At 44.8% G+C, this 71,698-nt stretch overlaps 4 protein-coding genes across 4 annotated transcripts in view; all 4 read left to right on the forward strand.

Moving 5' to 3' along the window:
* Positions 1 to 8,127, forward strand: part of LOC115112439 (protein dopey-2-like) — a 65,789-nt gene extending 57,662 nt beyond the window's left edge. Inside the window, exons 28-36 of the mRNA XM_029639509.2 lie at positions 4,511 to 4,593; positions 4,683 to 4,942; positions 5,067 to 5,128; positions 5,216 to 5,344; positions 5,669 to 5,805; positions 6,258 to 6,313; positions 6,447 to 6,587; positions 6,693 to 6,825; positions 6,936 to 8,127. Coding sequence (XP_029495369.1) covers positions 4,511 to 4,593; positions 4,683 to 4,942; positions 5,067 to 5,128; positions 5,216 to 5,344; positions 5,669 to 5,805; positions 6,258 to 6,313; positions 6,447 to 6,587; positions 6,693 to 6,825; positions 6,936 to 7,178 — 1,244 coding nt within the window. The 3' untranslated portion in view covers positions 7,179 to 8,127. The remainder of the gene's footprint in view (positions 1 to 4,510; positions 4,594 to 4,682; positions 4,943 to 5,066; positions 5,129 to 5,215; positions 5,345 to 5,668; positions 5,806 to 6,257; positions 6,314 to 6,446; positions 6,588 to 6,692; positions 6,826 to 6,935) is intronic.
* A 7,487-nt stretch (positions 8,128 to 15,614) lies between these two features.
* LOC115116585 (MORC family CW-type zinc finger protein 3-like) lies at positions 15,615 to 45,162 on the forward strand. Its single transcript, XM_065014693.1, has 19 exons — positions 15,615 to 15,712; positions 16,916 to 16,988; positions 23,358 to 23,490; positions 23,874 to 24,106; positions 24,302 to 24,458; positions 24,785 to 24,926; positions 25,644 to 25,772; positions 26,140 to 26,259; positions 26,387 to 26,484; positions 26,698 to 26,805; positions 26,899 to 27,027; positions 27,243 to 27,317; positions 37,837 to 37,879; positions 38,038 to 38,151; positions 38,273 to 38,429; positions 38,519 to 38,603; positions 38,759 to 39,926; positions 40,184 to 40,392; positions 41,746 to 45,162. Exons 1-19 carry the CDS (start codon positions 15,674 to 15,676, stop codon positions 41,891 to 41,893), a joined length of 3,360 nt encoding a protein of 1,119 aa, XP_064870765.1. The 5' UTR covers positions 15,615 to 15,673; the 3' UTR covers positions 41,894 to 45,162.
* Positions 45,163 to 46,528: 1,366 nt separating this feature from the next.
* On the forward strand, positions 46,529 to 57,107 carry LOC115112469 (chromatin assembly factor 1 subunit B-like). The gene is given in 15 exon segments (XM_029639565.2): positions 46,529 to 46,612; positions 47,048 to 47,177; positions 47,482 to 47,614; positions 49,078 to 49,198; positions 49,319 to 49,422; positions 50,574 to 50,670; positions 50,820 to 50,904; positions 51,323 to 51,416; positions 52,277 to 52,346; positions 52,963 to 53,054; positions 53,167 to 53,326; positions 54,101 to 54,585; positions 54,588 to 54,702; positions 56,051 to 56,130; positions 56,390 to 57,107. Coding segments are annotated over 14 exon segments (1,884 nt in total). The 5' UTR covers positions 46,529 to 46,612; positions 47,048 to 47,051; the 3' UTR covers positions 56,512 to 57,107.
* A 6,831-nt stretch (positions 57,108 to 63,938) lies between these two features.
* Positions 63,939 to 71,698, forward strand: part of si:dkey-229b18.3 (uncharacterized) — a 10,869-nt gene continuing 3,109 nt past the window's right edge. The window contains exons 1-6 of the mRNA XM_029639520.2: positions 63,939 to 65,596; positions 66,252 to 66,325; positions 67,318 to 67,552; positions 67,981 to 70,079; positions 70,886 to 71,101; positions 71,614 to 71,698. The exon at positions 71,614 to 71,698 is cut by the window's right edge and continues 40 nt beyond it. Of these exons, the coding sequence (XP_029495380.1) occupies positions 65,260 to 65,596; positions 66,252 to 66,325; positions 67,318 to 67,552; positions 67,981 to 70,079; positions 70,886 to 71,101; positions 71,614 to 71,698 (3,046 nt within the window). The 5' untranslated portion in view covers positions 63,939 to 65,259. The remainder of the gene's footprint in view (positions 65,597 to 66,251; positions 66,326 to 67,317; positions 67,553 to 67,980; positions 70,080 to 70,885; positions 71,102 to 71,613) is intronic.

A 71,698-nucleotide genomic window follows, 5' to 3' on the forward strand; every position in this document is an offset into this window, starting at 1 on the left:
ATCCCAGGTGAGTAGGCACCCGACTCACCCAGAGCTCCCTGTTGCACACGTTGTTGTCGATAGAATTTCCCGAGTTTTCCCCGCGTTCCCAGCATAAGGCGCTAGTAGATTCAGGCGCAGCTGGGAACTTTATCGACCGTTCCTTTGCTATGAGATTAGGGATCCCTATTGTCTGTTGATGTTCCCTTCGCTATACATGCCTTAGACAGTTGTCCTTTGGGGTCGGGGCTAATTAGGGAGGTCACAGCTCCGCTCACTATGATAACGCAGGAGAGTCATAGGGAGCAAATTAGTCTCTTCCTAATCGACTCCCCTGCGTTCCCTGTTGTGTTGGGGATTCCCTGGTTGGCTTCGCATGATCCCACTATTTCGTGGCAAGAGGGCTCTCAAGGGATGGTCCCGTCAGTGCTCAGGGAGGTGTGTAGGGGTTTCCTTAGGTGCCACTACGGTGGAAGGTCCAAACCAGGTCTCCACCATGCACATTCCCCCCGAATATGCCGATTTGGCATTCGCCTTCTGTAAGAAGAAGGCGACTCAATTACCACCCCATCGACAGGGGGATTGTGCGATAGATCTCTTGGTAGAAGCTGCACTTCCAAGGAGTCAAATGTATCCTCTGTCACAGGAGGAGACGGCGGCTATGGAGACATATGTCACCGAATCTCTAAACTGTCTCAAGTTTATTTTTTGTGAAGAAGAAGGATGTAGGTTTACGTCCGTGTATTGATTATCGAAGTTTAAATAAGATCACGGTACAATACAGTTACCCGCTACCGCTCATAGCCAGTATGACCGAGTCATTACACGGGGCGAGCTACTTCACAAAATTGGACCTCAGGAGCGCTTACAACCTGGTGCGTATCCGGCCAGGAGATGAGTGGAAGACAGCATTTAGCACCACTTCTGGGCATTGAGTACCTCGTCATGCCCTCTTCCAATCCTTTGTAGATGAGATTTTCAGGGACCTGCACGGGCAGGGTGTAGTGGTGTATATCGATGACATTCTAATATACTCCGCTACACGCGCCAAGCATGTGTCCCTGGTACGCAGGGTGCTTGGTCAACTGTTGGAGCATGATCTGTACGTCAAGGCTGAGAAATGTCTGTTCTTCCAACAGTCCATCTCCTTCCCAGGGTACCGCTTTTCCACGTCAGGGGTGGAGATGGAGAATGACCGCATTTCAGCCGTGCGTAATTGGCCGACTCCAACCACGGTAAAGGAGGTGCAGCGATTCTTAGGGTTTGTCAACTACTACCGGAGGTTTATCCGGGGTTTTGGTCATGTAGCGGCTTCCATTACCTCACTGCTGAAGGGGGGACCGGTGCGATTGCAGTGGTCAGCTGGGGCGGACAGGGCTTTTGGTCACCTGAAGGCTCTGTTTACCTCGGCTCCCGTGCTGGCTCATCCTGATCCCTCCTTAGCGTTCATAGTTGAGGTGGACGCGTCCGAGGCAGGGATAGGGGCTGTGCTGTCTCAGCCCTCTGGTACGCCACTAAAGCTCCGCCCCTGTGCTATATTTTTCGAAGAAGCTCAGCCCGGCGGAGCGAAACTATGATGTGGGGGACCGGGAGTTGTTGGCTGTTGTCAAGGCTCTGAAAGCGTGGAGACATTGGCTTGAGGGGCCCAGACACCCTTTTCTCATTTGGACTGACCACCGCAATCTGGAGTACATTCGAGCAGCGAGGAGACTGAACCCTCGCCAGGCAAGGTGGGCCATGTTTTTCACCCGCTTTTCTTTCACCCTCTCCTACAGACCAGGTTCCCAGAATGTTAAGGCAGACGCACTGTCCCGGATGTATGACACAGAGGAGTGGTCCGCAGATCCCGTTCCCATTATTCCAGCTTCTTGCCTGGTGGCACCAGTGGTGTGGGAGGTGGACGCAGACATCGAACGGGCGTCACGTTCAGAGCCCACTCCTACCCAGTGTCCGGTTGGGCGTAAGTATGTTCCGTTCGATGTCCGCCTTCATTTGATCTGTTGGGCCCACACTTCACCCTCCTCTGGTCATCCTGGCATCGGTCGGACAGTGCGCTGTCTTGCTGGGAAGTACTGGTGGCCCACGTTAGCCAAGGACCTGAGGGTTTATGTGTCCTCCTGTTCGGTGTGCGCACAGTGCAAGGCACCTAGACACCTGCCCACCTCTCGGTGGATTTTGCTGACGAATCTTCCACCCTCACGGGGTAACACCACAATCCTTGTCATTGTGGATCGGTTTTCTAAGTCCTGCCGTCTCCTTCCTTTGCCCGGTCTCCCTACGGCTCTACAGACTGTGGAGGCCCTATTCACCTACCTGTTCCGGCTCTACGGGGTGCCTGAGGATATAGTTTCTGATCGAGGTCCCCAATTCACGTCTAAAGTCTGGAGGGCGTTTATGGAGCGCCTGGGGGTCTCGGTCAGCCTTACCTCAGGTTTTCACCCCGAGAGCAACAGGCAGGTGGACAGAGTCAACCAGGAGGTGGGTAGGTTTCTGCGGTCCTATTGCCAGGACTGGCCGGGGGAGTGGCGATGTTTCTCCCCTGGGCAGAGATGGCTCAAAATTCCCTCCGTCACTCCTCCACTAACCTGTCACCTTTTCAGTGTGTGCTAGGTTACCAGCCGGTCCTTGCACCATGGCATCAGAGCCAGATCGAGGCTCCTGCGGTGGATGAATGGTTTCGGCACTCGGAGGAGACCTGGGATGCTGCCCATGTGCGTCTGCAAAGGGCCATCAGGCGGCAGAAGATGAGTGCCGACCTCCACCGCAGTGAGGCCCCGGTGTTTGCACCGGGGGATCGGGTCTGGCTCTCGACCCGAAACCTGCCCCTTCACCTGCCCTGCTGGAAGCTGGGTCCGCGGTTTGTGGGGCCATTCAAAGTCCTGAGGAGACTGAACGAGGTTTTCTATCGGTTACAGCTCCCCCCTGATTACCGTATTAACCCCTCGTTCAAAGTGTCTCTCCTCAGGCCGGTGGTGGCTGGTCCGCTCCAGCAGTCTGAGGTGCGGGAGGATCCTCCGCCCCCTCTGGACATCGAGGGGGCCCCGGCGTATACAGTGCGAGCCATCATGGACTCAAGGCGTCGGGCGAGAGGCCTTCAGTACCTCGTGGAGGGGTACGGCCCGGAGGAGAGATGCTGGGTACCGGTGGGGGACATCCTGGACCCATCGTTACTCCAGGAATTTCACCGACTCCATCCAGATCGCCCTGCGTCTTGTCACCCGGGTCGTCCCCGAGGCCGGTGTCGGGGGGGGGCGCTGTCACGACTTCCACCGAAGTTGTTCCCTCTCCTTGTTCGGGCGGCGGTTGACGTCACCGGCTTTCTAGCCGCCACCGATCCATGTTTCATTTTTCCTTTTGTTTTGTCTGTTTTACACACCTGGTTCCCATCTCATAATTATGTTCCTTATTTAACCCTCTGGTTTCCCTTTCTGTTTTGTGCGTGATTGTCTTTCGTGTATTCCGGTGTGTTCTTTGAGTCCTGTTTTGTCCTTGTTTGGAACGGGATTTTGTTACGTTTTGGATTGAGTAAATCAGTGGTTGTTACTCTTATCTGTGTCCTGAGCCTGACTCCTTCGCTATCTTTTAGATAGACTCTGACATCAGAGCTGCTAACCTCCTTAACCAAGTGTCAAACTCATTCCATGGAGGGCCTAGTGTCTGCGGCAGGACTTCCCAAACTCTATCCTCAGGACCCCAAGGGGTGCACGTTTTGGTTTAAGTCCTAGCACTACCCAGCTGATTCAAATAATCATCAAGCTTTGATGGTTTGAATCAGTAGTCTAGTATTAGGGCAAAAAACAAAGCATGCACCCCTTGGGGTGACGAGGACTGAGTTTGGGAAGCTCTGGTCTGTGGGTTTTCACTCCTCACTTGTATTTAATTGATGAATTAAGGTCAGTAATTAGTAAATAACTCCCCACACCTGGTTATCTAGGTCTTAATTGAAAGGAAATACCAAAAACCCGCAGACACTAAACCCTCCATGGAATGAGTTTGACACCCCTTTCCTTAACCCTCAGGACATGCTCCTCGGTAACCATGGCAACCAAACCCCGGCACCGAATGCACGTTCTACATCATTAGAGAAACGCAAGAGGTCCCACCTCGACCAACAGTCTCCTCTCCATCCTCTCCTCTGCTCTCTTCAGGTCTACATTAGAGTGAACTGAGAGAGACCACAGACTTATACTGTAACCATGGAAACACAGCACTTCCTCACGACATTATGTCCCCCAGTGTAATGGTCCAGTGAGGAAAGAGGACACTATTCTCACAAAAGTGCCTCTCCTCTGGTGTTACCCATGTCAACCGGTCCCCAGTAGTGGAACTAAGTGCCCTGCTGCGTCACTGGGAGCAGTGCACCCAGGATGTGGCCTGAAGGATGAGATGGAGATCCTTCCCGCTACCATGAGGAGGTTAAGCCTTGGGTCGGCCCTCAGGGCGGGCATTGGAGAAGAAAGTCATACATATTCATGATTAACAACTCCCTTCTGTTCCCATCTCCTTCTTTCCTTTCCTCTCTTTTCTCCAGACTCTGAAGCTCAGGCCAGCACTATGGTGTCTTCCTCAGCCCCCTCTGTGTACAGTGTACAAGCCCTTGCGCTATTGGCAGAGGTAGGTGTGTCCGTGTGTGGATCTGTGCACCCATTGCTCTCATGCCTATGTATGTGTTTCTATTTCTGACAGACCCTCCTCCTCTGCAGGTTCTAGCCCCTCTTCTGGACATGGTGTATCGCAGTGATGAGAAGGAGAAAGCCGTCCCTCTCATCTCTCGCCTCATGTACTACGTCTTCCCCTACCTGAAGAACCACAGTGCCTACAACATGCCCAGTTTCGGGGCAGGTGCCCAGCTCCTGAGCAATCTGAGTGGGTACGCCTACACCAAGAGGGCCTGGAAAAAAGAGGCCTTCGAACTCTACATGGATCCTCTGTTCTTCACCATGGATGTCTCCTGTGCCCCCCAGTAAGATTGTGTTTGTGCGTGTGCTTGTGTTTAAGTGTGTGCATGCCATGTAAATATTGACAAATCAATATTATCAAATAAATTGTTAAAAGAAAATGACTGTGTTTGACCTCTGTTTCTTTAGCTGGAGGGCCATCATCGACCACCTGCTGACCCATGAGAAGACCATGTTCAAAGACCTCATGAGTAAGTAGAGTAGGTGTGTGTGTGCATCCGTGTGAGTGCATTTGTGCGTGTGTTAACTGTGTGTGTGTGTGTGTGTGTGTATTGCAGGCATGCAGAGCAGTTCTCTGAAGCTGTTCCCCAGTGCAGAGCAGAAGCCCATGTTACTGAAGCGTCAGGCCTTTGCCATGTTCAGTGGAGAGTTAGACCAGTACCACCTCTACCTGCCCCTCATCCAAGGTGGGTGTGCTTTCTGTGTATTCTGGGCATTTATTTGTGTGTATTGACAAAGTGTGTAGACCAGTTTCTCAATCCTGGGGTCCCAAATGGGTGCACTTTTTTGTTTGTTTTTGCCTTAGCACTCACACACCTGATTGATGAGGATCTGATTAGTTGAATGAAGTGTGTGAGCGCCAGGATTTAGAAATACTGGTGTAGACCATCACATTTGATGGATAATGAGAGTGTGTGTGACATTAACATTTTATAAGGCCAATATGAATTATTAATATACAGTATAATGTAATGTGGGTATCCTATCCTCTCTCCTCCCCTCTCCCTTAGAGCGGTTGACAGAGGCTCTGCGTATTGGTCAAACGCCCTCCGTTTCTGCCCAGATGTTTCTGACGTTCCGTGTTCTTTTGCTGCGGATCTCCCCCCAGCACCTCACCTCCCTCTGGACAATTATGGTCACAGAACTGGTGAGGAACAACCCCCACCCTGATGACATCACTTCCTGTCACTGTTGATTTCCTGTAGGGCCGGAAGGAACCAGTATCAAGATACTCATTAGTATATCATGGCAAGGAAACAAATCACGAAGCGCATTTAACTCCTTTAGAAAAACAGCCCGAGTGTTTGAAACAAACATCATTATGTTGTCATTCATTCACATTTGCTTATCTTCAAAGCTATATCACACAATATTTTACATACAGCAGGTTTTTAAACAACCAAAGAGTTTTGTCTGCTTCGTGTTTTATTTTTTGCCATGGAAAATATTGTCACAGCCCTAACTTTCTCATTTCAATGCATGTATACACTGTAGCGATGTACATTGTTTTCAGCAGGGAGGTGGCATGTCAAAAGAAAGTGTTTGGTAGTGTTTGTCCAGTCCTGTCTTCTAATGGTGTCTTTGATCTTTGTTTGTCAGATTCACACATTTGTTCGTCTGGAGAAAGCCTTGTCGGAAGAAAAAGAGGTGTCAAAGTGAGTCCATGATCACTCCGTCTACTGTAGACGCATCAATATATCTGTCCATCTATCTATGTAGGAGACAGTCTCTCATGTAACTATCACCACCCTTTCATTGTTCTCCCTCCTCTTTTCCTCTCTCTGTCAGGCTGACTAAAGTGGTACGTGGGTCCATGGGGATTGGGCCATTGACATTCCCCCAGCCAGAGTTGGACATGTACCTGTCTGCCTGCAAGTTCCTGGACACCGCCCTGGCCTTCCCCCCAGAGAAGATGCCCCTCTTTCAGATGTGAGTGCCTCACCCTGCTTAATATCAGCTTAGCATCTGTATAGGCTGTGCTTAGCATGATTACAATTAAATGTTCTCTGCTCATGTCTGTGCGTGTGTGTCAAGGTATCGCTGGGCCTTTGTTCCAGAGGTGGATATGAGCCGCTACAGTGGCCCAGAGAATGGTCTCCTGGAGGGAGAGCAGGAGAGCAAACCCCATGTTGTCAAAGTACTAGAAGCTCTACACCAACGCTACGGGGTAAGAGAACGCAAACACCACTATAGAGCATGAGAACTCATGTTCTTATAGTCACCATGATAACATGACTCAATCGTGCGATCTGCTCATCCCATTCTGTTGAATTCCAGGCGCTGAGTGACGAGTCGTCTACGGAGCATCTGGAGTTCCCCCTCCTCACCCATCGCTCTCTCTCCTCCATCACCCAGCTGGTTCCCTTCCTCCATACACTCTGCTGTTCCTTCCAGGGCACATCACCCAGCAGCCCTGCAGACTACCCTGTGGCAGACTACCCCACAGCCAGCGCCCACCAAGTCCTGAAGCGACTGGAGCACATCACTGAGGGAGAGTTCCTGGACTCCATGGAGAGTTAGATCTCCACCAAGGTTCTAGAGCTTAGAACGCTGAGGAAATGACAACTGGAACTATAGCAATTCAATGTTGTAGAATGGCCACAACTGCTGAAAGCGATGTTTTATTATAGGTGTATGCCAGCTAAATGGCAATCTTTTGGGATATTCTTTTGAATGATGAATTGTTTACTTTACTTGGTTGAATCTGAACACTCCATGTCTATATGGAATATTCTACATTTGAGATACCGGTACTCTAAAATAATATAGAATTAACTGACACAAACTGGAACAGAGTGGTAGTTATTGGGCTCTCTGAGTTAAAGTCTGAATGTGCTGACTTAAAGTTAAAGTAATACTGATGCTAGCTACAGTAGCTTTTAGAGGTGATACTGGTTGTAAAATAAGTACCACTAACAAAGGGAGTGACAACAGTACTGACTACTGATTCCATTCCATCGCTCTACAAAGCTTTCCATAAACCTCCTCCCTCCTATTAGCAAGTTGTGTCTGTCTGACTGCCAGACTGTAATGTATTCCAATGAGACAGGAGTAGGTTAGTATACCTGCTGGTCAGTGACTATGGGAACTCTAAGGCTCTTAGTACAGGATGTTTGGTTTTAAATGTTTCAAAAGCTCTGCTTGTCATCAATCATGATGTTGCAGTTTTATTTGTGGGTAAATTATTGAATGTGATTTGTCTACATGGCATAATAAAATAACATGCGTGTAAATGTGGTATTTTATTCAAGGGAAGTCTTCGACTTATGTCTGTTTTTAAGTGTTTTGGGGAATGTTTGGACTTAACGCTCATCATCGATTTGTTCTTCACATTTTAATGCTTAACTAAATTATGTGAATGTCTGTCCTCCTGAAAATTATAACTTTTTAATATCAGAATTAATATATTATGGTCTGTAAATAAAAACCAATATTAAAGAATGATTCAATAAATGGAGCTCAAAATGTATATTGTGAATGTTTGCTTGATAATCTCAGAGACCTAACCCTAAGAGTCAATAACATAAGTATGCAGGTGTTATAGCTTTATCTGGGGCGGCAGGGATTTGTGTTCTGGGTAGATGCATGTAGCCTGGCTGACGAGGCCCAAGTGACTTACTGCGCAGGAACAGCTTTAACCATGCTGGTCTGGAAAGGAGGCCGTTATTGCAATATTTGATCTGAAATTGTGCAATGGGTTTCGTTCTCTCAAATGTTAGTTTTTTTTTGCCATCTTGGTTTGAGTAAGTTTACATGCACACTAATAATTATATATTAAAGTGATTATGGAAGTAGGCAGAGTATGGCAATACTCTTATCAAGGCATACGCAACATAAGCGTTCGCTTAGGGCCTCCAACACACCAAAAATATGTTTGTTTTGTAACTCAGTCGGGGTCTCAACTTACTATTGACTGTAAGAATAGTAGAATACACCTGGTGCAATTTCCACATTTGGTTGAATTTCAGCAGTTTATTTCTTATGTCAGTCACTCAATTAGCCATGCCAGCGAACTATTTTTCGATTGGTATTTAGTTAAGCCAGCTATCTAAACTTGCATGTCGACTAGGCATGCAGGGCACGTTCCCAGGAGCCCTGGCCTTTCGTGGCCCCCCCCATTGATTGTGTTGATTAGTTGACTGATGTTGCTGGCAAGGTAACTGCTGTTTAACTTAACAGAAACAAAATGAAACCAGTGTTTATTCACAGTGCTGAGCTAGTATTGCAACTGACATGCAACGTTAGCTAATGTTTCATCCCGTCAGTTCAATCAAGGCTACGGTAGATATAACGTGATTTGACGTTATTTTATCTGTGGCCAAAGACCTTGAGCCTTCTTGGATGGGCACTTCTAATGTAACTCTATGGCAGCACCCAACGGGCTTGAATTTCCGAGCTCTCCCAGTAGATTTTGCAGTGATGTAGTGTCCCCATGAGTGACAGAACACTGAGCCAATCATGGCGGAACTAAAGAACGTTACCAACTCCTACCCTCTGTATTTTCCACTGGCTTCCCCACCACCACAGAAAGCACTGAGCTAGGCTGAAACTTCAACATTTTGGAGCTGCCTTACTCAAGAAAGAAAAAAAAGAGACCATGTTTGTATGAGTCTTTATTAACTCAATGATTATTAGATTTTTTTACAGTGTTTTCAAACTGATATTTGACACATGTTAATGCCAACATAACACAAAACTGAAATTGTTTAATTTTTGCTAAGAAACTTCAGAGTGTTTTCTATCCAAATCTATGAATAATATGCATGCATATCTTATATTCTTGGCATGAGGAGCAGGAAGTTGAAATTGGGCACGCTATTTATCCAAAAGTGAACATTCTGCCCCCTTGCCCCAAGAGGTTAACTCAATTATTATATATATTTTTTTTTACAGTGTTTTCAAACTGATATTTGACACGTATTAATGCCAACATAACACAACACTGAAATTGTTTATTTTTTGCTAAAAAAGTGAGTCACCACTTAGAAGCAGCAAGAACGATGACAGCTACACTTGCTAAGTTTTGCATAGGTCTATTGGATATTGCCTACCTTGAAGGACGATTTGCAGGCAGAGACCTATAAATGGGTAATCAATACTTATTGAAAACGAAAAAGGGCGACGCTCGCTCACCATAGTAGCCCAACCTATGTGTTGTGCCTTTTCAATTTCAATTATGATTTTTTTTGTATTTTTGTACTTCGACTTGAGCGCCCTTCACTTCTTTCCATTATCAAAATGTATTTACACATGCAGTAGAAAACTACAGTAAAATTATATTTAAGTTAATTTCATATTCAAGTTAACTGCTATGGGATTCTCCGTCCGTGTAGGCAGCCTACTCTATTTCATTGAGACCACACATGCTAGGCGTACTTGAACTCTCATGTCCAACTAGGAGAGGTAGGATACTGAAGTTGAAGCAGCGAATTCTGAGTGTGTGAATAATGCCAAAAAATATGTGTTTTTAATACAATATGTAGGCTAACACATACAAAGCAGAAAGAGGACAGTTTCAAAATAATCTGATGGACAACAAAATATTTTCATCCCAAAGTCCTCTGTCTGACCGCCCGCCCTGACCGTGCCACAATGATCTCTGTCTGACCGCCTGCCCTGACCGTGCCACAATGATCTCTGTCTGACCGCCCGCCCTGACCGTGATCTCTGTCTGACCGCCCGCCCCTGACCGTGTCACAATGATCTCTGTCTGACCGCCCGCCCTGACCGTGTCACAATGATCTCTGTCTGACCGCCTGCCCTGACCGTGCCACAATGATCTCTGTCTGACCGCCCGCCCTGACCGTGTCACAATGATCTCTGTCTGACCGCCCGCCCTGACCGTGCCACAATGATCTCTGTCTGACCGCCCGCCCTGACCGTGTCACAATGATCTTGGTCTGACCGCCCGCCCTGACCGTGTCACAATGATCTCTGTCTGACCGCCCGCCCTGACCGTGTCACAATGATCTCTGTCTGACCGCCCGCCCTGACCGTGTCACAATGATCTCTGTCTGACCGCCCGCCCCTGTCTACAGCATTGAAAATGCTGACCGTGCCACAATGATCTCTGTTGGGACCAGCAGCTCTCGCAGGGATCCCGCGGGTATGCAGCCTTCTAGTGTAGTCAGTAGGCCAACACAACACTATGCTCATCATGCCTTAGCAGGATCAGACGGTGACAGGGTTCCCAGCTGGATCAGACAGCTAGGGAAGACCAGTCTACTGAGCTCAGGTAAATTTAGCAGTTTATTAACAATATCATTGAATGATACAAAGTTATTGAATTGATGGGTAGACCTACAGTAGCTACAGTACAGCAGTTTAAGATTAAAGCTTCAGTCTGAGATCTGGGAATAATGGTCATTTCCAATATTGAACCATTGATTTTATTATTGGATAATATAATGTATAAGGCAATTGTTTATCCTGCTTTACTGTAGGAAGATCAGATGGTGACAGGGGTCTCAGCAGGGTTAGGCAGCCAGGGAAGTCTGTGATGGAGGTGAGGTGAATTTTTGATACAGCACTTTATTCTCTCTGGGGAGCGAGCAAACACTGGTCAAGCCAGATGCTATTTTAAGACAGTCTGACAAACCTCCAAAGTTGATTTCCAAACTGTATCAAGGGTTGATAGAAACTTTTCCTGGTGACACAAAACATGTAAAAAAATGTGAGGAAGACCTGGTAGAAGCTATTGATGATGATGAATAGGTACAGATATGTTTGAATGCCCAGTCATGTTCATATCATCTCAGACATACATTGCTGTAGTTTAAGACCATCCATAGAACCTACTATATTCCAGTGAAAGTGAATAACATGCACTCAAAAATCATTCCTCTGCTGGAGGTTTAAAACACAAAAGGGGACATACAGTTGAAGTCAGAAGTTTGCAAACACCTCAGCCAAATACATGTAAACTCAGTTTTTCACAATTCCTGACATTTAATCAGAGTAAAAATTCACTGTCTTAGGTCAGTCCGGATCACCACTTTATTTTAAGAATGTGAAATGTCAGAATAATAGTAGAGAGAATGATTTATTTCAGATTTGATTTATTCCATCACATTCCCAGTGGGTCAGAAGTTTACATACACTCAATTAGTATTTGGTAGCATTGCCTTTAAATGGTTTAACTTGGGTCAAACGTTTCAGGTAGCCTTCCACAAGCTTCCCACAATAAGTTGGTGAATTTTGGCCCATTCCTCCTGACAGAGTTGGTGTAACTGAGTCAGGTTTGTAGGCCTCCTTGCTCGCACACGCTTTTCAGTTCTGCCCACACATTTTCTATAGGATTGAGGTCAGGACTTTGCGATGGCCACTCCAATACCTTGACATTGTTGTCCTTAAGCCATTTTGCCACAACTTTGGAAGTATGCTTGGGGTCATTGTCCATTTGGAAGACCCATTTGCGACCAAGCTTTAACTTCCTGACTGATGTCTTGAGATGTTGCTTCAATATATCCATAATTTTCCTCCGTCATGATGCCATCTATTTTGTGAAGTGCACCAGTCCCTCCTGCAGCAGAGCACCCCCACAACATGATGCTGCCACCCCCGTGCTTTACAGTTGGGATGGTGTTCTTCACCTTGCAAGCATCCCCCTTTCTCCTCCAAACATAATGATGGTAATTATGGCCAAACAGTTATATTATTGTTTCATCAGACCAGAGGACATTTCTCCAAAAAAGTACAATCTTTGTCCCCATGTGCCGTTGCAAACCGTAGTCTGACTTTTTTCATGGTAGTTTTGGAGTGTTGGCTTCTTCCTTGCTGAGCGGCCTTTCAGGTTATGTCGATATAGGACTCGTTTTACTGTGGATATAGATACTTGTGTACCCGTTTCCTCCAGCATCTTCACAAGGTCCTTTGCTGTTGTTCTGGGATTGATTTGCACTTTTTGCACCAAAGTACGTTAATCTCTAGGAGACAGAACACGTCTCCTTCCTGAGCAGTATGATGGCTGCGTGGTCCCATGGTGTTTATACTTGCGTACTATTGTTTGTACAGATGAACGTGGTATCTTCGGGCATTTGGAAATTGCTCCCAAGGATGAAGCAGACTTGTGGAGGTCTACAATTTTTTTTCTGAGATCTTAGCTGATTTCATATGATTTTCCCATGATGACAAGCGAAGAGGCACTGAGTTTGAAGGTTGGCCTTGAAATACATCCACAAGTACACCACCAATTGACTCAAATGATGTCAATTAGCCTATCAGAAGCTTCTAAAGCCATAACATCATTTTCTGGAATTTTCCAAGCTGTTTAAAAGCACAGTCAACTTAGTGTATGTAAACTTCTGACCCACTGGAATTGTGATACAGTGAATTGTAAGTGAAATAATCTGTTTGTATTGTTGGAAAAATGACTTGTGTCATGCACAAAGTAGATGTCCTAACCGACTTGCCAAACTATAGTTTGTTAACAAGACATTTGTGGAGTGGTTGAAAACCTAGTTTTAATGACTCCAACCTAAGTGTATATAAATTTCCGACTTCAACTGTATTTGGATTTGTTATGGTCTTGTGAAGGCTGCCTGAATTCTGGCAAAGAGTGTGTTCTTTGTACTCAATCCCTCTCTTTTTCTCTGGGTGTCTACAGATTCTCCCTTCTTCCTGTTTTTATTTGTTTGGAAATGTTGATACTGCAAACTGTTATCTGAAGAAACAGTGGAACCAAGCATTTAGAGCGTCTAAGAAATGCATTGCCATTAATTGGCCAGTTGTTTATACTCCCACAATGTCAAGTTATGCATTACTAGATTTGATTTATTACAATATTAAGGGTACACTGGACAACTTTCACAAGGTCTGGATGCTTTATATGGAATACAGTATGACAAAAGGAGTCTGTATTGAAGACAGGCCCTCGTCAGGGGAGATACCTATTTCGGCAATCCCTAGCTGTGGGAATACAACCATACTCATAGTTTGGATTTGAAAATCCAAATGGGCACCTTCATTTGATGTGAATTGGTGGACTAATTCATATAAATATTTGATAACTAATAAAGTAAGATACGTCTCTAACAAGATCCTTCACAGATGTTATCCTTGTAATAGTCGTATTTCTATATATGTAATTCATGTAGAAAAAGAATGTAGCTTTTGAAAATTGGAAAATTAGACTATAGAGCATTTATTTTGAGATTACTTGCATAGTGAAATATTTTGGACAGATATGAAAATATATATTAGTGATAAGATGAGTAAACCTGTAAGCATTTTCAAATGTCATATTATTTTTTATTTGACATACATGCGCAGTGACTGCCAATACATTATGAATTTGTTCATTTTATTGGGAGAATTTTAAATCCATAACATGAAGTTCATGGGGGCTTGGGATTGGCGCAGCATCACTACAGCCCCTGGTTCGATCCCGGGCTGTATCACAACTGGCCGTGATCGGGAGTCCCATAGAGCGGCGCACAATTGGCTCAGCATCGTCTGTGTTAGGGGAGGGTTTGGCCAGGGGGGCTTTACTTGGCTCATTGAACACTAGTGATTCCTTGTGGCGGGTCAGGCACCTGCAGGCTAACCTCGGTGCTGCTGGCTTCCAGGTTAAGCGGGCGGGTGTTTTCTTCAGGATTGGTGTGTCCCCCATGGGACAGTTGAGCTAACGTAGGCTAATGCGAATAGCATGAGGTTGTAAGTAAGAAGAACCTTTCCCAGGACATAGACATATCTGATTTAGTCAGAAAGCTTAAATTCTTGTTAATCTAACTGCACTGTCCAATGTACAGTAGCTATTACAGTGAAGGAATACCATGCTATTGTTTGAGGAGAGTGCACAGTTATGAACTTGAAAGTTATTAATAAACCGATTTGGCACATTTGGGCAGTCTTTGAACAAAAATTCATTGGATCAGTCTAAGACTTTGCACATACACTGCTGCCATCTAGTGGTCAAAATCGAATTTGCGCCTGGGTTGGAATAATTACATTAGGGCCTCTCTCTTGCATTTCAAAGATGATGGTACAAAAAAAATACAAAAAACAGATGATTTTTTCTTTGTATTTTCTTTAACCAGATCTAATGTGTTATATTCTCCTACATTCATTTCACATTTCCACAGCCTTCAAAGTGTTTCCTTTCAAATGGTATCAAGAATATGCATATCGTTGCTTCAATGCCTGAGCTGCAGGCAGTTAGATTTGGGTATGTCATTTTAGGCGAAAATGGAGAAAAAGGGCCCTATGCTTAGCGTGGGCTGGCTGGTCATGTTTCTGGGGACGCATGACTCAACCTTCGACTCCCGAGCCCGTTGGGGAGACAAGATCGAAATTGGGGAGAAAAAGAGGGTAAAAAATTATTATGGTAAGAAAATAAGTTTCAATATTTTTCTGATTGATTTACAATATTATATAACAAGCATTTCGCCACACCCGCAACAACATCTGCTAAACATGTGTATGTGACCAATACAATTTTATTTGATTTAAAATATATAAATACCAAATGATCAAATAAGTGTCTACAGAATTTGTCCAAATGTAACTTGTCTTTAATATACTTTTACTGTGTCTCTCTGGTTTTGTTTATTATTTACTTTTCTGTTACGTGTGATATTTGTATATAGTTTTGTACCATGTTCCTGTAATGCAATAAAACATAATAATACAAACAAATATTTGAAATCCAACAGTTGTAATGGAAGGGTGGGGCTTGGGGCTTGGGGCTGTGTCGTGTGGGTCTTTGACTGAGAAAGACACAGTGGAGAGCCAACCAGTAATAGCACAGCCTCCTTCATTATCGACGCATTTTGCCGACAACATCAAAGAACAATTCCAGACTCTGAAGTCAGGACTTCGAGAGATAGGTGTCAACCGTACTAAGATGCCAGTGTCTTTCTTTAAAATGTATATGAATTGGTTCGTGATTAAACAGATACATTAAGTTATTCTTATCACACCAACAGCATGTTATGGGCGGGGTCATGTCCCGCTGGGCGGTGCCCTCGCGCTGGACTTGTGCATGTTGACCACGCCCCTTCTGCATTTCGGAGAAGATGGCGTCGCAAGTACAGAGAGGAGTGCCTCTAAGTGCGGTAAGCATATTATGATATTTTACAGTATCTGTAATCTGTTGGAATTTGTATCTAGACGGAAATTGCTGTGCAGTAAACTTAGAAGTATGGTGATAGTCTTGTTGGTTCGATCGCATAATGTAATGTGTGTTTTGGAGCTAGCTAACGTTAGCTAGCTAGCCAATATCCTTTGGGAATGTTGATTGCCGTTAGCGCGTGCGATATTGATAACCCCCAGTCCCCATGCAAAATGGAACATCTTTTGACCAGCGGAGCTGGAGATTTCTATCTTGTCGTTTGCTAGATAAATACAGAAGTATTTCTGAACTTGGGGAAAATAGATACTTTGTAGAGGCGTTTCTCCTCATCTAATGTCATGCGGTGTTGTTGTGGTGACGTGCAATATTTTTCAGTGTCACACACGGAGTAGCCCAATGGCGCTCATCCACTATTGTCAAAAACGAGTTGCGTCGAGAGATTCGGAAATCCGGGAGATTGAATTGTGTTCAAATCAAAGCGCCAGATTGCCTAACGGGCGTGTTTTCACGGCGTTGTAAAGCAGATGGCAACCACCACGAAACAGCGTATGCGAACGTGAGTAGATTACGTTGAAAACAACGGTCGGCCATCTTGGACGCTGTCTCCAGTTCATAGCTATAATATATACCCCAGTGATTCCACTCCTCGGTCACAGTATGGTTGCTGTTGATGCATCCAATTATCCTATGCCATTCAAATGGGGAAATGGTGTCTATTTTCATCCTTGCACAGGTCAGAAGTGCGAGATGTATAGCTTAACTTCACCACCATATAGCCAAGAATGACCATATTGACCCGGACATGAATCTTATCTAATTTAAGACGATCCTTTAAGACTATCCTCTCCATGTGCCCCGGGCTGTGCTTGGGGAAGCTTCTGAATCTACAGGCGTGTGTGTTTGACAGGAGGGAGGGAGGGGGGGGGGGGGTGTATTAAGATGGAGAGAGGTTTGTGTGAGATGAGTAAAGGCAGTGAGTATTGGGTGTTCTTTTCACACTTTAAACTCACATGATGTGGGGATTGACAAATGTAGGTTAGTCAGTCAATGGTTGTCAGTCATTTGAGAATGGAGTAGCCCTAACATAATAGCCCTAACATAATGCTTCCTGAAGGAGGTGGTAATATACAACATTTTATCAATTTAATGTCATCAACATAGGCTAACTCTACTCCTCCCTTAACAGCTCTGTCCCAAGTTCCTCCACACAAACTCCACCAGCCACACCTGGCCCTTCAGCGCGATCGCTGAATTAATAGGTGAGTCATCATCAGTCCTACTGTCCAGTCGCCAAGTTACCTGTGTCACCTGTCATATTTGTCCAATCGTTGTGTCCAACTGTGAGTCATTAAATCATTACTATCCAATCACTGAGCATCATGGTGTTAAAATGGCTAGTCTGTGGCAATGTTCTGCGCTCATTTTGTGACCTATTTTATCCTGCTGAGTATCTCATTTTTGGATGGGATTCTTTTCCCATAACCACAGTGTTAATGGATGAGTCTTCTTTTTCCCCTTGGGGTAGACCTATAAATCAAATTGTATTGGTCACATACACATTTAGCAGATGTTATTGCGGGTGTAGCGAATTGCTTGTGTTTCTAGCTCCAACAGTTCAGTAACTAACAAGTAATATCTAACAATTTCACAACAATATACACAAATCTAAAGTAAAGGAATGAAGAAAATATACAAATATTTGGACGAGCATTGTCGGAGCAGCATAGACTAAGAGACAGTAGAATAGAATTCAATAGAATACAGTATATACATATGAGATGAGTAATGCAAAATATGTAAACATTATTAAAGTGGCCAGTGAATCCAAGTCTACGTATATAGGGCAGCAGCCTCTAAGGTGCTTGTGGTGGCTATTTAACAGTCCGATGGCCTTGAGATAGAAGCTGTTTTTCAGTCTCTGTCCCAGCTTTGATGCACCTGTACTGACCTCTCCTTCTGGATAATAGTGGGGTGAACAGGCAGTGGCTCGGGTGGTTGTTGTCCTTGATTATCTTTTTGGCCTTCCTGTGACATCGGGTGCTGTAGGTGTCCTGGGGGGCAGGTAGTTTGCCTCCGGTGATGCATTGGGCAGACTTCACCACCCTCTGGAGAGCCCTGCGGTTGTGCGCGGTGCAGTTGCTGTACCAGGCGGTGATACAGCTCGATAGGATGCTCTCAATTGTGCATCTGTCGAAGTTGGTGCTAAGCCACATTTCTTCAGCCTCCTGAGCTTGAAGAGGCGCTGTTGCACCTTTTTTTACCACACTGTCTGTGTGGGTGGATCATTTCAGTTTGTCTGTGATGTGTACACCGAAGAACTTGAAGCTTTCCACCTTCTCCATTGCGGTCCTGTTGATGTGGATAGGGTGGTGCTCCCTCCTGCTGTTTCCTGAAGTCCACGATCAGCTTCTTTTGTTGACGTTGAGTGAGAGGGTATTTTCCTGGCACCACACTCCCAGGGCCCTCACCCTCCTCCCCGTAGGCTGTCTCATCATTGTTGGTAATTAAGGCCTACTACTGTTGTCAACTGTGTTTGTTTTGTAATAATGACAATTACAACAAAACTGAATGAACACTTATTTTAACTTAATATAATACATCAATAAAAATAAATTTAGCCTTAAATAAATAATGAAACATGTTCAATTTGGTTTAAATAATGCAAAAACAAAGTGTTGGAGAAGAAAGTAAAAGTGCAATATGTGCCATGTAAGAAAGCTAATGTTTAAGTTCCTTGCTCAGAACATGAGAACCTATGAAAGCTGGTGGTTCCTTTAAACATGTCTTCAATATTCCCAGGTAAGAAGTTTTAGGTTGTAAGTTATTATAGGAATTATAGGACTATTTCCCTCTATACCATTTGTAATTCATTAACCTTTGACTATTGGATGTTCTTATAGGCACTTTAGTATTGCCAGTGTAACAGTATAGCTTCCGTCCCTCTCCTCGCTCCTCCCTGGGCTCGAACCAGGAACACAACGACAACAGCCACCCTTAAAGCAGCGTTACCCATGCAGAGCAAGGGGAACAACCACTCCAAGTCTCAGAGCGAGTGACGTTTGAAACACTATTAGGGTGCACCCCGCTAGCCATTTCTATTTGGTTACACCAGCCTCATCTCGGGAGTTGATAGGCTTGAAGTCATAAACAGAGCAATGCTTGACGCAGAACGAAGAGCTGCTGGCAAAACGCACAAAAGTGCTGTTTGAATGAATGCTTATGAGCCTGCTGCTGCCTACCACCGCTCAATCAGATGCTTGTATGCTTAGTCAGATTATATGCAATGCAGGACACGCTAGATAAACTAGTAATATCATCAACAATGTGTAGTTAACTAGTGTTTATGATTGATTGATTGTTTTTTACAAGATAAGTTTAATGCTAGCTAGCAACTTACCCGGACTTACTGCATTTGCATAACAGGCAGTCTCCTTGTGGAGTGCAACGAGAGGCAGGTGGTTATAGCGTTGGACTAGTTAACTGTAAATTTGCAAGATTGGATCCCCCGAGCCGACATGGTGAAAATCGGTCGTTCTGCCCCTGAATGGGGCAGTTAACCCACCGTTCCTAGGCTGTCATTGAAAATAAGAATGTGTTCTTAACTGACATGCCTAGTTAAATAAAACTGACCTGCCTAGTTACATATACAGATTTCCGATTGTTATGAAAACTTGAAATCTGCCCTAATTAATCTGTCATTCCAATTAATCGTTCGACCTCTAGTCTAGGGTATAAGGTTAACGTGTAATCTTCAGTTACCACATTGTTCCTGTACCCAAAAAAGCAATGGTGGATATCTTAAAGCAAGTGGGGACAGCAGATTGGGATAGGGAGAGATTGAATATGTCTGATAACACTCTGGCCAGCTTGTCTGCGCATGCTCTGAGGACGCGGCTAGAGATGCTGTCTGGTGCCGACTGGGTGCAAGACGTCGGTATCCACGACATGGCTAGTTTTCCCTTTGTAGTCCGATGATTGTCTGTAGACCCTGCCACATACGTCTCGTGTCTGAGCCGTTGAATTGCGACTCCACTTTGTCTCTGTACTGACGTTTTACATGTTTGTTTGCATTACAGAGGGAATAACTACACTGTTTGTATTCGGCCATATTCCCAGTCGCCTTGCCATTTTTAAATGCGGTGGTTTGCTCTTTCATTTTTGCGCAAATGCTGCCATCTATCCACAGTTTTGGGTTTGGGTAAGTTTTAATAGTTACTGTGGGCACAACATTTCCTATTCATTTCCTGTTAAACTCAGTCACCGTATCCATGTATTCGTCAATATTATTCTCACAGGTTACCCAGAAACAGATTTAAAGTGATAGTCCTATAGACGGACCCACAGCAGTCCTGTCCTTTCCCTGGGGATGTCTGTTTTCCAGAGTAGGGTTGCAACGGGAGGGAATATTCTCAGTAACTTTTAAAATGTACCAGTAATTACCCGTGACTTTGGAAACAACACATTTTCATAACATGCAATGTAGCTTTTTGATGTATGCTACATGAAACCAATGCTGTATGACTACACACTGAAGAGATAAAGATCTCTGAACCTACAGTGAGTGGGAATATAACATAATTGATGTTCAGTGAGTATCACTGTCTTTCCCCTGCCATGTCCTCCCCTCCTATACTCACTCTGCCTCTACCGTTCTCCAGACTACTATAAAAACTTATTGCTCTTGGCTGCTATGGCACAAAAACTACTCAAGATGGACAGAGAATGCTAAAGCTCTCTGAACCCTACAATGAGTGGGAATATAACCTAATGGAAGCTCAGACTATCATTCTAAATCCGTGTAATCCCCTGTCTCGCCCCTCTCTACCTTTCTCCCTTCTCTACTCTTCAAGTTGGCAGCCATAGATGTTGCATATAAGAACATTTGACCCACGCTGAGAAATAATCCCTCTGCTAGGCTGCTCTGTCACACAAACTACCTGAGAGCGGTCAGACAAAGAGGGAATACCAACACTCCGTAATCCCTCTGCTAGGCTGCTCTGTCACACAAACTACCTGAGAGCGTCAGACAAAGAGGGAATGCCAACACTCCGTAATCCCTCTGCTAGGCTGCTCTGTCACACAAACTACCTGAGAGCGTCAGACAAAGAGGGAATGCCAACACTCCGTAATCCCTCTGCTAGGCTGCTCTGTCACACAAACTACCCGAGAGCGTCAGAAATAGAGGGAATGCCAACACTCCGTAATGCCTCTGATACCCTAGACTGTTTGGGAATATAACTTAATGGGTGTTCAAGGTCCCCTTCCCTTCCCGGCTCGCCTTCCTCACTTCTCTTTGCATCTCATTGATTTGCTTTCGAATGACGTCATTGTGATTAGACCTTTTATATTTTCTGAACCATATTACCATAGTTTCTGACAATTAGCCTACAGTAGTGTGTCTGCTGGATAAGGCTCTTTATCCTTCGGGCTAGGCCTGTAGCCTATCCCACAGCAGTCCTGTCCCTGGGGTGGTCTTTTTCCACACGCACTTTCAGCCTCCATGATGATGAATCCTTTTGCCTTATCACTGGGCTCCAGGGTAATGTTTTAACCTGGTGGTACTGGTGCCACAAACTTTTACAGTTGTTAGTACCAGCCCATGATTTGGTCGCACCATCCAAAGAAATTCATCACACGATGTAAATAATAGGAGTGATCATCTTGTGAAGGGATTGTAAGGTCAATCACATTGCTTTACTTAGAAGTGTGTAGTAGACTACTGGGATCGTTTTCAATAAACACGTTACATCTAACATGTCTAAGCAGGAATGCATGATACAAGATATTTTGACATGCAATCTAATCCAGTGATTATATCATGCATTTTTTTTACTGTCAAAATGGGGCTACAGAATTTTCAGTTTTTTTCGGTTCAATAGAGATGATTTTTCCGTTATCTTTATGCACTAATATTACATATAGATATGGGCGTAATTCAATTGGTGCTCATTCACCACCTGAGGAAGTGAAAACTGTAAACACATTAGCTAGATTGCTAACTCTAAATGAAACACCTACTGCTAGTAGCCATGTTAATCAAACAGTACATTTTAATGTGCTAAAACACTTTTGTAATAGGTCTACTACCTACTCATCTCCAATGAGGCCTAGTGCACTCGCCATGGCATATGCACATTTCACATGCTCCACATTCAGAATATCTTCATTGTATAACTGTGTGCTTTGAGCTCAACATTGAGAGTTGAGAAATACAAATAATACCTACAGAAAGATGAGAAAACAAATTGTACCTATACCCGTGTCCATCTCTTTAACATGGACAACAGTAGTTGCTTCCAAGGTTGTTTTTCCTCTGCAGTTACATTTAGAAATGTTATACAATCAGAATGCATTTCTCAGGGCACACGGGGCGAGGCTTGCTCATTACAGCAGGTGGCCCCAGCGAAACCGGCACAGCAGGAGGGCAGACCATTTCATTAAAGGAGTCATGAGTATAATGCAGTTTACTGTTTAACCAAGTCAATGTTTTATCTGGCCCAAAAATAGGACATGTTGATTGAGGTGACCAGGTAGAATGTGTAACCAATTAAAAATGTAACTCGCACAGATAGTTATAGGGTCAACTAAATGGTTGCCTTCTGGAGCCCTGCTTATCAGGCAGTGAGCCGTTTCTCAGGCAGGTCTCTGTTGCTGCAGTGCAGTCTGCCAGCCTGCAGTTTGTCTGCCAACCCAGTTTAGTATTCAGCCTGTCACCAGATACCGTCTCAGATGTCCATCACAGTTCTGTGCATGTCTCTGATACAGTTTCCTCCTATCACCATCAATCTCTCCGTCTCTTATCTCCATCTTTCTCTGTTGCAGTATCTCACATTCTTGATTTCCTTCAACACCCCTCACTTTTGCTAACCAATCCCACTCTTTCTCTCTCTTTGTACCTGGAGCAACAAAGGCATAGGATATAGCAATATCTTTCATCAGCCTAGTGTTTCCCATCTGCACACACTGCCAACCCAACCCCGCCAGTATGGCTTTGGAAAGGCCTTTGGATTCAAGCTTACTCCAGACAATAACGGAGAGCGGAGGAGCTAGACAATAGAAGATAGTAGTACAAAGATGGCGGTAGGGATGAACATTTTGAAAAGGAGATGGATAGAGGGAGGGAGTGATTTTGAAGGTAGGTGATGGGAGACCAGACCACATGTTTGTGTTAGTCTAATGTTCCAGTAGTGTTTTGAGGATGTTGCATCTACAGCAGAGGCTGGGGTTGCATCCTCTGTGACAGCTGTCAAAGCCAGCCTGTTCTAATGGTCCGCGTTGCACAAGCAACAAAGGAGGACATATTATATCTATCACACTTTACATTACACAGCTTTAATGTTATATTGGGTGTCTAAAACCCTGATGATGTGTGGTAGTTTTCCACAGCATTAGCAACACAGATGGCAATGTGATTTGGCTTGTACTCCTATGCTGGTTTGGCGTGGATGTGTTGGCATTGGGCAAATGGCTTGGGTGGTCTACTATAGTGGCAAACACTGTGCAAGAGATTCGTTATTTGTAAAGTAACAGTGGAAAAATCTATATTTGTGGGAAAATGTCATTTCTGTTTTATTCTGTTCATATTCCTCTTTGCTTACAAATCCTTTATTTCCATGTCTTTTCCCCAGATAATGCCTATGATCCAGATGTCAATGCCAAGCAGTTCTGGATTGATAAGACCCAGTTCAAAGGCCAAGACTGCCTCATCTTCATGGACAATGGAAATGGGCTGGACTATGAAAAGATGCACAAGATGCTCAGGTATGGACAGTTCTCTGAACCATTACCACTACTTTAGCAGGGTGAATCAGGTTAGATAAAAGTCCTGCGGAGAACACCCCCTTCGGGACCATCACGTGACATCCTGATGACACTGGTAAATGTCCTGAAAACGTCCTGACTCGGTCCTCCGTGACGCCCAGGGAATTTACAGAAGTCCTCCCAGAGAACATTCCCATGGGACCATCATGTAATGTCTTGACAACTGGAAACACAAATGTTCAGAAAACGTCCTAAGGGACGTCCCCGGAACAAACCAGGGACAAGTAAAAAACAAATGAATGTCTGCTGTGCTATAAGAATGCACGTTTCTGATTGATGTACATAGAAAACCACCATGTTTCTCTATCTTTCTCCCTCCTCAGCTTCGGTTACAGTGACAAGACAGTCATAAACGGCCAGCACCCGATTGGTCTCTACGGTAACGGTTTCAAGTCGGGGTCCATGCGTCTGGGACGAGACGCCATCGTGTTCTCCAAGTCTCTAGATGGAGACACCATGCATGTTGGCATGCTCTCACAGAGCTACCTGGCACAGATTAAAGCAGAGCAGATCATCGTACCCATTGTCTCCTTCCAACGCGTTGCACACAACCAGTATATCCTTCTATAGAGAGACTATACATACGCACTGCACATACACACACACACACACGTCATAGTGCTTAAACTGTCATCACCTTCAAACAGTTTGGACAGGTGGAACGGTGATCTATAGATGAACTTGTACACGGTGTCATTTTATAGTCTGTCGGTTGTATTGTCCCTGTGTGTGTTGTCCTTGACTTCTGCACTCCGTGTGAATGAGAAGCACAAGGCCAGTCTGCAGGACATCCTGTATTACTCTCTCTTTAAGACGGAGAACGAGCTGCTCACAGAGCTCAAAGCCATCAACTCCACCTGCTCCATGGGCTCTTCAGGAACACGCATCATCATCTGGAGCCTGCGCAGGTCAGACACACACACACACACCTGGGTATTCCTCTCTTACACAGTCCGTATAAGGACATTTTCCCCTCTTTCTTTCTCCCTCAACTATTGAGTTTCACTACGTGGAATTTACTTTCAAATGTTACTTCTCCTTTGGAATTGCCACTCTCTGCCATCAGATTTCTCCCTTGGTGGAATTGTAGGTTTCACTTTAGTTTTCTCCTTGAACATAATCAAAACCTAAAATTCCACCATTAGGGGTCGGCACAGAGGCCCTTTTTGAAGTATGGAGCATGTAAAACGGTTGAGTAGGAGTCTATACAGTAAGTGTTTATTTTTGTCCACAGGACATTAACAGGACAGACAGAATTTGATTTCACAACATCCAGTTACGACATCAGAATCCCGTTGGATGTGTTGGAGAGCACCAGTGAGCAATACAGGCGGTCGGAGCTGCTCACAAAACCAGAGAGTTACTACTCGCTACGTGTGAGTATTTGTATATTGACATTCCATACAGCATTTCTCACGACAGAGCGTAGCTTTAGCTAGTTTCAAATACTTTATCCTTTGACTAGTGCAGTGTTTTCCAAACTCGGTTTTGCCTAGCACTACACAGCTGATTTAAAAATAATCGAAGCTTGATGATCAGTTGATTATTTGAATCAGCTGTGTAAAGCTTGGGCAAAAACCAACATTTGTAACCCTTGGGGTCCCCAGGACAGAGTTTGTAACCCTTGGGGTCCCCAGGACAGAGTTTGTAACCCTTGGGGTCCCCAGGACAGAGTTTGTAACCCTTGGGGTCCCCAGGACAGAGTTTGTAACCCTTGGGGTCCCCAGGACAGAGTTTGTAACCCTTGGGGTCCCCAGGACAGAGTTTGTAACCCTTGGGGTCCCCAGGACAGAGTTTGTAACCCTTGGGGTCCCCAGGACAGAGTTTGTAACCCTTGGGGTCCCCAGGACAGAGTTTGTAACCCTTGGGGTCCCCAGGACAGAGTTTGTAACCCTTGGGGTCCCCAGGACAGAGTTTGTAACCCTTGGGGTCCCCAGGACAGAGTTTGTAACCCTTGGGGTCCCCAGGACAGAGTTTGTAAACACTGGACATGTGCATTATCATTTGTATGTGTGAAATTTTATTTCCCATTTTTCTAGTGTTGTATTTTGACTGTTTATTGTATTTTCTCAATGTGCTGTTTGTGTGCTCAGGCATACTGCAGTATTCTGTACCTGAAGCCGCGTATGCAGATCGTCATTCGAGGGCAGAAAGTGAAGACTGAGCTCATCTCCAAGAGCCTGGCATACATCGCTAAGGACTATTACAAGCCCAACTTTGTTGTATCCTACCCCACGCAGGAGCCTCTGTGGATGGCTTTCCTGTGTGTGTCCGTGTTTGTGTTTTCCTGTGCGTTCGTGTTGTCACATCCTCCAGACACTCATTTTGTTTTCTTTTGGAGGCAAAATAGAAATAGGAAAATATGGGTACTCTACATACAAGAAATACCATCAGCCACTGCCATAGACACAATACTTTTATAAGCTTGCGATAATAATCACTTACCTATGTTTAACTAATATTAGTTCAATACATTCCATAGCTAGATTTTCATGTTCAACACAGTGATACAATATGGTCTTTTTCACAAAGGGAAGAGGATATGTCATCTTCTCTCCTTCCTGTTTGAGGCCTTAAGTCCTGTACCAGAACAGACGTATTCCCATCACGTTTGGGTACAACACCAAGAGCAAAGACCAATACGGCATCATGATGTACCACAAGAACCGCCTTATAAAACCTTATGAGCGAGTAGGCGTTCAACTCAAGGTAAAATAGTGTTTTTGTATGTTTGGGCGTGTGGATTGTGCAATAGAAAAATGATTGGCATCCATTGTGGTAATCGGATGCCTCATGTCCTCCATCACTGACTCATAACCACCTCTACCCCCTTCAGGCCAACATCCAAGGTCTCGGGGTCATTGGGGTTATCGAGTGTAACTTTCTGGAGCCCACCCACAACAAGCAAGATTTTGACAATACCGACAAATACAGGTAAGGACTCTTACCGCATAGAGGTGAAGAAGAGAGTGCTCCCTTCAAGAACACTTCCTGAAGAACCGTTTTCCATTCAATGAAACAAAACAATCGGACTGTTTTGCGGCCATCTGCCCACATACTTTAAAGATGGTGTACTTTTAATAATTTAGCTGGATAAAGTGGCACTATGTGAACTGTCATAGTTTATTTCTTATTTTCTTTGTGCAGGAAAACCATCAACAACTTAGGGGTTAAGCTGGAGGACTACTGGAAAGAGATCCGCTTTAAAAGAGACAAAGAAGATCCTAACAGCACCGTACCAGTGGAAGACACCATGTAAGTAAAACACTCCTCCATCTTCCTTTCTCCTTTCCTCTGTGTCTCCATCCCTCCTCTAACTTGTTCCTCTGCGTACCTCTACCCCCATAGGAAGCGCCCGGACCAGAACTGGGTGCAATGTGACACCTGCCTGCGCTGGAGAAAGCTGCCAGATGGGATTGATTGCAGACTGCTCCCAGAGAAGTGGTTCTGCCACATGAATCCCGACCCCCAATTCAGGTGTGTCCCGAACCCACCTAGATTAAATGAACATGTTTATAAAGTGTTGTAACATGTTGTGTGACCCCCCCACTCCCCCTGCCTTTGGGCCCCCTCGGTCTTTGTTTGTGCGCATGTCTACTTGCCGACCGGAGTGTATGTATTTGTGTGTGTACCTGTGTGTGTTGACGTTGCCGCGGCAGTATATAGGCATTCATTATCGCCTGCCTTTCCAGGAGCTGCATGGTAGAGGAAGAGCCTGAAGACTCCGATGATGACCAACCTTCATACCAGAAAACCTACAAGCAACAGTGAGAACCCAACCATCTACCATATACTTAAGCAATAAGGCACGAGGGGGAGTGGTATATGGCCAATATACCACGGCTAAGGGCTGTTCTTATGTATGATGCAATGCGGCGTGCTTGGGTGCAGCCCTTAGCTGCTACGGGTGCCTTATTGCTATTATAAACTGGTTACCGTGGTAATTAGAGCAGTTTAAAAATAAATAAAATGTTTTGTCTTACCCGTGGTATACCACGGCTGTCAGCCAATCAGCATTCAGGGCTCGAACCAACCAGTTTATAATGAACAATTAATAGTGCATCTAAAGATATTTTCAATGCATAACTGTATATCTAGGCTATTTGCAGATAATTGACCTTAAGGCTGAAACATGCATCATTATTTTGTCTATGCATGGAATGAAAAACCAACATTAGCGGTTAGATTGACAACAGTGCTTTGTGTGAGTTGTTGATGAAAGCAAAATAATGGCACCATATTTCCCATGCTGGTTCGTGGCACAAGTTGCTTGTGTTTTCATTGTGCTGCGAGTTTTCCCACCACAGTAACATTTGGTAGTTGCCAGGCCATTTATTCTAGTTCAAAACATTTTAATTCTACCAAATGTTTTGCTGGACGCAGGTGATAGCAAGTCTGTAGGTAGGCAGCCGCCTCTCTGTGTTAGTGATGGCTGTTTAACAGTCTGATGGCCTTGAGATAGAAGCTGTTTTTCAGTCTCTCTGTCCCAGCTTTGATGCACCTGTACTGACCTCACCTTCAGGATGGTAGTGGGGTGAACAGGCAGTGGCTCCGGTGGTTATTGTTCTCGATGATCTTTTTGGCCTTTCTGTTACATCGGGTGTTGTAGGTGTCTTGGAGGGCAGGTAGTTTGCCCCCGGTTATGCGTTGTGCAGATCGCACCACCCCCTGGAGAGCCCTGCGGTTGTGGACGGTGCAGTTGCTGTACCAGGCGGTGATACAGCCCGACAGGATGCTCTCAATTGTGCACCTGTAAAAGTTAGTGTGTTTTTTTTGGTGACAAGCCACATTTTTTCAGCCTCCTGAGGTTGAAGAGGAGCTGCTGCGCCTTCTTCACCACAATGTTTGTGTGGGTGGACCATTTCAGTTTGTCTGTGAAATGTACACAGAGGAACTTAAAACTTTCCACCTTCTCCACGACTGTACCGTCTGTGGATACGGGGGTGCTCCCTCTGCTGTTTACTGAAGTCCACGATAATCTCTTGTTTTGCTGACATTGAGTGACAAGTTATTTTCCTGGCACCACACTCCGACCGCCCTTACCTCAATGTAGGCTGTCTCGTCGTTATTGGTAATAAAGCCTACCATTGTAGTGTCTACAAACTTTATGATTGAGTTGGACCCGTGCCTGGCCACGCAGTCATGGGTGAACAGGGAGTACAGGTGGGAGCTGAGAACACACCCTTGTGAGGCTCCAGTGTTGAGGATCAGCAGAGTGGAGTTATTGTTTCTTACCTTCGCCACCTGGGGACGGCCCGTCAGGAAGTCAAGCACCCAATTGCACAGGGTGGGGTACTATGGTGTTGGATGCTGAGCTATAGTCAATGAACATAGGTATTCCTCTTGTCCAGATGGGACAGGGCAGTGTGATGGTGATTGCATCGTCTGTGGACCTATTGGGGCAGTAAGCAAATTGGAGTGGATCTCGGGTGACAGTTCGGGTGGAGGTGATATGATCCTTGACTAGTCTCTCAAAGTACTTCATGATGACAGAAGTGAGTGCTACAGGGTGATAGTCATTTAGTTCAGTTACATTAGCTTTCTTGGGAACAGGGATTGAATATGTCCATAAACACGCCAGTCACCTGGTCTGCGCATGCTCTGAGGACGCGGCTACGGATGCCGTCTGGGCTGGCAGCCTTGCGAGAGGGTTAACACTTTTAAATGTTTTACTCACATCTGCCACGGAGAAGGAGAGCCCCCAGTCTTTGGTAGCGGGCTGCGTCGGTGGCTCTGTGTTGTTCTCAAAGCGCTCTAAATAAGTTGTTTAATTTGTCTGGAAGCGAGACGTCGATGTCCGGGACGGGGCTGGTTTTCTTTTTGTAGTCCGTGATGGCCTGTAGACCCTGCCACATACAGTGTTTGAGCCGTTGAATTGCGACTCCACTTTGTCTCTATACAGACGCTTTGCTTGTTTGATTGCCTTGCGGAGGGAATAACTACACTGTTTTTATTCGGCCGTGTTTCCAGTCGCCTTGCCATGATTAAATGCGGTGGTAAGTGCTTTCAGTTTTGCGCGAATGCCGCCATTCATCCACGGTTTTAGGTTTTAATAGTCACAGTGGGTAGAACATCTCCAATACACTTCCTTATAAACTCACTCACCGAGTCAGCGTATACATCAATGTTATTGTCTGAGGCTACCCGGAACATATCCCCGTCCACGAGATCGAAGCATTCTTGAAGCGTGGAATCCGATTGGTCAGACCAGCGTTGGATAGACCTAAGCACGGGCGCTTCCTGTTTTAGTTTCTGTCTATAGGAGGGGCGCAACAAGATGGAGTCATGATCGGATTTTCCAATAGGAGGGCGGGGGAGGGCCTTGTATGCATCGCGGAAGTTAGGGTAGCAATGGTCGAGCGTGTTATTCACTCGTGTACTGCAATTGATATGTTGATTTGAATTTAGGTAGCCTTGTTCTCAAATTAGCTTTGTTAAAATCCCCAGCTATAATAAATGCAGCCTCGGGATATATGGTTTCCAGTTTGCATAAAGTCCAGTGAAGTTCCTTGATGGTCGTCTTAGTATCCGCTTGAGGGGAGATATACACGGCTGTAACGATATCCTAGGAGAGTTCTCTTGGGAGATAATACGGTTGGCATTTGCTTGTGAGGATTTTTAGGTCAGGTGAACAAAAGGACTTGAGTTCCTGTGTGTTACAATTACACCATGAGACATTATTCATGAAACATACACCTCCGCCCTTCTTCTTACCGGAGAGATGTTAATTCCTGTCGGTGCGATGCACTGAAAATCCCGTTGGCTGTGCCGACTCCGACAGCATGTCCCCAGCTAACCATGTTTCCGTGAAACAGAGTATGTTACAATCCCGGATATCTTTTTGGAAAGCAACTCTTGCCTTGATTTCGTCTACTAGGGACTGGACGTTAGCGAGTAATATACTCTGGGTGGTGTAGCCTCACTAGAAACCTGCTCTGGCACCCTCTCCTCCAGCGGCGTTGTTTTGGGTCGGCCTCTGGAATCCGTTCAAATTCCGTGAGAAGTGCAGACAAAGGATCTGCGTATACCGGTGACATTATTTGATAACTGGTTCGATGCCGTTATGTATTTCAAAACTTAGCTGTAACTAGGGGTTGATAACAACTGGCTGACACACACAGTGCTAATGTAACGTTAGCAGGCTGGTAGGGCTAACAACCATACAAGCTGATTTGTAACAAGAAATTACATTTAAATCAGTAGTCATGAGTTCAAACGATTTGTTTTAATTTCCGACATTAATTTGACATTCTAAGGAATTCTGATTTGGTTTGATGTAATACTTTCCATTTTTCAAGTTGAGGTAACTTTGCGTTGGGACTTTTGATATGTATGCTAATGCAAATCCATATGTTACATGTGGTTATGTTTATACTACCTACCCTTTAAACGGTGAATGAGCAGTGGCAAATTCAAATACTTCCCATTCAAGCCTATGGGGCTTTTTTATTAACAATTAAAATGCTTATAGTTCAAAAAGTATATATGGTATCGAAATTCTGAATGTTAGGTAATTCTGCACGTGTGAACGTTGGTTTGGAGTTGATAGCTTAAACGGTAAAAGGAGATTTTTTTAGCATTCAAGCCTATGGGCCTTTTTGGCATTAAAAAGCATTGAGAGCTCATTTAAAGGTTGTTGTAGTACAAAAAGTATAAATGCAATCAAACAAATGTCTCAAGCAATATAAATTGGGGCAGCCTGTAGGTTTTAGAAGTTTGTTTCGTATTCATAAGTTAAATCGCTTAAGCTCTAGAGTGGATGGAAGAAATATAATTATAACTAGATGGTAGCTTTACATGAAGTAAAGTTGTGGGGCTTGCTTTCTCTTTTAAAAGTATTTTTGTGGTAGTGGAAGAAGTTAAAAAAAAAACATTGATCTACTATTAGAAGCAACGCAGTTACATATAGTCAGTTACATTTAGTAATATAATTGGTCTGGTTACTTTGATAGACTACTATATCAACCTGATTTAATTATGATTGTGGGGCAGTTAGATCACAAAAATGTCTTTCTGTAAAGAGTGTGCTGAGAGTCAAATCGAATTTATTTGTCACATACACATGGTTAGCAGATGTTAATGCGAGTGTAGTGAAATGCTTGTGCTTCTAGTTCCGACAATGCAGTAATAACCAACGAGTAATCTAACTAACAATTCCAAAACTACTACCTTATACACACAAGTGTTTAGGGATAAAGAATTATGTACATAAAGATATATGAATGAGTGATGGTACAGAACGGCATAGGCAAGATGCAGTAGATGGTATCGAGTACAGTACATACATATGAGATGAGTAATGTAGGGTATGTAAACAAAGTGGCTAGTGATACTTGTATTACATAAAGATGATATAGAGTACAGTATATACATATACATATGAGATGAAAAATGTAGGGTACGTAAACATTATATTAAGTAGCATTGTTTAAAGTGGCTGGTGATATATTTTTACATCAATTTCCATCAATTTCCACTATTAAAGTGGCTGGAGTTGAGTCGGCAGCAGTGTGTTGGCAGCAGCCGCTCAATGTTAGTGGTGGCTGTTTAACAGTCTGATGGGCTTGAGATAGAAGCTGTTTTTCAGTCTCTCGGTCCCTGCTTTGATGCACCTGTACTGACCTCGCCTTCTGGATGATAGCGGGAAGCAAGTTCAGGGAGTGGGTGTTTAAATAAACGAAACAAACACGTAATTCTAACAACGCACCGACATGAAATCAAAGTCAATAACACCTGAGGAAAGAACCAAGGGGAGTGACAGATATAGGGAAGATAATCACGGAGGTGAAGGAGTCCATCCAGGTGAAAGTCATGAGGCGCAGGAGCGCGAGATGATTGTGACAGGTGTGCGGGATAATCAGCAGCCTGATGACCTAGAGGCCAGAGAGGGAGTACACGTGACAGTACCCCCTCCGACGCGTGGCTCCAGCTGCAGGACGCTGTCAAAGGGGACGAACCCGGGGTTCAGGAGCGGACCGGCACCCCTGCTGATGTGCAAGAACCTGTCACGCCAGCTGAGGCACGGGAACCTGTCGAGTCAGCTGGGGCGCGGGAACCTGACAGATCGTTTGAGGCAGGGGAGCCCGGCGATCCGCCTGAGGCAGGGGAGCCCGGCGATAGCAGTTCCCGGGCCCAACGTCATTACTCTGTCCACATACTTTTGTGGGGCAATCGGATCACACATTTTATCAGAAATAACTACACTCTCACTACTACACTTTTTTAATAAACTCTCCTAGAATACCACAGTATATGGAAAATGTGATAATAGAGTACAGAAGACAAGGAGGGATTGCAGGTTTTTCTTGAAGTTCTCTCTGGGCTGAATCGGGATCAGTGGGAAGAGGGACCCACTGACAGGATAAGGGCACCCATTCCCTCATAGCTCCTCTACCCCCAGGGGGATACACAAGTCAGGATAAGGGCACCCATTCCCTCATAGCTCCTCTACCCCCAGGGGATACACAAGTCAGGATAAGGGCACCCATTCCCTCATAGCTCCTCTACCCCCAGGGGGATACACAAGTCAGGATAAGGACACCCATTCCCTCATAGCTCCTCTACCCCCAGGGGGATACACAAGTCAGGATAAGGGCACCCATTCCCTCATAGCTCCTCTACCCCCAGGGGGATACACAAGTCAGGATAAGGGCACCCATTCCCTCATAGCTCCTCTACCCCCAGGGGGATACACAAGTCAGGATAAGGGCACCCATTCCCTCATAGCTCCTCTACCCCCAGGGGGATACACAAGTCAGGATAAGGGCACCCATTCCCTCATAGCTCCTCTACCCCCAGGGGGATACACAAGTCAGGATAAGGGCACCCATTCCCTTATAGCTCCTCTACCCCCAGGGGGATACACAAGTCAGGATAAGGGCACCCATTCCCTCATAGCTCCTCTACCCCCAGGGGGATACACAAGTCAGGATAAGGACACCCACTCCCTCATAGCTCCTCTACCCCCAGGGGGATACACAAGTCAGGATAAGGACACCCATTCCCTCATAGCTCCTCTACCCCCAGGGGGATACACAAGTCAGGATAAGGACACCCATTCCCTCATAGCTCCTCTACCCCCAGGGGGATACACAAGTCAGGATAAGGACACCCATTCCCTCATAGCTCCTCTACCCCCAGGGGGATACACAAGTCAGGATAAGGACACCCATTCCCTCATAGCTCCTCTACCCCCAGGGGGATACACAAGTCAGGATAAGGGCACCCATTCCCTCATAGCTCCTCTACCCCCAGGCGGATACACAAGTCAGGATAAGGACACCAATTCCCTCATAGCTCCTCTACCCCCAGGGGGATACACAAGTCGAGTCACTAGTTCAATTTCAATCTACTTTGAGTTATAAACAGCAAATTGATAGAATTTGCAGGAAATGTTCATGACATGATTTTGTCTGATTTACGTAATCGGACAGGGACACAGAAGATTGTGTGACTTTTCCTTCAGACCTGTTTGGAAAGAAAAGTCTGTGTCAAATACTGTATGTTCAAATACTGTACTTTGAGAGTTTTCTCTAGCCTGCCTGGAGTGTCAGATGGCCAGGGTTTGCAATTTTGGGACTATTCTATTGGTCCATTAAGCCAGGCAAGCTCAATCAAGCAAAAATAAAGTGTGTGTGTGGATACATGTAGTGATTCACACCTGTATCCCGAAGCCCTGGGCTAATGCAACCAGTGCTACGTTCTATCTAGAGCCCTGCATGGGCGTGACTTTTTAGTGCAAGCCCTACCCAGGCCTGATTGCCTAACCCGAAATGAGAAATACAGTAACTTCCTTCATTAGTATCTATAGCTGATGGTCTGTCTGTCCCTAGCTCCCAGCCCTGCCCCATGCACTGTGAGTATCCGTAGTAACTGCTCCGTTTGGGCTGCTCAATGATGACACGAGAGAGCTGTAAGCTGACGTTAGCTAGCTACTTTTTGTCACTTTAAACAGCTGTAACTTTTAATTAAAATGTCAGTTTGTAAAAGTTCAGACAAAGTAGTTGATGCTGTTACTCAAACAATTGTCCTTTTTGATTGGTAACAGATCAATCTGATCTGTAGACCAAGAAATCCAAAAATGACCAAAATGTTTAAAATGTCAGTTGTTTATATATCTTTGGCACGGTTAGTAAAACCACTATATTGATTGATCGGTAGAATATATTATTGTTCTGATTTCAGATTTGAAAAGCAGAGAAGTAGCTAATTTGTGGCAATTTGCTTTTTTGCATTTACAGTGAATGGAATGTTAAGTGGTGTCACACTGGGACCTTTTAGAATGTTGAGGAAATCCCATGAAAGTGGATTGGGGACAAAAATAAGGACAAAAATCTTAATTTAAAATGAATAAAAGAGGAGTAGCGTGCAAAAGAATAAGAAGTATGTCGAAGATTTAAAGTGGGGGACAAATGTTTTGCCAACTGCTTCAGCAATTACACCTGACTGTTGACTTGACAGATTAATGTGCAAGTTCTCACTTCATTTTGCAACACAGTAGGCAAGGAGTTGACGTTGTACAGTCAGATCCATTATTGGCACCCTTGATAAAGATGAACAAACAATTATGTATACAATAATTCAAAATACTGTGCTATATTGTTTTATTATTTTATATACATTGCTTAGAGAAAGAGATTTTGTTTAACAAGTAATATTTTGTTCTAAAAAAGAATGTCAAAAGTACACTGCTCAAAAAAATAAAGGGAACACTAAAATAACACATCCTAGATCTGAATGAATGAAATATTCTTATTAAATACTTTTTTCTTTACATAGTTGAATGTGCTGACAAAAAATCACACAAAAATTAACAATGGAAATCAAATTTATCAACCCATGGAGGTCTGGATTTGGAGTCACACTCAAAATTAAAGTGGAAAACCACACTACAGGCTGATCCAACTTTGATGTAATGTCCTTAAAACAAGTCAAAATGAGGCTCAGTAGTGTGTGTGGCCTCCACGTGCCTGTATGACCTCCCTACAACGCCTGAGCATGCTCCTGATGAGGTGGCGAATGTTCTCCTGGGGGATCTCCTCCCAGACCTGGGCTAAAGCATCCGCCAACTCCTGGACAGTCTGTGATGGAGCGAGACATGATGCGCTTAATTGGATTCAGGTCTGGGGAACGGGCAGGCCAGTCCATAGCATCAATGCCTTCCTCTTGCAGGAACTGCTGACACACTCCAGCCACATGAGGTCTAGCATTGTCTTGCATTAGGAGGAACCCATGGCCAACCGCACCAGCATATGGTCTCACAAGGGGTCTGAGAATCTCATCTTGGTACCTAATGACAGTCAGGCTACCTCTGGCGAGCACATGGAGGGCTGTGCGGCCCCCCAAAGAAATGCCACCCCACACCATGACTGACCCACCGCCAAACCGGTCATACTGGAGGATGTTGCAGGCAGCAGAACGTTCTCCATGGCGTCTCCAGACTCTGTCATGTCTGTCACATGTGCTCAGTGTGAACCTGCTTTCATTTGTGATGAGCACAGGGCGCCAGTGGCGAATTTGCCAATCTTGGTGTTCTCTGACAAATGCCAAACGTCCTGCACGGTGTTGGGCTGTAAGCACAACCCCCACCTGTGGACGTCGGGCCCTCGTACCACCCTCATGGAGTCTTTTTCTGACTGTTTGAGCAGACACATGCACATTTGTGGCCTGCTGAAGGTCATTTTGCAGGGCTCTGGCAGTGCTCCTCAAAGGCGGAGGTAGCGGTCCTGCTGCTGGGTTGTTGGCCTCCTCCACGTCTCCTGATGTATTGGCCTGTCTCCTGGTAGCGCCTCCATGCTCTGGACACTACGCTGACAGACACAGCAAACCTTCTTGCCACAGCTCGCATTGATGTGCCATCCTGGATGAGCTGCACTACCTGAGCCACTTGTGTGGGTTGTAGACTCCGTCTCATGCTACCACTAGAGTGAAAGCACCGCCAGCATTTCAAAAGTGACCAAAACATCAGCCAGGAAGCATAGGAACTGAGAAGTGGTCTGTGGTCACCACCTGCAGAACCACTCCTTTATTGGGGGTGTCTCGCTAATTGCCTATAATTTCCACCTGTTGTCTATTCCATTCGCACAACAGCATGTGACATTTATTTTCAATCAGTGTTGCTTCCTAAGTGGACAGTTTGATTTCACAGAAGTGTGATTGACTTGGAGTTAAATTGTGTTGTTTAAGTGTTCCCTTTATTTTTTTGAGCAGTGTATTTGTACTCATAAAAATTCTTAATTCAGTCTACTTTTGTAAATTCATCTCAGTTTAAGGAACTGTATTGTGGCCTTTCGTGGCTTCCTGTTTCACTGGGGTATAAACATTAGGTGACATGCATGTAAATTCCCTGTCATCCATCACAATGGGAAAAGGAAAAGAACTCACAAACGAAAAGAGACATGGTTGTTGACCTTCATAAATCTGGCAATGGCAAAAAAAATACATACTACCTATTAGGGCAACAATTTAGAAGTTTAAAACCGTTGGAAGAGTGGTAAAGCTTGCCTAGTATTGGACGCATGTGTATCTTGTCCCCACGCACAGTGAGGAAGATGGTTCAGGAGGCAAATAAAAGGGCCAAAGTAGGAGAGTTACAAAACTTTGTCACATTACCGGGTCACCACATCTCCAAATCTACAATTAGACGCCACCTCCATGCCAATAGGCTCTTTGGAATGGTTGCAAGAAAAAGCCTTTATTGAGAGCAACAAACAAATGTACATGCCTAGAGTTTGATAAACAGCATTGCCACTTGGATTGGAAGCGGTGCTATGGTCAGATGACAGAGCTCTTTGGGCATGCACACCAGTCAGTGGTGGGTTTGGTGACAAAATAAGGATGCATGTGCAGAAAATAACCTCATACCTACTGTAAAATATGGTGGTGGATCTTGACTAAAATGTAAATGTTATGGTGCTATTTTGCTTCCACTGGTCCTGGGGCACTTGTTAAGGTCAACAGCATCATTAACTTTACCAAATACCAGGACATTTTAGCCAAAAACCTGGTTGCCTCCCCTTGGAGGCTGAAACTTGGAGGTCGCAAGTGCAACTTCCAGCAAGACAATATCCCCAAGCACACATCAAAATCGAGAAATTGTTAATTGAAGACAAAATCGGTCTCCTGACTTGAACCCCATTGAAAACCTTATGCTCATCTTTATCAAGGGTGCCAATCATTTCGGACCTGATAGGCGATTCCATAGAATGTGTATGATGTCAGCAGGTGAGATTAATGCAATTATGGCTTTTCATTTTCAATCAAATTAAACTGTGCTCTATTTCACAGTGAAAGGAACACCAAAATGCAGCAGGAGTGGAAACGACAACAGGTTGGCCTTTTCTGTGTGTGTCTGTCTATGTATGTGTCACACCCTGGTTCATGCCTACACATGATTTGTTCTACCTTATATTTTGTGTACCCTGCCCAAACTACCCTGTTGTGTGTGTCCTAATGCCCGGCTCTGGTGTGTGTGTGTGTGTGTGTCAGTATGAAGATGAGCAGAAGAAGGCAGAGCGGATGCGGATCGCAGCGCTGGCTCGGCAGAACGAAGCTCTGAGGCGCCAACAGGAGGACCTGAAACTGCAGCTTATAAAGACATCGGTGGGTCTAGATATGTCATATAGCAGCACCTAGTACAGAGGCGAGGAGGACTAGCTAGTTGAATAAAAACAGCCAATACAGTCTTCCTACTCATGTCCTTCCTTTCCTCTGTCATTTGTAGAACTTCAGGACAGCTGTACAGATGTCTCCAGCTTCTGCTCCCCCCACAGTCAGAGTTAATGTGAAGGCACCACTGAGCACTAGGGCTACCACAGCATCACCACTCAGTGCTAGGCCCAGATCATCTCCTCTCAGGATCTCTCCCCTCACTCAATCAGGTACGTCTACTGTGAACTGCGTATGTTATGTTGATGGGGATGTTTTTGATAATGTAGGTATTGATATAAATGTATCTCTGACTTCATAGGGACCAGCCCTTCCTCCAACCACATGCCCATCATCTCTAGCGTGTGCTCTCTTTCAACCCCTCCAGCCCCTTCAACACCTTCAAGGTATGGCCACTGTCTGAGTGGTAGTCTCTCTTCTCTCGTTCTGTCTCTCTCCCGTAGTGTTTGTACTACATATCCTTGCCACAAGGGAGAGAGAAATTCTGTCAATAATCATTATTTGTTTAATGGTGCATAATAAGCCCCCATATCCTCTGTAGAATGAAGAGAACATTGGCCATGACCTCTGAAAGGGACACCAAAAGACCCAGGGTGAACGGTTTCCACCAAAACACCTCTATGGGATCCGCATCAACGGCAGCAGAGACGAATGTGTCATCCCCATCAGTCATCATCCCGATTGACGATGACGATGATGAGATCACGGATGACGATGACATTGTTATCTTGGAGACAAACAGCACCCCTATTCCAAAGAAGGCAACCTTTGACATGGCCAAGGTAAAGTCAGAGAGTAGGGCTGTGGAAACACCTTCTGGCACTGGCAACGTTAGGACCAATGGCATAGGAACAAGCTCCGTGGAGACGGGAACCGCAGCGACCAACCTCTCCCCTCTACCACCTTCCTCAGAGCAGATGAGCATCACCACCCAGACAGACATACGGGGCGAAGTGAAGGATGAAGAGGAGGAGGAGCGAAAGAAAAAGGAGGAAGTGGAAAAGGAGAAGGAGAAGGAGAGAATAGAGAACTGGACAAAATTGAAGAACAAAGAAGAGGACAACAAGAAGAAGGAGGAAAGAGATAGGAAGAGAACAGAACCAGGCCCATCCTCTGCAGGCCCATCCTCTGCAGGCCCCTCCACACCAGGCCCCTCCACACCAGGCCCCTCCACACCAGGCCCCTCCACACCAGGCCCCTCCACACCAGGCCCCTCCTCTGCAGGCCCCTCCTCTGCAGGCCCGTCCTCTGCAGGCCCGTCCTCTGCAGCCCCATCCACACCAGGCCCATCCACACCAGGCCCATCCTCTGCTGGCCCATCCTCTGCAGGCCCATTCTCTGCTGGCCCATCTGTCCCAGACCCATCAGACCTTCCTCGGATTGACTTCCGTAACCTGTCAGAGGCACAGGAGCAGCAAGATCAGCTGCTGGAGCTCATGCAGGCTGCAGCCCATGAGAGGGACCAGTTCAAGGAACAGGTCCACAAGCTGACCTGCCAGCTCCATGACCTGGAGGGCAGCATGCAGGAGCATTCCCGGGCCGCTGTGAAGAGAGAGCAATCCCACCTGGCCTGTCAGACTGGAGCAGGGGATGGAGAACGAGAGCAGGCAGAGGGGAGTAAGGTCAGTGACCAGCTGGCTGTACAGGTAGACACTCTGCTCCAGGACCTCAGCAATGCCAACTGTGAACGTGACATGCTACGCTCCCAGGTGAGTGGCCATTTTATCCCCCCTACCTTTATAAGTATGCTGTTGATATTTTACCATACCGTGAAAAAGGCTAGTTTGATGTAAACCTGATGTACCAGGTGTGTGGAGGATGAAGAGGTGGTGATGGGGCAATACATCATACTGTGTGTAAGTGAACATGAATCAGTTTGTCTATCTGATGTGATTTCTTATCTTCCTCCGCATAATCATCTGCCGTCCATTCCCTTTTGTGTCCCTGTCTACTCTCCCACCCCCAGGTGGCGGCTATGAAAGAGGAGAAGGGCAACCTCTTGTCCCAGTGTGAGACGCTGCAGCTGGACGTGGTGGAGCTGAGGAGGGAGAAACAAGAGTGGGAGAGAGAGAAACAGGAGAGAGAAGCAGCTCAGGCTGCAGCTGCCCAGACAGAGAGGGGAGACGTAGCGGCCACTAGTGCTGCTAATGGCTCCACCTCGGAGGCACCCCAGACGTGAGGATAAGATTTTCACTTCTGTTTCCTTCAGTGTTCCTGTATGGTCATCAGATCACCAGTGCGTTTAGAAAGTATTCATACCCCTAGACTTATTCCACCATTTATTGTGTTACAGCCTGAATTTAAAATGGATGATTTTTATTTTCTCACCCACAGAATACCCCATGACAGTGAAAACATGTTTTTAGACATTTTTGCACAATTATTATCTCCCACTGCAGTGTTTATACTACTTATCCTTGCCACAAGGGAGAGATAAATACAGAAATGTACATATTATTCACACCCAAGTCAATACATATTAGAATCATCTTTGGCAGTGATTACAGTTGAGTCTTTCTGGGTAAGTTTCTAAGAGCTTTGCACACCTGGATTGTACAATATTTGCAAATGATTGTTTTTAAAAAATCTTCAAACTCTGTCAAGTTGGTTGCTGATCATTACTAGGACAGCCTTTGTAAGTCTTGCCATATATTTTCAAGCCACTTTAAGTTTATTGTCCTGCTGAAAGGTTCATTTGTCTCCCATTGTCTGTTAGAATGCAGACTGAACCAGATTTTTCTCTAGGATTTTGCCTGTGCTTAGCTCTATTCTGTTTTATCCTAAAATACTCTTTAGTTCTTGCCAAGGACAAGAATACCCATAACATGATGCAGCCACCACCATGCCTGGAAATATGAAGTGTGGTACTCTGTGATGTTTGTGTTGGATATGCCCTAATCATAGCATTTTATTTTCAGGACAGAAACGGCCTTATTTGCGAACAGGATTCATGTTTTGTCATGTGAAATCCCTGAGCATTTTCCTTCCTCTCTGGCAACTGAGTGTATTGATACACCATCCAAAGTGTAATAACTTCACCATGCTTAAAGGGATATTCAATGTCTGCTTTTTTAAAACTGTATTTATACCCATCTACCAATAGGTTCCCTTCTTTGTGAGGCATTGGAAAACCTGGTCTTTGTGGTTGAATCTGTGTTTGAAATTCACTGCTCAACTGAGGGATCTTACATATTATCTGTGGTGTACAGAGATGAGGTAGTCATTAAAAAAAACTTACCTGACTTGTTAAGCACATTTTTACTCCAGAACGTATATTGGACTACCATAACAAAGGGGATTAATACTTATTGACTCAAGACATTTCAACTTTTCATTTTTTATTAATTTGTAAAAACATCATTCCACTTTGACATAATGGGGTATTGTGTTTAGGCCAGTGACAGTCTCAATTTAATCCATTTTAAATTCAGGCTGTAACACAACAAATTGTGGAAAAAGTCAAGGAGTGTGAATAGTTTCTGAAGGCACTGTACATGAACACCCTTTTTCTCTTTGTCTGTCTCTCAGGCTGAGGGAGCTTCGGAGGAGCATCGGTCGTCTCCTGGTCACGTTTGTCCCAGCGTTGGACCTTGAACAAGTCAACTACGACTGTCCAGTCATCGACGAGATCCTCCATCAGGTTCTTACTGATGTGGAGACGTTGGGGCCTGCGTAAGGGCCTGGGGCGGGATATGGATGGAGGGGTTGTCCTCCATCTAACTCTGTGAGGAGAGGCAGACCTGGAGATGGTCACAGAGACTTCCTGCCTCTCCTTTTACCTCTGCGTTTTTACACTTTTTAAATGTATTTTCTATGGATTTTTTACAAGTGAAAGAGGGAATGAACTGAAAAGTATTTATTTGTATTGCTGTACAAACACTTTTATATTGTTCCATGACCATGGTGGTACTTAATGATGCAACAAACAGTAAGCTATTTTGCACTGAAACTTTGGGGTTACTGAGTTCAACCTCTCCTTCTCACAAACACTTACTACTCCAATGTGGATGGAGGCTCTAGAATCATGTCAGTGTTCCGGGAAGATGTTTTTCTCTTCGATTACAGGTGACCACAGTGAACTTTCCTGGAATGATGTCAGGAACAGAGGAGTTTTCACTTGATGAGTTAATAGTCATCCACCATGATCTGCTCTGTGGCTTGGTAGAAGGACTCCCGTCTCTCCCAAAACAGACATAACCATCAGTTCTACATCGTTCCTAGATCAAGACAGATTAAGTTCAGTATTCAATGTTGCATTCACTCTTATGTGCTCATGTTCATTTATATGCTAAGAAATAATGAAGACTTTTTCACCCAAATCTTGAGTTAACATATATTTTTATTTTGTGTTGTATGTTTTATAACTAGGAGTACGATATCATAACCTCTTCCCTCACTCTTGTCACACGTTTGTCTTATCAGAGTACTATCAATCCCTCTCTGTTCTTTTGAGCTGAGACTGATGTTTCTCTTGAAATAACAGGGTTTTTGCACTCCAGAGGATTTCAAACTTATTCCTACCTCTGGGACGCTAACAAAATTGTAAATTATTAATTAAAAGTTAAGGTCCGAATGCGGGAGATTGTAATGCAAGAGATGGGGGATGAGTCCAGAGAGGTGCAGTGCATTCAGACCCCTTGACTTTTTCCACATTTTGTTACGTTACAGCCTTATTCTAAAATTGATTAAATAGTCCCCCCCCCCCCTCATCGATCTACACACAATACCCCATAATGACAAAACAAAAACAGTATGACAATTTTTCTAATTTATAAAAAATAAAACCTGATATGACATTTACATAACTATTCAGACCCTTTGCTCAGTACTTTGTTGAAGCACCTTTGGCAGTGATTACAGCCTCGAGTCTTAGGTTTTTTACGTTACAAGCTTGGCATACCTGTATTTGGGGAGTTTCTCCCATTCTTCTCTGCAGATCCTCTCAAGCTCTGTCAGGTTGGATGGGCAGTGTTGCTGCACAGCTATTTTCAGGTCTCTCCAGAGATGTTCAATTGGGTTCAAGTCTGGGCTCTGGCTGGGTCACTCAAGGACATTCAGAGACTTGTCCCAAAGCCACTCCTATTTTGTTTTGGCTGTGTGCTTAGGATGATTGTCCTGTTTGAAGGTGAACCTTCACCCCAGTCTGAGGTCCTGAGTGCTCTGGAGCAGGTTTTCATCTGTACTTTGCTCTGTTCATCTTTCCCTTTATCCTGTCTAGTCTCCCAGTCTCTGCCTCTGAAAAACATCCCCACATCATCATGCTGCCACCAACATGCTTCACCGTAGGGATGGTGCCAGGTTTCCTCCAGACGTGACGCTTACCATTCAGGCCATAGAGTTCAATCTTGGTTTCATCAGACCGATACAGATAATCTTGTTTCTCATGGACTTTAGGTGCCTTTTGGCAAACTTCAAGCAGGCTGTCATGTGCCTTTTACTGAGGAGTGGCTTCCATCTGGCTTTTTTCCCATAAAGGCCTGATTGGTGAAGTGCTGCAGAGATGGTTGTCTTTCTGGAAGGTTCTCCCATCTCAACAGAGTAACTCTAGAGCTCTGTCAGTGACCATCAGGTTCTTGGTTTCAACTAGGACCTGAGCCCTAGGATCATGCCCCAGGACTACCTGACATGATGACTCCTTGCTGTCCCCAGTCCACCTGGCCGTGCTGCTGCTCCAGTTTAAACTGTTCTGCCTTATTATTATTCGACCATGCTGGTCATTTATTAACATTTTAACATCTTGGCCATGTTCTGTTATAATCTCCACCCGGCACAGCCAGAAGAGGACTGGCCACCCCACATAGCCTGGTTCCTCTCTAGGTTTCTTCCTAGGTTTTGGCCTTTCTAGGGAGTTTTTCCTAGCCACCGTGCTTCTACACCTGCATTGCTTGCTGTTTGGGGTTTTAGGCTGGGTTTCTGTACAGCACTTTGAGATATCAGCTGATGTACGAAGGGCTATATAAATAAATTTGATTTGATTTTGATGATTTGGTCACCTCCCTGACCAAAGCCTTTCTCCCCCAATTGCTCAGTTTGGCCGGGCGGCCAGCTTGAGGAAGAGTCGTGGTGGATCCTAATTTCTTCCATTTAAGAATGGAGGAGGCCACTGTGTTCTTGGGGCCCTTCAATGCTGCAGAAATTTTTGGTACCCTTCCCCAGGTTTGTGCCTCGACACAATCCATTCTCGTAGCTCTACGGACAATTCCCTCGACTTCACAGCTTGGTTTTTTCTCTGACAGGCACTGTCAACTGTGGAACCTTATAGACAGGTGTGTGCCTTTCCAAATCATGTCCAATCAAATGAATTTACCCCCAGGTGGACTCCCAAGTTATTGAAACATCAAGGATGATCAATGGAAACCGGATGCCCCTGAGCTCAATTTCAAGTCTCATTGCGAAAGAGTCTGAATACCTATGTAAATAAGCTATTTTTATTTTTAATAAATGAGTAAAAATGTCAACCTGTTTTTGCTTTGTTGATATGGGGTATTGTGTGTAGATTGCTGAGGAAAAATATTTCTTTAATCCATTTTAGAATAAGGCTGTAATGTAAAGAGAAATGTGGAAAACGTCAAGTGGTCTGAATATTTTCTGAAAGCACTATATTTCAAAGCAGGATCAAATTGTTAGACAGCTCAAACCACTCCAAACTTTCTAGTTCATGAAGATTGACTCATTGAGGTCGTGCAACTGACTCAATATCTTCAATGATCCATATTTAACTGAACCTTTTTATTAATTAACTGGAAAATCAGCAGCTATATCTGGAATGTTTATCAAAGTTAACTGGTTAATTTATTGATTTGTGATTCATCCCTCAATTGGGATTAAAGAGTGGGAATGTGCTTTGTTTTCTCGACACGAGGGAATTTTGGTTGTCCTTTTAGCAATGCAACTGTCCCGGATGTATTATTTCTTTTAAAAAATATATTTATTTTTTTCACTGTTCTAACGATGCGTTGACTTTTTTTCAATATATAGCATCTACAAAAGATACATTACCAACATTGCTTCTAAAAGTATGCAATGAAAAAACAGACCTTGAAATCCCAATAACATTTATTGACTAACGAATCCTCTGTCACTTTCACATTTCCATACACGATCAGCAATAATTTACTGGGTTGGGAAGGCATCAAAACTGAAACATTATTCAGTCGGTGTCATTAGAAGAGCGCCTAGCTTCAAAGCTAAAGTATATTTGCTGAATGGTTGGGAAATATAAAAAAAAACTTACATTTTTACCTGAAATTACATTACATCAAACACTTACAATGGCTTGCATGTCATATGTTATTCTGCTATTCTGGAATGCAGATTTACAGATTTTAAATTACCCAGACTCAATTGGGTGCCACAGTATGAGTCATACAACCCGGAAATGGTTCTAATTGTTTTTTCACCATACATTTTTCCATCTGCAATTTTAGACCTACTGTATAAGGTCTGTGTTTTGTGTAGGTTTACCTTGGCTTGACGTTTTGATAACTTGTCCTAGAGAGATGTGCGCAGTTAACTGGAATCAATCATTTGCATTGTGAATTTAAGAGTAAATTGAGGCAAATATAATTATAAAACTCACCTTGTCCTAGAGAATTACACAGCTATCAAAACGTCATGCCAATATAAGCCTACAACATATACACAATTAACTTGAATATTTTGTAAAATTCACAATGTGAAAAATGAAAGGCGTCTTTTTGTAGGCACTAACCACGGTGGTTCGTTGAATGAAGCCTTTGGAAAAATGTTTGGAGTTTTTGGATAAACAATGAAATTAAGGTCTGGTAAGCACAGGCTTATGAGATCTTATACGTTTTGTTCTATGATATAAGCTAATCACTTTTTTAAGCATTTATGTAATTTACATTGCATAAAGGCTTCATATTTCATAAAGGTCATGTTATCTCATAGAACAAAACATAAGATGTCATTAGCCTGTGTTAATAACCTCGGACCTTATTTTCGGCGTGTATTCCAAAAATCCTATTTCGACATTCATTTTGTCTATAGAAATGGCTGAAAGAACCAGAGCTAAATCATTTCCTGTTTTTAGGACTACAAGCTGGCAAGCTCCTGACACCAAGTCATAAACCTCGCCCATTTCCTTTTAAACCTAACCCTGAATTTAAATTAAGAGCAAAAAGCAATTTTTTTTGTGTGTGCCAATTTGGACTTTCTCGCTGTGGAATCTGTGGCTATATAGAAGCTCGTGGAACCCCCTGGACTACTCTGGTATTACCCGCCCCTTCCCTTCTCAGCCTATCACTGCTGACTTCCCTACCGGAAGTTTTTTCCGAACTCTACGCGGGAAACCAATGTTTTCTCTCTGCTCTCGGCTTGTAGATTTGACTCCGCGCGGGACGCAGCAGAAAAGTTAGTCAGTGGAAAAAAACTGGTAGGCAGAGATACATGCACATTTATGGATTTGTTCTGGATGCATATTTGAATAATCCAATATTTGATATAATATTTGATATAATTGTTCATGTGTCTTCGCAAGTTGTTTTACTTCAACACACAGCAATCGAATTAAACTAGTTTAGCCATGACTGAACTAAGCAAACCAGTAGCTACCAAGCTAACTATTTTTTTGTATTTTTATGAATGTAACTTTAAGAGCACTTGGAAGTGGTTGATGGCCAAACTTTCTCCACTGCCTTCCCAGTATGTATTGCAAGTGACTATCGGTGTCAACAACAACAGCTGCTGTTTGTTTAGTTGCTGTAGTTAGCTAACTAACTGTTAACGTTACTAGCTGTCTCTAGTCTAGCTGACATCGCATTTTCAGTTAGCTAACGTTAACGTTACTCTCTTTGCCTGTATTTAGTAGCAAGATGAAGGTGATAACATGTGAGATTGCGTGGCACAACAAAGAACCTGTCTACAGTCTGGACTTCCAGCACAACTCAGAGGGCCGCATACACAGGCTGGCCACAGCAGGAGTGGACACCACTGTCAGGGTGAGCAACAGTTAGCTATCTGTTTTTTAAAAAAAAACTCCATTGTTGTTTAGTCATTCATTCTCTGGGGTTGTTTCAAGTGTCTCTATTGTTCTCTCACTCTCATATGCACACACTGTGAACACATTGTATGCATTAGCAGATTGACACACACACACAGACAGACAGACAGACAGACAGAGCTTGGTAAAGGAAACTGTAATAATGTATTGTATGGTGATATACTATTAAGAGAGATAATGACCTAATGAGTGTAGTGGGTCTGTGTGATGCTATAACGTGTGAGGTCACTTCCTGTGGTTAGTTGTGGCGTGTGGAGATGGGGCCTGATGGGAAAGCAGTGGTGGACTTCCTGTCCAACCTTGCACGGCACACCAAGGCTGTCAACGTGGTGCGCTTCTGCCCCAACAGTGAGCTGCTCGCTTCTGGAGGAGATGGTGGGTCACGATGTAGCAAACGTGTATATATCAACAATAGCATAATTGACAAATAAAATAGTTTGCTATAATATATAAAGATGTGGTTAGATACAGTATATTGACACCCTTGCATGATTCACTATTCTCAAATAAGTTGAAAAAACATTTGTTTATATGTGTATTTGTTTTATTTCCACTGCACAGGACCAAGATCAAAAATATATAAACTGAAATTGAGATTGTTCACAATTATTCAAAATTCCAAATAATTTGGTTAGAGGCAATTTTCTCATTTACTGTGTAATTAATCTAATCTGTAATACTTTGCAGGTGCTTACAGGGTAAACATTGCCATTCAACCAGTTTTAAAAAGAAAAAAACGAAACGATCTTCTCCATTGTAAAGTGCAAGGGTGCCAATAAATTATTTATATACGGTATACACTAGATTACTGATCGAGGGTGCTGTGTTGAAGCCACCATGCCTCCATCTTGGTACTCTCCCACCATTGTAAAAAAATATATATATATTTTGGAAGCTATAGAAATGTATTTATTAATGTCTGCATTTGTCTTTGCCACATTCATTCTATTACAGACACCTTAATGCATACTTTTAAATTAAATGATGTGAGCTAAACATACAAAATATATAAAACAATTTCCTTTAAGTATACTTTTTTGACATTATTAATGTTACTGTCACCACTACACCTAAAGAATATTCAAATCCATGTAATTTTGTCCTTGCTACATTTAATTGAAATACTGTAGAATTCTATTTATTCCTGTGGAGGACTGCTCCTACTGAGGAGTCCCAATATGGCTAACCGGTGACTTCAAAGCCTCTCAATGTCCAATACATAGCATCAGCAACCCAGGGTTTATATTCATCATTGGTGCCAGTATATTTGACTACATCTGTATGACAAATGTTTTGCCATAAAGATATATCTATATCGGAAATAAAATGGAACAAGGATGATCAGTGTCTCCAATTGTAACCCATTGATTGATGCCAACACTGAAGAAAAATACGCTATTTACATTTTAGTCATTTAGCGGACACTTATCCAGAGCATACATTTTTTTGTACTTTACTATGTTCAAGTCATAGATGGGCAGAATCTCTAACCGAACACTTGGCCCCTAAGCCTTTATCGATTGACCACTTACTGATGTGTTCGATAGTGATTACTCAAGTCTGCAAGTGTTTTGGTCAAAATGAGCATTGAGACGATGCACACTCGACATCCAAATGTCACTTATCAATATTCTAAATCTATTCGCGAGCTGTCTTGGGCAGACGCACACACCGATAGACATTGAGAAAACGACATGTATCTGCTCCGGCCCAAAATATGTGCGACTAAATCCATCGCTGGTGACTTCATCGGCCAATTTAGCTGGATGTAGACTGCTTTGATAACAAATATTCAGTGTGTGTGTTAATGACTGTGTGTTGATGACTCTGTATAACAGATTCAGCCATCCTGCTGTGGAAGCTGAATGACAATAAGGAGCCTGAGCAGGCCCCGTCGTTCCAGGAGGAGGAGGATAGTCAGCTCAACAAGGAGAGCTGGAGCGTGGTCAAGACCCTGCGGTGATACCCTTTAATCACTCCCCTTATCTACAATACATTGTCCCTTCCCTGTGTATTACTTCATAATCACATTTGTGACTGTTTGTGTGTGCACTGTTTAAATGGTGTTGTGTTTTGTAGGGGACATATTGAGGATGTGTATGATATCAGCTGGACCCGGGATGGGAACTTCATGGTCTCTGGTTCTGTGGACAACACTGCCATTATGTGGGATGTAACAAAGGGTAAGACGTGTGTGAGATTACATATAGCTTGTGTGTCTAAATATGTCTATTCAGTTACATTTGCGGCCAAATACTGTATATTGGCACCCTTGGAATTGAATTCTCTAGGTCTTCTAAAATAATTCAAATTGAAGAAAAACATTTGGTCACCTCACCTTATTGGCTTTTCAACATTGCGGATTGAATAGTATTTTGTAAACTTTTTAAACTATTTTAATTTAGAAAATAAGGACATGGCATGGACAAAAGTATTGCCACCTTGGAGCTAAATACATTTGTTTCTGTAATGTTGAAAATCCAATAAGGTGTTGGTGGCCAAAAGTTGTTCTTTTTTATTTCAACTTATTTTAGGAAAAAAAGGTGAATTATTTAATAAATCTGCAAGGGTGCCAATATATTTGGCCACAACTGTATACCTGTGTGTGTGTTATTCAGTAAGGGATAATACCCCAACACGATCATTACTATGGGACAGTTGGAGATCAAGATCAAATTTGAATATTGAAACAATGTTGCACATGTCAGAGAGACAGACAGCAAGGTTGATATAAATCTCTGCTGTTGAAAACTAAATGTCTTAAAGAAATGTGAGATAATGTCTAGATGCTTTTTATAGTGGAGATCAAGTTTATAACTTCCCTGTCTGGGCTGATGATGGTGAATTGTGCAGTCAGATGGAACAGAGTAAATAGGCATTTTAACGTCATAGATTTAGCCGGTGGTAACTTGTGTAATAGACACCGTCTGGAATGCGATTTTAACCAATCAACGTTCAGGATTAGATAGAAGCCGTTTTTCAGTCTCTCGGTCCCAGCTTTCATGCACCCGTACTGACCTTCTGGATGGTAACAGGCTGAGGCTCGGGGGTGAACAGGCTGAGGCTCGGGTGGTTGATGTCCTTGATCTTTTTATACCTGGATACAGCCCTTAGCCGTGGTATATTGGCCATATATGACAAACTCCCGAGGTGCCTTATTGCTATTATAAACCGGTTACCAATGTAATTAGAGCAGTAAAATAAATGTTTTGTCATACCAGTGGTATACGGTCTGATATACCGCACTATGGCTGCCAGCCAATCCACATTCAGGGCTCAAACCACCCAGTTTATAATTAGTTATAACACCGGTAATAAGTGTTGTATTTCTCAGGTCAGAAGCTGTGCATCTTTAATGACCATAAGAGCTATGTGCAGGGAGTGACCTGGGACCCGCTGGGCCAGTATGTGGCCACACTCAGCTGTGACAGGTAGGAACACACCCAGCCTCTGGTCCCCCTTTTTATCAGTGATCAGTGGGACTAACATGATACATAAACAAAGAACCAACATGGACTTGTAGATCTGAACCTTCTTAAACAGTGTTATATGATTGATGATCTGTCCCCCCCTCCCTCAGGGTGATGCGTGTGTACAGTACTCAGAGCAGGAGGAAAGTCTACAGTGTCAGTAAGATGAGCTCTGGTTCAGCTGCGGAGGGAGAGGTCAGTATGAGCTGAGTGGACAAACGTTCTCCCATAGATGGGTTCGCTGACAACGTAAAGAAAACAATGTGCACACTTCAATGGGGTAGAAGTCTGTGTTTTGATTCTGCATAGCCAGAAAGCTGCCAACTATGACAATAAGCTACCATTGGAGAATTGTAAGTAACATTGTTTCAGCTAGTTTTGTCTTTTTCTTGATACCATGTCTGGTTTTGAGGTTTTTTGACAGGAGACGAACTATAGCTTAGATGATGTCAACACTAAGCCAACTCTGTCTGTTTTGCCCCATATGTGTCAGTTTTGTTGCTAAACAGCTGTCTATACACACACACACACTTTACACTCACACTAAACACAATCATACACACACCAAACACTCTTTAATGTGATGGTGTTTGTCTGTTTTATTTGTGTGCAGGTGAAACAGTACCGAATGTTCCATGACGACAGCATGAGGTCTTTCTTCAGACGCCTCACCTTCACACCGGACGGCTCCTTCCTGCTCGCCCCAGGTAAACGCACTCACACAGAAACAGCTAAGCCTTGTTCACATTGGTAGTTTGAAGTGATTCAAATACAATTTTTTGCGTATCTGATACGAATCTGTTTCATTTCCTGCAGTCTGAACAGCCATAAAGCAAATGCATTCAGATGTCTCAAGCCACATTTTAAACCACCTTCGTAGGTGGTTTGAAGTCCGATACAAAACGGATGATTTCCCATGCAACCTGTCTGAATGTTCAAAACTGATTTATTTAGACAGTTATTTGGCGTATCTTGTTGGTTGCTAGCTACTCTGTTGACAGTTTGACAAGAACATGTGCTAGCTAACTGGTTTGTTAATTATTTACAAACAAATGAGTGAATGTGCTAGCAAGGTAAACAGTTACCTAACTAGTTGACTGCTGTAGCTAGACATAAAGGACTAGTTTTGAAAGTTGGATCATTTTATCCTTTAAAGGTGTTCTTGCACAATGATTTTGAGTTTACTGAGAAACATCCATGGCAGGCATTGTCACCTTAGCTTGTTACATAACTTCTGAGTGATGGGAAGCACGAGCACCACCACCGCACACACCTGTCGTTATTATGACAACTAGCATAGCCATGTCAGCAAATGACTGCTGTCTGAACACACACACACACACACATGGAAAATAAAACTGATTTGAGCGTGGAGGCCTGCATTGTGAACAAGGTTTTATCCTGTACATCCATCTGGTGATTTGAAACAGGAAGTAATTGTGTCCTGTGCTGCTGTCATATCCTGTGATGGTGTAGAGGTCATGGGTGACATCCTGTTTAACCCATCTCTTTTCTCCCTCTGTGTCCCTCTCCCCTCTCCTCTCTGTCTGTGTCTGTCTCTCTGTAGCAGGGTGTGTGGAGGCGGGGGAGAACATCACCAACACCACCTACGTCTTCTCCAGGAAGAGCCTCAAGAGGTAACTGCTGCCAACGAATAGCCCTTTTGTGGACAATAAAGATGAATTGAACTGAGACTGTCCAGGTCTGGAGTTAGCTGCTGTCTCTGGGTCTGTTGCTCTAGGTCAGTATTTCCCAACTCCAATCCTCCAGTACCCCCAGCAACACACATTTTGTTGGATAGCTTGATGATTAGTTGACAAGTAGAATCAGGCATGCTTGTCCAGGGACTGGAGTTGGGAACCGCTGCTCTACTGTATGTCTTAGAGCTGGATATGGACAAAAAAAAATATGTGCGTTAAATTGCCTGAATTGATGAGAGAACGAAAGGTTTATAACACTAATGTGCACCATTTTTTAAAATAATTGATTCTTAAACTACTACTACTAGTTTGATGGTTGTACCCATTAATTGTCCCATTAACAATCACCCATATTAGCAAACTTTTTTAAATTTAGAACTTTTCTCTAATATAGGCTATCGTAATGAACGATATCGGCCAAATACCTGCAATAATTGATCAGTGTGGATCATTTTCAGTTTATCATCCCAGCTCTAATAAGTCTTGCTCTCTTAGTGTGTAGCTGTATCAGAGTAAGGGTGAAACTGGATGCATCTGCCTTTCTGTATTCTAGGCCCATAGCTCACCTGCCCTGCCCTGCTAAAGCCACCCTGGCTGTACGCTGTTGCCCTGTCTACTTTGAGCTGAGGACCAAGAAGGGAGAGGGTAAAGACACAGCTCTTCTACTGATTATTACTCATTTATATATTTCATTTATTCAGCAAACTCTTATTACCCAAGATCTAAAAGGATAGCTAACTCTCTCTCTGCTCCCCAGATGGCAGTGCCCAGCCCCTGCCCAACACGTTTGGCTTGCCCTACAGACTGGTGTTTGCTGTGGCCTCTGAGGATTCCATCTTCCTTTATGACACTCAGCAGACCCTACCTTTCGGCTACGTCTCCAACATCCACTACCACACACTCAGCGACCTCACCTGGTAGTCCACACAAAACATGCAACATAATACAGAATGACACAATACAGAACATCATCATTAGACAAGGACAGAACTACATACATTTATTTTAAAAGGCACATGTAGCCTACATATCAATGCATACACACAAACTATCTAGGTCAGATAGGGGAGAGGTGTTGTGCCCGCAAGGTCTTTACCTGTTTTTTAAAACCAGGTTTTCTGTTTATTTGAACAATATGAGATGGGAGGAAGTTACATCCAATAAGGGCTCTATATAATACTGTACGCTTTCTTGAATTTGTTCTGGATTTGGGGACTGTGAAAGACCCCTGGTGGCATGTCTGGTGGGGTAAGTTTGTGTGTCAGAGCTGTGTGTATAAGTTGACTGAAAATAATTTGGGATTTTCAACACATTGATGTTTCTTATAAAAATACGTGATGTAGTCAGTGTCTCTTCAACTCTAAGCCAAGAGAGACTGGCAGCATAGCATTTATATCAGCCCTCTGATTACAATTAAGAGCAAAACATTCCGCTCTGTTTTTGATGAGCTTGAGGTAGAAGATGCCTTAACCACAGATCTAGGATCCGATGACCCCACTACTCCCAATCCTAAACTGCACTGAAAAATATCTGATCCTGTGTCAGTGTTTAGGGGTAACCTCTAAGTACTGTTTGATTAGTTGTTGTTGTGTGGCATTCTTCCGTTGTGTGGCATTGTTCCGGTCTGTGGCATTGTTCCGGTCTGTGGTGTTTTTACCCAGTCTCTTTAGTGATGTCATATCCTTTTGTAGGTCTCGGGATGGTTCCTTCCTGGCGGTGTCGTCTACAGATGGCTACTGCTCCTTCCTGTCCTTCTCCCCTGGCGAGCTGGGCACGCCCCTCAAGGAGCCCCCTGTCCTGGAGGTCGTCACCCCTGGCAACGGGCTCGAAAAGAAGGGCAAGAAGGTTGCAACGGCCCGCACGGTGTCCCCCGTCCCCAAAACAACAGAGCGCACCGCCCCTATTCACCCCACCCCTAAAGAGGCCCCCAGCACCCCCATCTCCTCCCTCACCTCGCCTGGCCCCCTCCTGACCCCTGGGGGAGAGGAGAAGAAGAACCCTGGTAGGGTCAAGACCCAGCCCCGTAGGATCACCCTCAACACCCTGGAGGGGTGGGGCAAGCCCAGCACCCCCAAAGCGCCTGCTGCTAGTGCCCCCAAAACCCCCACCACGGCCAGCACCAGCACACCCTCCACCCCTCAGCAGCCTCGCCTCACCCTCTCTACCCCCAACACCCCCCTCGCCCCTCTATAGCCCAGCCCTGCCTCACGCCAAAAGCCCAATGCAGCAGTGGTAAAACCCTGGGCCCCAGCACCCCTAAAGCTAGCACCACCCCTAAAGGGCCTGCCCCCAGGTAAGAGCACAAATACAAGATTGTGTGTGTGTTTTTGCCTGTCTCTGTTTATATGCTTGCCTGTGAGTCAGAGTTGGTGCGTGTATTTCGTGAGGGTGTGTGTCTGCATGTGTGAGTAGCTTTTGCACGCTGATGTATCTTGATCCTGGTTGAATCACTCATCATGTGCGTCACCCTTCTCGCTATAATGTCTGCCCCTGGTCCATAAGCTCAGAACTATCCTGCTCTCACTGTTCCTACTGGAACTGACCTTTCTGATAACTACTTTATTGAGGAAAGATGTACTTATTTTGATGTGGTTGTCCCACCTAGCTGTCTTAAGATGAATGCACTAACTAAGTTGTCCTGGATAAGAGCATCTGCTAAATGACTAAAATGTAAATGTAATGCTGCTTGATGCTATAGCCTAGATGCTAAAACGAGGTAGCCGGACTGCTTCGCTATCTCTCGCAAGACTACGGTATGTAAATGTATGCAAACTCTCATTCAAATGGCCTGTGGTGAGTGGAGCCAGACAGCCTGACTGGTGCCTACATACAGCTACTACATAACTGCCACATCACTGGATGGAAAGGAGCAGTTAGACTGGGAGAGGCTGGTGGGAGATGGGAGCACCAGCCAGGCAGCATGTCTAGTGTAGGGAAGGACATTGAGCCATTTCCCCACTAATGTTTCCATTTATTGCAAATGGTTGTGATTTATTTTGTAAACTTAGATTTTCAGATGTTGCAGATGATTTGTCATTTGTTGTGTGACAAAATGATGAGCGTGCTTGCGGCACCCTGTCTGGTATTCAGGGTTTGTTGGACCTCCCCACTGTTAATCAAGTACTGATTATCCTGAGAAGCTGCCGGCAGATAATAGATGGGCTGTGTGTGTGGGACATTATCAGTCTATATGAACACAGATTGAATGGGCAGAAGTGAAGTTATATTTGTAGGTCTACCTTTTCTCTATGAATCCTAAATTAGGTGGAAGTGTTTCTTATGTAGGCCTCCACTGATAGAATAGTAGCTGTATGTTGAGTTCTGCTGTTGTCTTAGGACTAATTCCTCAGCCACCTTTATTTATTTATTTATTTATTTTACCTTTATTTAACTAGGCAAGTCAGTTAAGAACAAATTCTTATTTTCAATGACGGCCTAGGAACAGTGGGTTAACTGCCTGTTCAGGGGCAGAACGACAGATTTGTACCTTGTCAGCTCGGGGGTTTGAACTTGCAACCTTCCGGTTACTAGTCCAACGCTCTAACCACTAGGCTACCCTGCCGCCCCAACCGTACCTACTCAAGAGTCGGGTAGAATCCCCTTCTAAGTGACTGTTCTCTCTCTCTACCTTTTGATTTCAGACGGATATCTCTGACTCCTGTCATCTCCAGATCTCCAGCTGCCTTCAGCACACCCTCCTCCACAGAGAAAGCCAAACATGGTCAGTATATCCTGCAACAACTTATGACGCGATTGGCCAAGCACTTTACAACAAGACCAGCGATTGGCTATGGACAGTATTATCATTACTGTTCTTTGTAATGGGGTCTGCCTCTGAGAGCCCAACTAATGAAACATCAACAACATTTGAGTATACTAAATTATGTGAAATCTTATTCCTATAAGAACTGTTTGTTTTATCCAGTCCAGTATTCTGCCTATGATTGATGCATCTCTTTTGGTTCAACTTATTTCCCCAGAACGGCCCTCTCCCCCCACTGACCCTGTGTGCCAGCCCCCAGAGTCCAAGCGGACCAAAACCAACACCCTGGCAGGCAAGACAGGGGTGGCTCCAGCCTCAGGGTCAACACCCAAACCCTAAGGACCCCACGTTACTAAGAACACTGAAGCACGAGTACAGAGCAGCACAGAGAGTGGTGTCAACATGCAACTCACATATTATCCTCCTACACTCACACACACACTTTGAGTTTAGCCTACTGAACTGCATAGACTGGTGTTGTCAGTTAAAACACACAAGTTCACAGAGCGAAGACTGGCATTTTCCTTCTAACGTTATTATGTAACTTCACGTTCTCAATCTGTAGCTCTTTTTGGTGGATAACCAGGTTATTGTGAAATTTAAATAAAGGATATGAAACAAAAAGTTTAAAATAAGATAAACCACCTCAGTCTAAAAGAAGCCTAGATCACGTATGAAACTCAATGGTCATTGACTTTTAGTCAGAATTTTTGTCTGTATAAGTATTATATTAGTACACTATATACAGTGCCTTTTGGAAAGTATTCAGACCACTTGACTTGTTACACATTTTCTTATGCGACAGCCTTATTCTCAAATGTATTACATAAAACATTTTCCTCAGCAATCTACACACAATACCCCATAATGACAAAGTGAAAACATGTTTTTAGACATTTTTGCAAAGTTATTAAAAACAAACCTTTTCTACATAAGTATTCAGACTCTTTGCTATGAGACTCAAATAAGCTCAGGGGCATCCTGTTTTCATTGAACATCCTTGAGCTGTTTCTACATCTCAATTGCAGTCTGTGGTCAATTCAATTGATTGGACATGATTTGGAAAGGCACACGCATGTCGATAAGGTCCCACAGTTGACAGTGCATGTCAGAGAAAAAATCGAGCCATGAGGTCGAAGGAATTATCCGTAGAGCTATGAGAATGGATTGTGTCGAGGCACGAATCTGGAGAAGGGTACCAAAACATTCTGCAGCACTGAAGGTCCCTCATTCTTAAATGGAATAAGTTTGAAACCACCAACACTCTTTCTATAGCTGGCTGCCTGGCCAAACTGAGCAATTGAGGGAGAAGGGCCTTTGTCAGGGAGGTGACCCAAGAACCCGATGGTCACTGACTGAGCTCCAGAGTTTATCTGGAGATGGGAGAACCTTCCAGGACAACCATCTCTGCAGCACTTCACCAATTAGGCCTTTATGGTAGTGGCCAGACGGAAGCCACTCAGTAAAATGCACATGACAGCCCACTGAGTTTGCCAAAAGGCATCTAAAAGAACTCTCAGACCATGAGAAACAAGATTCTCTGGTCTGATGAAACCAATAACTCTTTGGCCTGAAAGCTAAGAGTCACGTCTGGAGGAAACCTGGCACCATCCCTACGGTGAAGCATGGTGGTGGTAACCTCATGCTGTCGGGATGTTTTTCAGCAGCAGGGACTGGGAGACTTGTCAGGATTGAGGCAAAGATGAATGGAGCAAAGTACAGAGAGATCATTGATGAAAACCTGCTCCAGAGCACTCAGGACCTCAGACTGGGGTGACGGTTCACCTTCCAACAACCCTAAGCACACAGCCAAGACAACGTAGGAGAAGCTTCGGGATAAGTCTCAATGTCCTTGAGTGGCCCAGCCAGAGCCCGGACTTGAACCCGATCGAACATCTCTGAAGAGACCTGGAAATAGCCATGCAGCAACGCTCCACATCCAACCTGACAGAGCTTGAGAGGTTCTGCAGAGAAGAATGGGTGAAACTCTCCAAATACAGGTGTGCCAACTTGTAGCATCACACACACAACGACTCGAGGCTGTAATCACTGCCAAAGGTGCTTCAACAAAGTACTGAGTAAAGGATCTGAATACTTATGTAAATGTAATATTTCAGTTTTTTTATTTTATAAATTGGCAAACATTTCTGAAAGTTTTTGCTTTGTTATTATGGGCTATTGTGTGTAGATTGAGGGGGGGGAACAATTTAAGCAATTTTAGAATAAGGCCGTAACGTAACAAAATGTTGAAGTCAAGGGGTCTGAATACTTTCCGAAGGCACTGTACAAAAGTATGTAAAATGGCTTCTGCTATTTCAGCCATACCCATTTGCTGATAGGTGTATAAAATCGAGCACACAGCCATGCAAATTCCACAGACAAACTTTAGCAGTGGAATGGCCTTACTGAAGAGCTCAGTGACTGTCAAAGTGGCACCGTCATAGAATGCCACCTTTCCAATAAGTCAGTTTGTCAAATTTCTGCCCTGCTAGAGCTGCCCCGGTCAACTGTAAGTGCTGTTATTGTGAAGTGGAAACGTCTAGGAGCAACAACTGTTCAGCCACGAAGTGGTAGGCTACAAAAGCTAACAGAATGGGAGTGCTGAAGAGCTTAAAAATCGCCTGTCCTCGGTTGCAACACTCACTATCAAGTTCCAAACTGCCTCTGGAAGCAATGGCAGCACAAGAACTGTTCGTTGGGAGCTTCATGAAATGGGTTTCCATGGCCAACCAGCAGCACCCAAGCCTAAGATCACCATGCGCAATGGAGTGGTGTAAAGTTCGCCACCATTGGACTCTGGAGCACTGGAAACGAGGTCTCAGGAGTGATGAATCACGCTTCACCATCTGGCAGTCCGACAGACAAATCTGGGTTTGGTAGATGCCAGTAGAACGCTACCTGCCCGAATGCATAGTGCCATCTGTAAAGTTTGGTGGTGGTGGAATAATGGTCTGGGGCTGTTTTTCATGGTTTGGATTAGGCCCCTTAGTTCCAGTGAAGGGAAATGTTAACGCTACAGCATACAATGACATTCTAGACGATTCTGTTGCAACAGTTTGGAGAAGGCCCTTTCATGTTTCAGCATGACAATGCCCCATGCGCACATCAAGAGACATACAGAAATGGTTTGTTGAGATTGGTGTCGAATAACTTCTTGTATTTTTTTTGGGGGGGGAGGTACTTTTTACCACCTTTTTCTCCCCAATTTTGTGATATCCAATTGGTAGTTTTAGTCTTGTCCCATTGCTGCAACTCCCATATGGACTCGGGAGAGGCGAAGGTCGAGAGCCATACGTCCTCCGAAACACGACCCTGCCAAGCCGCACTGCTTCTTGACACACTGCTCGCTCAACCCAGAAGCCAGCAGCACCAATGTGTCAGAAGGAAACACCGTCCAACTGGCTACCATGTCAGCGTGCATGCGCCCGGCCCGCCACAGGAGTCGCTAGAGCGCGATGGGACAAGGACATCCCAGCCAGCCAAACCCTCCCCTAACCCGGACAACGCTTGGCCAATTGTGTGCCGTCTCATTGTGCCTGCACAGAGACCTGACCAACCCCATCAAACACTTTTGGATGAATTGGAACGCCGAATGCGAGCCTGGCGTAATCGCCCAACATCAGTGCTCTTGTGGCTGAATGGAAGCAAGTCCCTGCAGCAATGTTCCAACATCTAGTGGAAAGCCTTCCCAGAAGAGAGAAGGCAGTTATAGCAGCAAAGTGGGGACCAACTCCATGTTAATGCCCATAATTTTGGAATGAGATATTTGACAAGCAGGTGTCCAAATACTTTTGGTCATGTAGTGTATGTTTTTATATATGAATGTCTGTATAATGCTGTGGATTTTGGTAACATTTCAATTCAATGTTTGTCTAAAAAAACAAAAACATTGCCTGCGTCTTTCTAAAAACATTCCCATGAAAAGCAGTCTACTACTACTACCACCACCTGCGGTTAGGGACCCATGATACTACTACTACTACCACCTGCGGTTAGGGACCCATCATACTACTACCACCACCACCTGCGGTTAGGGACCCATCATACTACTACTACCTCCACCTGCGGTTAGGGACCCATCATACTACTACCACCACCACCACCACCTGCGGTTAGGGACCCATCATACTACTACTACTACTACCACCACCACCTGCGGTTAGGGACCCATCATACTACTACCACCACCACCTGCGGTTAGGGACCCATCATACTACTACTACTACTACCACCACCACCACCTGCGGTTAGGGACCCATCATACTACTACTACTACCACCACCACCTGCGGTTAGGGACCCATCATACTGCTACTACTACCACCACCACCTGCGGTTAGGGACCCATCATACTACTACCACCACCACCTGCGGTTAGGGACCCATCATACTACTACTACCACCACCTGCGGTTAGGGACCCATCATACTACTACTACCACCACCTGCGGTTAGGGACCCATCATACTACTACTACCACCACCTGCGGTTAGGGACCCATCATACTACTACTACCACCACCTGCGGTTAGGGACCCATCATACTACTACTACCACCACCTGCGGTTAGGGACCCATCATACTACTACTACCACCACCTGCGGTTAGGGACCCATCATACTACTACTACCACCACCTGCGGTTAGGGACCCATCATACTACTACTACTACCACCTACTACTGCCACCACCTGGTTAGTGACCCATCATACTACTACTACCACCACCTGCGGTTAGGGACCCATCATACTACTACTACCACCACCTGCGGTTAGGGACCCATCATACTACTACTACCACCACCTGCGGTTAGGGACCCATCATACTACTACTACCACCACCTGCGGTTAGGGACCCATCATACTACTACTACCACCACCTGCGGTTAGGGACCCTAAGAAAACCGGCCACCAATATCAATCGGCGGTCCTTAAAATGGAACCAACAAGGGGAAAAGAAAGAGAGGTTGACCCAGAAAAACTTGGAGGTGATACTTCAGGCAGAGGAAAAGCCTGCCACCTAGAAAAGCCTGCCACCTAGAAAAACCTGCCTCCTAGAAAAGCCTGCCACCTAGAAAAACCTGCCTCCTAGAAAAGCCTGCCACCTAAAAAAACCTGCCACCCAGAAAAACCTGCCTCCTAGAAAAACTATTCACAAACCTTCATGAACAAGCACGTGACAGGGAATTTTTACTATGATTAAATGTCAGGAATTGTGAAAAACTGAGTTTAAATGGTGTACAGTGGGGCAAAAAAAGTATTTAGTCAGTCACCAATTGTGCAAGTTCTCCCACTTAAAAAGATGAGAGAGGCCTGTCATTTTCATCATAGGTACACTTCAACTATGACAGACAAAATGAGAAAAAAAATCCAGAAAATCACATTGTAGGATTTTTTATGAATTTATTTGCAAATTATGGTGGAAAATAAGTATTTGGTCACCTACAAACAAGCAAGATTTCTGGCTCTCACAGACCTGTAACTTCTTCTTTAAGAGGCTCCTCTGTCCTCCACTCGTTACCTGTATTAATGGCACCTGTTTGAACTTGTTATCGGTATAAAAGACACCTGTCCACAACCTCAAACAGTCACACTCCAAATTCCACTATGGCTAAGACCAAAGAGCTGTTAAAGGACACCAGAAACAAAATTGTAAACCTGCACCAGGCTGGGAAGACTGAATCTGCAATAGGTAAGCAGCTTGGTTTGAAGAAATCAACTGTGAGAGCAATTATTAGGAAATGGAAGACATACAAGACCACTGATAATCTCCCTCGATCTGGGGCTCCACGCAAGATCTCACCCCGTGGGGTCAAAATGATCACAAGAACGGTGAGCAAAAATCCCAGAACCACACGGGGGGGACCTAGTGAATGACCTGCAGAGAGCTGGGACCAAAGTAACAAAGCCTACCATCAGTAACACACTACGCCGCCAGGGACTCAAATCCTGACGTGTCCCCCTGCATAAGCCAGGACATGTCCAGGCCCGTCTGAAGTTTGCTAGAGAGCATTTGGATGATCCAGAAGAAGATTGGGAGAATGTCATATGGTCAGATGAAACCAAAATATAACTTCAAAAACTCAACTCGTCATGTTTGGAGGACAAAGAATGCTGAGTTGCATCCAAAGAACACCATACCTACTGTGAAGCATGGGGGTGGAAACATCGTGCTTTGGGGCTGTTTTTCTGCGAAGGGACCAGGACGACTGATCTGTGTAAAGGAAAGAATGACTGGGGCCATGTATCGTGAGATTTTGAGTGAAAACCTCCTTCCATCAGCAAGGGCATTTAAGATGAAACGTGGCTGGGTCTTTCAGCATGACAATGATCCCAAACACACCGCCCGGGCAACGAAGGAGTGGCTTCGTAAGAAGCATTTCAAGGTCCTGAAGTGGCCTAGCCAGTCTCCAGATCTCAACCCCATAGAAAATCTTTGGAGGGAGTTGAAAGTCAGTGTTGCCCAGCAACAGCCCCAAAACATCACTGCTCTAGAGGAGATCTGCATGGAGGAATGGGCCAAAATACCAGCAACAGTGTGTGAAAACCTTGTGAAGACTTACAGAAAGCGTTTGACATCTGACATTGCCAACAAAGGGTATATAACAAAGTATTGAGAGAAACTTTTGTTATTGACCAAATACTTATTTTCCACCATCATTTGCAAATAAATTCATAAAAAATCCTACAATGTGATTTTCTGGATTTTTTTTCTCATTTTGTCTGTCATAGTTGAAGTGTACCTATGATGAAAATTACAGGCCTCTCTCATCTTTTTAAGTGGGAGAACTTGCACAATTGGTGGCTGACTAAATACTTTTTTGCCACACTTTATGTAAACTTCCGACTTCAACTGTATATGTGAGGGGACAACTTACAAATCTGAATAGCAATAATAAGGCAGAAAGGTGCGAAGGCACTGCCCCTTGCAGCATCATAACACTAGACCAGTGTCCTGTGGGAAATTAAGAGCCGTAAGAGCCTTAATTACCACTAGAACAGATCCCATCGTCTTTCCAACCACAGTTGAATGTACACAAGTACATTTAGGGCATAATCTGACAGAGCAGTGATGAATACTTTGTCTCCATCACTTTATTGAATGCTGCATGTCATGCCTTGGATGAAGATAATGCTGTTGATTATGTTTATACAGTCAGGTGCAGGGTTGAGGGCTTGGGTGGTTCATTCTGGCCTTACATCAAACAGTCAGTATGGATAATGACTTACCTAAATTACATACAACTGGAAGCATGTTACTCATTTGATTGTAAAGCCCATCATCCTTATAAGAAAGGGACTGCTCTACATTCAATAATATAAAATTAAACCAATTACTGCCACTCCTGCCATTCCAGTTTGGGGGCACATATCCAGCCTACAACACGTTATGCATTCACATGAATAAACTTAGATGACAACATTGTGGGTGCATTTCTAAACAGGTTTATATTTATAGCATGTTGCAGAAGAATGCCTGGACGTTTTGTCCTCTGATCGCATTTCTCGGTCTGAATGCAAAAGAAGATTCATCTAAGAATTTGCCTATGAATATGAATTCCCTACAGAGGCATTGGTTGATATAAGAGACGTAGCGGAATTGATTATTGTATCAATTCTATTTCTCAGTAATCAATTTGACGGTGGGCACTAAGTGAGGCAATACTGACGTCAACAACCTATCTTGATGCATGAAAAACACCCCCTGACTGGCAGTTCTAATGGCCAATCGCATTGTCTATGGTCGGGGCTCTTTAAAGTCTACTAATAGGCATTGACTGAAGGAGGGGAAGATCCTGTGAGGGTGAGAAGGATGTTAGGTTGTCATGTGGTAACCAACAGAAGGTTATGAGTAAAAAAAAAAAGGATTATTTGATCATCTGACTTGTTTTGCGTAAAGGGAAGAGATATGGAATGAGTCGGATAGCACATACGGTTGTCTTGTGTTGATTTTAGAGACATTATTTTGACATTTTTAATATTTGTGGTGATCGGCGAAACACCTCGATTCACGAATTGGTCGTCCAACTCGCGATGCTGGACAGATCGCTGCATCATCATGTTGCTTCCGAGTTAGCGAAACAAATCACAAGTTACACCAGGGGAATAGTGAGTCGTCGTCATTTATCTACCCGACAATTGCAACTGTGAACAGAAAAGGATGGATACATCTGTTGATGTGGCTTGTTGGCACTTCGATGATACATTGTCGCGCCCAGTGATGTGAAATAAGAAGATAAATAGCTGGTTACATTGTATCACTTGTTTATGCCTGGGGTTGATGCGATATTTCTCATTTGTTATTGGGTGGGCGCTATTGTAATTAGACAACATCTTCATTATGCGCATTTGGGATAATGAATAATCAAAATGCATTTTCTTTCAAATAAACTTTGCCACTGAAATATAGTCTATCCAGACCTACATTATAAAAATCTGGAATATAGTATTTACTTTTTTATTGGCTCCATCATCATCAAATAATAAATTGGATTTATCAAGGAAGTGCACGTTTAGTCTCTGTTGGATTACCCCGGTTTGTGTAGGATATCCTTTGACTCTGGATGAGACTGCTCTGTTCGGGTTATGATCATGACCCGGGAATGTATGGATGATCGCCAAAGAGATGCTGACTTCATGGAAATATGCTGGTGACATTTCTCCTATTCAAACAAATCAGCTAAATAGTTATTGTGCTGCAGACTGTTATTGGATACTTTTTCTCAGTAAATGTTTTTAACCACGATGGAATGCAACATAAATAGATTCTCCAAATAGGATGAAATAGACCTATGAAACTTTCAAATGAACATATTGGCAACCTATGTTTTCCTGGCCCGTCTTTAATCTTTTGTTACTGTCCACTGCTGTCACCGCATCCACGTGGAGTTGACAACACCTGACACTTGACAACTTTTGAGTAGAGGAAACTTGCAACCGTGACGTACAGACGGCTCCCTCTGCCGTAATCCCCAGAACGGTGCAAGGGGACATAGCTTTTGTTTTTGCTTTCGGACGGCGGAGAGGAAGAGGGATAGACACAATAAGGAAAAAGTAGCTTACAGCAGATACAAAAAAGAAGTCCGGCTAAAATGGCCGGCGAATGCAACTATAAAACACAATACGAGAATGATGACACATTTTCTCCATCCAAATTACCCGACCGAGTGCGGCTGCTCGCGGGGGAGCCCGACGCCGCCCGTGCTCAGACGGGGCGTAAATCCTTGGGTTGCTCGCCAAACTTCGAATTGATTGACGGACTGCTGTACCGTAAGAAGTTGGAGAGAGGCTTCATCCATTACCGGGAGGTGCTTGACGAGGACCGACGGTTCGGGGCAATCGCCACTTTCCACCGGCGACGGCCAGGCACGCGCCACCACTCCCTGGAGGACACGTACAGATCTGTGGCCGAGAACTACTGGTGGGAGGGTGAGTATGGACTCGTGGGATGGTTCGTTATTATCGATCTTCCGTGGCATTGATACACAGGACAATGATAAAAACCACTTGGGATGTTCCCCAAACTGGCCTATAGACCAAAATCTGTCAGTATAATGTTATTGTGAGGCTTGGTATAGGCTGTAATTTAAACACATCTAACGTTCTCTCTCTATTGTGGCTTACTTCCCCTATGTTGCTTCTCTATAATCTAGTGTAAACAATGCATTTCTCTATTCTCATCACAAGTGCAGGCTTTAGACAGACGTGTTGTTATAATGGCCATTTGTCATTTACATTTTGAGTCATTTAGCAGATGCTCTTATCCAGGGCGATTTTCAGGCGCAATTAGGAGTAAGTGCCTTGCTCAAGGCCATGTCAACAGATTTTTCCCCAACTATTCTGCTTGGAGATTCAAATCAGTGACCTTTTGGTTACTGGCCCAACACTCTTAACCCCAAGGCTACTTTTAGTCAGAAAGATAATGTTGAACTACATTGAAGAATGACTGGTCTTGTTTTGCTGTTCAAAAACATTAGGACCCTTTTGGTGGTCAAACACTGCTTGTGTAATATGGTTTGTTTTGTGAATAAAATATTGTATATGATGATCATTGAAATAACATACATTATTGATTCATCCTCAGGGATGTATTTTCAGATCCGAGACTTTGTCCTGGGATGTCCAGAGTGCCTTGAGCAGAGGAACAAGAGACTTGAGGTAAGAGATGGAATAGTAGAACATCAGGTGATCATCACCAGAGTATGTGAGCGGAGCTGGAGCGGAGCCTGCTCAATTTGACTGGAGCGAGAGGAGCGAGATTCCCAAAGGCTGGAGCGTCGCTGTTACAATTTTGCTCCAGTAGTGCTCACTTCATGAGCTCAGGGCATGCCTGGCCCAGCATGCATTTGTAATCTACTTGTGGCTGCTTTAGCTACTGTCGTGGAGCTAAATATTTTCATAAAGAAACTGATAAAACGCACAGGTGCCAAATCAAGGTAACAAAGATGAGAACCAAGAGCAATTTTTATATTTAATTCTAAGTAAGTCACAGCCTATATGAGCAATTTACACACTATAATGATTTCATACAATGTTGTTTAAATGCTGAGCGCTTTATGTAGCTACCAGCCTAGTGTCTCACTCATAAATGCTTCACAAGGTATTTCATTGTAGGCTATAGCATTGAAATAATATAGCCTAAGTAATTAATTTCCGTTCCTTCTTAGGCTCCCTGTCTGGCTCCTGACCTATTTAGAGTGTTTACATGCTGTTTAATATAACATGTAGCCTATTTGAAATGATGTGTGCTTCTAACATTCACCTTGTCATGTTTATTAAAATAATTTTCATTGAAATCATATGGTTTGGTTTCAATACCAAATGGTAGGTCCAGGTAGTCACAGAAATAGATGGGTGTTGGTTACATTGTGATTTCAATGAATGGAGTGAATTCGGAGCGGCAGTTATTTTTCCTGTGAGCGAGGAGAGGTTGGAAAGGATGTGGAGTGCTGGAGCGATGAGCGGAATTTCCGACTGCTCAACTCCACTCACATTCTCTGGACAGCACCGATACTGAATTGTGATGTTCTCTCACTCACATGTTCAATAATTTCATACTTCTGTCTCTCACGTTTTCTTTTGCTTCAATCGCGTTCTCACAATTATTGGTGTCTCTTCCTCCTCTTGCTCATGCTAACTCTCTCCAACAGAAGGGTGTGGGCGAGAGCCGTCTCTCTCAGACAATGATGTCACACAGCCGTGACGTGTTGAATAAGCTGAGGAGCCAGCGGGAGGCTGGACTGTTCTGTGACATCACTCTGAGGACAGACGGACGCTCTTACTCTGCCCACAAGGCAGTGCTGGTGGCAGTGAGCGAGTACTTCCAGGAAGTATTCACTGAGATGGACTCCGCCCCTAGCGCCAGGTCTGACATCGATCTCACAGGTATGAAACGGTCACACACACGCGCCTCTCTGAACGGGGTTGTTTCTTTATCCATCTGTTTCTTTATCTTCTATCTGCTCTGCTCTCTCATTTTGAGAATGCTCATGTTGTTTTGGCATGGACATGACGACTACTCCTCTGAAATGAACTCCACACCACTTTCTACCTCACTTTCTTTTCCACTTTTCCACTCCATCATGTTGGGCCTCTCCCTCCACAGTTTCGTTATCTCTCTGATCTTCTCAGCATCTGTTTTTGGGGCTAGGGCTGATGTTTGTGCCTATATTTATTCTCTCTTAATTTAATCTATCTTTCTCGCTCTCTCTTTCTTTCCTGCTCTCTTTCTCACTCTCTCAGATAAAAATTCAATCTCTCAACTTTTTAGCTTTCACTTCCTGTCTAATCACCTCCCTCTCCCTGCCCTGTAGGTTTCAGTGAGTCTAGCCTGGTGTCTCTGCTGGACTTCTCCTACTCCTCTACTCTGTGTGTGTCTGAGGAGGACCTGTCAGAGGTCAGCACTATGGCCCGTCATCTGGGCATGTGGCCTGCCGTGGAGGCCTGCACGGCCCTCCAGAGGGAGCAGGCAGATCACACCTCCCGCTACCCCAACACGGAGCACTCTGCCCTGGGCTTCCCATCGCAGTGCCCTGGGTCTCCCATGGAGCTCCGCCACCACCAGAAGGACAGGAAGAAGGGATTGGCTGGAGAGGGCAGTGAGAGGGTGGCTGGGGGAAGAGTGGTGAGGGGTTTGGGTGATGGCTTCAGACTGATTCTGGATCAGTCCGATGAGTCGGGGGAGGAGAGCCCCACCAGACAGTCGCCCCGTCGCCCCCTCAGACCCAGCGCCCACCCTCCAGGGCGGAACGGACTCCCTCTCAGCCCCATGCACAGGATGAAGCTCATGGACTTCAAATCCTCCTCCTGTAAAATAACCTCTTCCCCCCGAAAAAATGTCCCCTCCAACCCCCGTTCCCAAAATGTCCCCTCTTCCTCTTTGCCCCACACATGTACCCGTCTCCTCCGCTCCACTCCCGGGGCCGCCAAGGAGGTCCAGAGTATGCTGCCCAGGACAGAGAGCCCTCCTCAGGGCCGAAAGCCACCCCCAGTCCCCTGTCCTGCCTCCACCTCCTCCAGACAGAGGACTTGCTCTGAGGCCAACATAGTGAGGGTGGAGGAGGAAGATGAGAAAGATAATTTCAGAGCGCTGGAGAAGTACCGGCTGATGAGCGTGCTCGGGTTACAGAGGACGTCCCTCCTCCCCAGACCGGAGGATCTGATTGGCTGGAGGCAGAAGAAACGGCTCCGGAAGCTGAAAGTCAATAACTATTCGCTGACTAAGCGGAGGAAACCCCGCCCCCAGGGGTTGGGGGGGCTGGTGTTCGGGGGGCTGCCCCTGTCCCTCCCTCTCTGCACCCCTGCCAATGCCCACTTCTTGAACAGGATCATAAAGAAGGAGCCTGTGTATCCAATCAGCATGGAGGACAGGAGACTGAAGAGATCCAGACAGCCCCGTCCTTTTCCACCCAGCGACAGGAGCATGCGCAGTAAAGTGGCATTACCGGACCTGCTGCAGCCCGTGTCCAGGCCGGCCTACGGCGGCAGGGATCTCAGGCGTTCTGTCAGGGGTGAAGAAGTCAGCCATCCCCCTCCGCACCTCCCGCCCCGCTCTGGGAATGCCAGAGTTCCAAATACCAAGAGGAACATCTCTGCTCTCGGGATCAAACCGGAACATGCCGACTACACCATCTCAGCCCTGCAACTCCCCTCACATGGCCAACGCCGAAACACACACATCCCCCCTCCCAGGGCCCACCCCAGGAACAAGGTTACCATGGAGACTGTCAGGGTGCTCCGCTACAACAGCGGGCGTCTGTTGGCCAAAGCCAAGCCGGAGCGGAGTGGCATGAAAGAGGCTGGGAGAGCCCAGCATAAGCCCAGAGAGAAGAGCAGGAGGACAAGGTGCAACCAGGGAGCAAGGGGGGTCACGGAGAGAGGGCCTGGAGCTCTGAGCAGAAGGAAAAACAGCAGCATCCTCAGCCCTGACAATGTCCCTCCTCCCCTCCATAGCCATCCTCTGTACAGGGTCATCAAGGAGGAACCAGCAGACCCTCTACCCGTGGTGGGGCCTTTCCCCGAGTCGCCCTCCCCAGAGCTGGGTAAGAGGCAGATCAAGCCCCCTGTCAAGCTTCTAGATCCAGGCTTCCTCTTCAGCTTCTGCCGGCCGCCCGGAGGGCCCATGGTGGGGGTGAAGAGGGAGGAGGAGAGTGTGGATATCTGCCTAACACGATCTGTCTCGAGGGGGGAGAGGTTAGGTCCTGGGGGGGGCCCGGACAGGGTCCTGAGGGCCAGAGGAGGTCCCCCCACTTTGCCCATGGTGAAGAAGGAGCGAGAGGAGAAGAGTGTGAACCAAAGTCAAACCAAGAGGCAGGGGCCACCAAGGGCTGTCAACATTCACCAACACAAGACCCCCCACCTGGTTAGAGCCAAAGGGTCAAAGGGTGCACACACAGCACGGGACATACCAAAGGTACACACCAGGGATGCATAGTATAACTGTTCTTACACATTCTCTCCTGTTATTTGGGACGAGTTTCAAGTGGGCTGCTGCTGTTCTCAGTCCTCATCTTATTTCTGTCAACTTCACTAACAAGAAAACACAAGGTACTGTAGAAGAAAGAAATATCATAGGTCTACTGAAGGACTCACCTGGCCAATTCTCTGAAATCAGTTCAGATCAAGGGAAGGAGGCAAGGAAATTAAGCCAGTTTGAAACTATTGATATGCAGCCATGCTTTCCTCCACAGTTCTCCTGAGGATTTTAGGAGAGGAGTGGTAGAGGGGAGGTCAGGGGTGGGTGGAGTTAACCGTTATCTTTCCATAACACCATTTATCAGACTGAGGATTCAGTCAGGGGTCAAATGGCTGAACCAATCCTGGTCTGAGGGGAAAGGGGGTCTAATCATCAGTCACACTGTTGGTTTTCTTTGGTAACTAACGGGAGCATTGCTTTCACACGGTTAAAAATGTTGACACTACTTTAATGCTCTTAGATTACGTTGAGAAATGTCGGATCTGGGCTAAGGATACATGCTTCCTACTTTTGGAGACTAAATTGAGTTGGATAACATTCCATATTGATTGCTCCGCCGACACATACATATATCATCAAGCTACAATATGTAATGACCATGTAACTGGGTGCTTGTACAGCAAAAAAGAGCACAAAGACATCTAAAGAAGTCCATGTGTGTTCTGTTGTAAAATGTATTTTAATGTTCATTCTTTTAGTTATGTTATCTAACAGAATGGACTCTTCTCCCTCTCTCTCCACAGAAGCAAGCTAAGCCCCTCCACCTGCCTAGCCGAGGCCCCGCCCTGGTGGACTCGATCTGCCGTGCGCGGCTCAAGCAACTGCGGAGTCCTCGCAGTCAGGCCCCCAAGGCCAAGTCATCCCACGTCTGCCTGCAGTGCCGGGCCTCCTACAAGGACTGTACCAGCCTCCTCATGCACCGCATCAGGCACATCGAGGGCAAGCACTGGCCCTGCCCTGTATGTACTGCAACTGGAAACCAAACTACTACTGTCTTTCTCCTACCCCTCCCTACCCCCTCACCTCTTTCCTACCCCCCACCCCTTTCCTACCCCCCCACCCATGCTTCTACCCCCACCCCTTCCCTAAACTCCTGCCCCTAGCCCCCTCATTCCTCACCTCTTTCCTATCTGCTGGTATTGAACACCCCCCCTCCCTCTCTGCCTGGCCTGTAACTATGAACTGATATGGTATTGAACACCCCCCTCCCCTCTGCCTAGCCTGTAACTATGAATTGATATGGTATTGAACACCCTCCCCCCTCCTCCCCGCCTGGCCTGTAACTATGAACTGGTCTGGTATTGAACACCCCGCCTGGCCATGAACTATGAACTTATATGGTATTGAACACCCTCCCCCCTCCTCCCCGCCTGGCCTGTAACTATGAACTGGTCTGGTATTGAACACCCCCGCCTGGCCATGAACTATGAACTGATATGGTATTGAACACCCCCCTCTCTGTGTTTTGTAGCTGTGCAGTAAGACGTTCTTCAGGATGAGGAATGTGAAGAACCACATTCGGACCCATGACCAAAGGCTGTATAAGTGTCGCAGCT

Source organism: Oncorhynchus nerka, linkage group LG3 (assembly GCF_034236695.1).
Source record: "Oncorhynchus nerka isolate Pitt River linkage group LG3, Oner_Uvic_2.0, whole genome shotgun sequence".
NCBI classification, from domain to species: domain Eukaryota; kingdom Metazoa; phylum Chordata; class Actinopteri; order Salmoniformes; family Salmonidae; genus Oncorhynchus; species Oncorhynchus nerka.

Bases quoted from the DNA above. Each gene is read 5' to 3' on its own strand.
- LOC115116585 (XM_065014693.1), top strand. From the start codon at position 15,674: ATGGCGTCGCAAGTACAGAGAGGAGTGCCTCTAAGTGCG. The intron at 16,989-23,357 runs GTGAGTCATCAT...TCTTTTCCCCAG, and splicing joins CGCGATCGCTGAATTAATAG to ATAATGCCTATGATCCAGAT. The intron at 24,459-24,784 runs GTCAGACACACA...TTTTGTCCACAG, and splicing joins ATCATCTGGAGCCTGCGCAG to GACATTAACAGGACAGACAG.